This window comes from Heptranchias perlo, chromosome 20, assembly GCF_035084215.1.
Source record: "Heptranchias perlo isolate sHepPer1 chromosome 20, sHepPer1.hap1, whole genome shotgun sequence".
Taxonomy (NCBI): domain Eukaryota; kingdom Metazoa; phylum Chordata; class Chondrichthyes; order Hexanchiformes; family Hexanchidae; genus Heptranchias; species Heptranchias perlo.
The window spans coordinates 15,394,305-15,455,252 of NC_090344.1; the positions used below are offsets into that span (position 1 = coordinate 15,394,305).

A 60,948-nucleotide genomic window follows, 5' to 3' on the forward strand; every position below is an offset into this window, starting at 1 on the left:
GTCTGATGTCGTTCACTGCAGAAATATCCATGTCAGTGTGATTCAGACTGAAGGAGCTCGCCTGCAACCTTCGAACCTTCTCTGTCAAGAAGTATTCCGACTTCGTTCAAGCCAATCTCGTTTTTTTTGGATATTTTTCAGATGCCTGTTATCCAACCGCAGAATAAATGGTGGAAAATCAGACGCACTCAGCTGGCAATGTTTGCGGTACATTTTCTGCCAGACAAGACACACATTCGAACACAAGAAATGCGAGACAATGAATGTGAAGGTAAAAGGTGGCTTTTGCGTCCTCTAGTGGGTTCAAACCACCAACTTTTCAGTTAGCAGCAGAACGCGCGAACCAATTGCGCCACACAAACAGAACTTGCAAATGTTCAAGGACGAATTCACAGAGCTGACGCTTCAGGTTGCCGCACTCAATGTAACAGCTTTCTTCCAATCAGTTTACTTTTCCAAAATAAAATGTGTGCAGCTTGCACGAGTGAAAATCTATGCTGTATTATTTCTGAAAATTAAACTCACCTTGCCATTAAACACCTGTCTGTTGAAAGACTCAGTCCGCTCGTGGAAGAGAGGATTGATTTTTGAGCTGTGATTCGCCATTCTCTGTTCCAGTAATATTCAGGTTTGCTGAAAATGAGATGAGATGAAATGAGCAGGACAAACCAGCAGGTCTGTGACACTACACGGTGTCTACAAAGTTGTCTCTTGCACTTACAGTGAAGTGGACGACAATTTTCACTCTTAAACCAGTAATTATTATGTTAAGAAAAAATGTGGCCGAGTAAGACTCGATTTCGGCGCGATGACAAGGGCCAGAGTAAAGTTCAGTTAATGCGATTGCCGAGTGGCGAGAGGGTGGATTTGGAACTCTTGTGCGGCTGCGCTGCACATTGTCCAGATCTGTTTGGAGCGATATTCCCTTCAATTCATCACTTACAGGGACAGTTTGATTCTAAGTTTCTTTTCCCCGGTGGTTGCTGAGATTTCAAAAATAAACGCGACCCGTGCTTACCCCAAACTCGTCACTTACACGCTGACAGATAAAAGGCCGTCATACTCTTCACTTCAGTGAGATGAAAGCGGAGAGCGATTTCACGATCGAATGCAATGGCGAACAAAACACATTCAATGAAAGTGCAGGTCATTGAGGGGCCTTTAAAGTCCTGATTGTTTGCACTGAACTTCTTCCCAAAGCGTTTGAGATTCAGGGGGAGTGATTTAGAGACTTCTTTTCCCTCTTTGCAAAAGTTTCAACCGCAGGTCAAGATCAAAAGTCGAGGGCAGAATGAGACGCCTTCCTGAAATTTTGAGAACTCGGGAAGCAGACTTTAGAGCAAGGTTCTGTTTATTGTGAAAAAGCAAATAAAACATTCATTCCGGAACGAGCGAGAATCCTATCAGCTCTAAAAGCAATGGTTACCCGTGATTTGTGCACGCAGCCTTCTGGTGACGCAATAAGTAATGTAGCAATAAGCAGGAAGTTGAAAAGTGGGAATTGATAGATTAAGCGAGTGGGCAAAACTGCGGCAAATAGAGTTCAATGTGTGGGAGGGCGAGGTCATCCACTTTAAATCTGAGAAAGATAAATCAGAGTATTTTCTAAATGGTGAGAATCCAGAAACTGTGGAGGAGCAGAGAGATTTCGGGACCCATGTACAGAAACCGCTACCAGCCAGCGTACAGGTAAAAAATTAATTAAACAGACGAATGTGCCGTTAGTCGGGCCGGTTTGCTCATTTGCATATAGTATACCGTAATGTCTTGATCACGGATTCGATTCTTGTAATTTAATTTATGTATTTCGGATTTTTGTAACTTTTAAAATGGAAGCTTCACACAAAAAACAACAGACAAATTCAAGGGGACAGTTTTTTGAATAACATCCATTGTAACTTTGCCCCGGGGCCGGAGAAACACGTCTTTTTTTTTTTGCCTTTCTCCGGTTTGCAGATAAACGTTTAACTCGCGGCCTTTTCCCATTAATGATCATCAGCAGCAACAGACAGACTGAGCGGGTCTGACCGCCCCGAGATGTGGAAAAGGCATCAATTTCGAACAAATGCATCAAATCAAAAAGTCACCCAGCACCGAGAGAGAAAAAACCAAGAGAAAAAGGCAGAATGTCACAGAGAAATAAAAGCCAAATACAGACGATATGAATATTTCCCATCCTTGATGCCTTTCTATTCCCTCCCCAATTCTTCAGTGGCGGGTGTCAAATTTTGCTGTAAATAAGTGCGAGAATCGAATCAAGGAAGAAGAAACTAAACAACCATAAACTGCCGAAACTCGGGATTGAACCAAGGAACTTCAGATCTTTCGTCTAACGCTCTCCGAACTGAAATATTTCGACGACACATCCAACCTTTGCTTTGTGTCATTGTCGTGGAAGAAAATATAACCCCAGGAGGAATTGCCCATCCTGTTCAGTACACAATTCATTTTTAAACATCGAACTGATATATACACACCCACACTTCATATTTTAACATCGCACTCATATATACTGACCCAAAGTGCAGGTATAAATGTCGAACTCAAATATACACACCCACAGTTCATATATAAGCATCGCTGTCATACATAAACTCCCAAATTTTATAAATCGATAGCGCACTAATAGATCCACACCCAGTTTAACGGACGTCGATCAGGACCGACTGCCAATCGAGCAATCAGGGTGGGAGCGGCGGCAGCAACAGCGACCGAACAAACTCTGGATCTCATCCTTTACACAGACCGGGAGTTTCACCTGTGAAGTTACACCGTACTTTGATAGCAGGGACGGTGATGGGAACTGACAAGGCATCAGTGGGTCTAATGGCTTCTTGGTGGCGATCCATTTGGGCCAGGGCATCTCAGAGAGGGGAAGGGACAGTCAGAGGGTATCAGAGAGTGTTACGGGGTTCAGAGAGGGGAGCGGGCAGTCAGAGGGTGTCAGAGAGTTTATTGAGATCTCGCAGAGAGGAAAGACTGCCAGAGGGTATCAAAGAGTGTAAGGACGCTCAGGGCGTATCAGGGGGTGAGGGGCACTCAGCGTGTATCAGAGAGTGTAAAGGGCGCTGACAAGGTTCAAAGAGGATAATGGACTCTCTGAGGGTATCAGAGAAGATAAGGAGCTCAGGGAGAATCAAAGAGGGTAACGTGGGCTCAGGAGGTATCAGAGAGGCGAATGGATCCAGAGTTGGCATCTTCTAAATATTACACTTCCTAACCATGAACATTTTTAATAACAGCATAAATGAAGCCGATTGAAACGGTATCGGCCTTGTCCCAAGTGGAGGGAATGAGAAGATAGTATCGGGAGGGGCTGGATATTTGGCAACGCTCACGGTTTCCTTTCACACAGCTCAGTGTTGTGTCTGTTTATAAAACTGGATTTCTTGAACTGGAGATAAGATGTTGCACTTTGAACCTTTCATCACCCATTGTGAAAAAAAGAACACAAAACGCCCAATGTGTGGTTTAAACCCACGACCCTGAGATTAGGAATTTCGTGCTTTACCGACTGAGCCAGCCGGGCCAGCGGCAGGGCTCCTTCTCATCCTATTATTGCAGAGAGGCAGGTGGTGACGTTGCTGTAGGGGTTCAGTATGTCCGACAATCCCAAGGTGGCTGAATCTGAACACCCGCTTTTCATTCTCGAGTCAGTCTGATGCCTTTCACCAGTCGTCCAGATCCGCGTTGAGCAGGAGAGGAAAATCGGGACAGGAGAAGACCATTCAGCCCCTCGAACCTGCTGTCTCATTCAATTAGATCATGAGGTGACCATTAATTCATCAATGTTGCCCCGCCTTGGACTCATATCCCTTGGTAACCGAAACGTAAAAAGATCTATCAATATCAGATTTGAAAATTTGAATTGAGCCTCAATCCATATCCTTTGGGATGAGAGAGTTCCAGCTTTCGGCCGTATTTTGTTTGCTAAAGTGATTCCTGATTTCTTGCATGATTAGTCCAGCTCCAATTTCATTTTGGATTCTGCCAACAGAGAGAGAGAGAGATAAAAAGGCCGCCTTAACCAGAGATTGATCCTTGAAAGATCTCTCACAAATCAGCTGAAACCTGTCGGTATGTGAATACCATTTTACTTTTCCAAAACAAAGGGAGTGTCATTCATTGTGGAAACAACAAGTAATCCGAATTCTTTCAAGCCAATCTCGTTTTTTTTGAATATTTTTCAGACAGCAGATTAAATGGTGGAAAATTAGACGCACTCAGCTGGCAATGTTCACGGTGTAGAATCATAGAAGTTTACAACATGGAAACAGGCCCTTCGGCCCAACATGTCCATGTCGCCCAGTTTATACCACGAAGCTAGTCCAAATTGCCTGCACTTGGCCCATATCCCTCTATACCCATCTTACCCGTGTAACTGTCCAAATGCTTTTTAAAAGACAAAATTGTACCCGCCTCGACGACTGCCTCTGGCAGCTCGTTCCAGACACTCACCACCCTTTGAGTGAAAATATTGCCCCTCTGGATCCTTTTTATCTCTCCCCTCTCACCTTAAATCTATGTCCCCTCGTTATAGACTCCCCTACCTTTGGGAAAAGATTTTGACTATCTACCTTATCTATGCCCCTCATTATTTTATAGAATTCTTTAAGATCACCCCTAAACCTCCTAATCTCCAGGGAAAAAAGTCTCAGTCTATCCAACCTCTCCCTATAAGTCAAACCATCAAGTCCCGGCAGCATCCGAGTAAATCTTTTCTGCACTCTTTCGAGTTGAAAAATATCCTTTCTATAATAGGGTGACCAGAACTGTACACAGTATTCCAAGTGTGGCCTTACTAATGTCTTGTACAACTTCAACAAGACATCCCAACTCTTGTATTCAGTGTTCTGACCAATGAAACCAAGCATGCTGAATGCCTTCTTCACCACCCTCTCCACCTGTGACTCCACTTTCAAGGAGCTATGAACCTTTACTCCTAGATCTCTTTGTTCTATAACTCTCCCCAACGCCCTACCATAAACGGAGTAGGTCCTGGCCCGATTCGATCTACCAAAAATGCATCACCTCACATTTATCTAAATTAAACTCCATCTGCCATTCATCGGCCCACTGGCCCAATTTATCAAGACCCCGTTGCAATCCTAGATAACCTTCTTCACTGTCCACAATTCCACCAATCTTGGTGTCATCTGCAAACTTACGAACCATGCCTCCTAAATTCTCATCCAAATCATTAATATAAATAACAACGGACCCAGCACCGATCCCTGAGTCACACCGCTGGTCACAGGCCTCCAGTTTGAAAAACAACCCTCTTCAACCACCCTTTGTCTTCTGTCGTCAATCCAATTTTGTATCCAATTGGCTACCTCACCTTGGATCCTGTGACATTTAACCTTATGCAACAACCTACCATGCGGTACCTTGTCAAAGGCTTTGCTAAAGTCCATGTAGACCACGTCTACTGCACAGCCCTCATCTATCTTCTTGGTTACCCCTTCAAAAAACTCAATCAAATTCGTGAGACATGATTTTCCACTCGCAAAACCATGCTGACTGTTCCTAATCAGTCCCTGCCTCTCCAAATGCCTGTAGATCCTGTCTCTCAGAATACCCTCTAACAACTTACCCACTACAGATGTCAGGCTCACCGTTCTGTAGTTCCCAGGCTTTTCCCTGCCGCCCTTCTTAAACAAAGGTACAACATTTGCTACCCTCCAATCCTCAGGCACCTCACCTGTATATTTTCGTTCAGACAGGACACACATTCGAATGCTGGAAACGCGAGACATTGAATGTTCAGGTGAAAGTTACTACCCAGCGTTCACCGGGTGGAGCTTGAACCAACAACCTTTCAGTTAACAGCCGAACGCGCTAAACAATTGCGCCACAGAAACACAACTTTGTAGTTGCTGAAGGACTAATTCATCGAGCAGAAGCTTCAGCTTGCCGCGATTAATATATCAGCTGTCTGACTATCAGTTTACTTTTCCAAAATAAAGGGTGTGCAGCTTGCATGAGTGAAAATCTGTGCTGTATTATTTCTGCACATGAAGCCAACCTTGCCATTAACCACCGTATGTTGGAAGACTCAGTCCCCTCGTGGTAGAGAGGATTGACCTTTTGAGCTGTGATTCGCCATTCTATATTCCAGTAATATTCAGGTTTGCTGAAAATGAGATGAGATGAAATGAGCAGGTCGAAGGAGCAGCTCTGTGACACGACACGGTGTCTACAAAGTTGTCTCTTGCACTTACAGTGAAGCGGACCGTAGTCTTCACTATAACACCAGTAACTATGATGTTAAAAAAAATGTGTTCGAGAAATACTTGATTTCAGCGTGGCGATACTGGGCCGGAGTAAAGTTGTGATTGCCGAGTGGCGAGAGGGTGGATTTGGGACTCCTGTGCGGCTGCGCTGCTCATTGTCCAGATCTGCTTGGAGCGATATTCACTTCAATTCATCACTGACAGGGACAGTTTGATTCGAAGTTTCTTTTCCCTGTTGCTTGGTGAGATTTCAAAAATAAAGACGACCCGTGCTCACCCCAAACTCGTCACTTGCACGCTGACAGATACAAGGCGGTCACACTCTTCACTTCAGTGAGATGAAAGCCGAGAGGCGAACAAAACTCATTCAATGAAAGTGCAGGTCATTGAGGGGCCTTTAAAGTCCTGATTGTTTGCACTGAACTTCTTCCCAAAGCGTTTCAGATTCACGTGGAGCGATTTGGCGACGTATTTCCCTCTTTGCAAAAGTTTCAACTGCAGGTCAAGATCAAAAGTCAAGGGCAGAATGAGACGCCTTCCTGAAATTTGGGAACCAGGGAAGCAGACTTTAGAGCAAGATTCTGTTTATTGAGAAAAAGCAGATAAAATATTCAATCCGGAACGATCCAGAATCCGATCAGCTCGAGAAGTCACGGTGACCCCGTGTTTTGAACACGCAGCCTTCTGGTGGCGCAATAAGTCATGTCGATGGAAGCAGGACGTTGAAAAGTGGGAATAAATCGATTAAGTGAGTGGGCAAAACTGCGGCAAATAGAGTTCAATGTGGGGGAGAGCGAGTTGATCCACTTTAAATCTAATAAAGATAAATCAGGCTATTTTCTAAATGGTGAGAAAAAAGGAACTGTGGAGGAGCAGGGAGATTTCGGGGTCCAAGTACAGAAACCGTTACCAACCAGCATCCAGGTACAACAATTAATTTAACAGCCGTTCGGACCGCTGGTTAGCTCATTTGCAAAGAATATGCGGTAATGTCATGATCATGAATTCCGTTCTTCTAATTTGCTTTATTTATTTCGGGTTTTTGTAACTTTTAAAATGCAAGCCTTACAAACAGGTCCACAGACAAATTCACGGGGACAGTGTTATTGAATAACATCCATTGCAACTTTGCCCATGGGCCGGAGAAACACGTCTTTCTTTTTTATTTTTCTTTCTCCGGTTTGCAGAGAAACGTTTAACTCGCGGCCTGTCCCCATTAATAATCATTAGCAGCAACAGACAGACAGAGAGGGTCTGACCGCCCCGAGATGTGGAAAAGGCATCGGTTTCGGACAAATGCATCAAATGAAATTGTCCCCCGGCACCGAGAGAGAAAAAACAAGAGAAAAAGGCAGAAGGTAACAGAGAAATAAAAATTAAATCAATACGAAAAAATATTTCCCATCCTTGATGCCTCTCTATTTCATCCCCAATCCTTCAGTGGCGGGTATCAAATTTCACTGCAATGAAATGCGAAAATCGAAGCAAGGATGAAGAAACTCAACAACCAAAAACTGCCGAAACTCGAGATTGAACCAAGGACCTTTCGATCTTCAGTCTAACGCTCTCCCAACTGAGCTATTTTGGCCGCTTGCTAAAGTGCCCCTTTACATCATTGTCTTGGAAGAAAACATAACCCCAGGAGGAATTGCAGCTCCTGTTTATTCCGCAATTCAAATAAAAACATCGCACTCATATGTGCACACCCCCAGTTCGTATATAAACATCGCACTCATATATACGCACCCGCAGTTCATATATAAAGATCGCACTCAGAGATGCACACCCGCAATTCAGATATAAACATCACACTCATATCGAAACACCCACAGTTCATATATAAACATCGCACTCATGTTTCCACACCCACAATTCATATACAAACATCACACTCATATATATATATACACCTATAGTTCATTTGCAAACATCACGCTCATATATACACACCCACAGTTCATATATAAACATCGCACTAATATATACACACCCACAGTTCATAAACAAACATCACACTCATATATATACACCCACAGTTCATATATAAACATCGCACTAATATGTACACAGACAGTTCATATATAAATATCACACTCACATATACACTCCCACTGTTCATGTGTAAATATCACCCTCATATATATACACCCACAGTTCATATATGAATATCACACTCATATATACACTCCCACTGTTCATGTATAAATATCACCCTCATATATACACACCCACAGTTCATATATAAATATCACACTCATATATACACACCCATTGTTCATATTTAAACATCACACTCATATTTTCACACACAGTTTATATATAAACATCGCACTCAAATATACACTCCCACTGTTCATGTATAAATATCACCCTCATATATACACACCCACAGTTCATATATAAACATCGCACTCATATATAGACTCCCACAGTTCATATATAAATATCACACTCATATATACACACCCACAGTTCATATATAAACATCACACTCATATATACACACACAGTTCATATATAAACATCGCACTCATATATGGACTCCCACACGTTATAAAACAACAGCGCACTCTCACGACACGTCCTGTTTTGTATTTTCAGCGTTAAATTTGCTGAAGTCTGGCAAAGGGGGCGAGATGTCGGTCCTGCTACTTCGACGGATGTGTCGGTGTCCAGGGGATTGGAAAACTCCTGTGCCACACGAAGTGTCTGAAAGGCCCGGATACACATGAAGATCATCAGCGCGGTGTCGACACCTCGTGCTGCAATGTTAGCGAGCCTGATCAACTTAAAAGGCGGCTTGTTGCAAACACCTTGTGGTCTCAGTTTCTTTTTGCACAGAACTGAACCTCAATCGTTCAAAATGCAATGTTTTCTTTGCTGTTTCACAATAAACAATATCTTATAATAAAGTTTCGCTCATTGGTTCCTCAGTGTCAGAGGGAGAATTGTCCAAAACTCCTCATTTAATTCATTGTTTATTCAGAATCAGCCCACGATTGACACAGAGAGCTAAACACACCGAGAGATACAGAGTATCGGTAAACACAGCAAAAGATACAGAGAATCGGTAAACACAGCGAGAGATACAGAGTATCGGTAAACACAGCGAGAGACACAGAGTATCGGTAAACACAGCGAGAGATACAGAGTATCGGTAAACACAGCGAGAGATACAGAGTATCGGTAAACACAGCGAGAGATACAGAGTATCGGTAAACACAGCGAGAGATAGAGTATCGGTAAACACAGCGAGAGATACAGTGTATCGGTAAACACAGCGAGAGATACAGAGTATCGGGAAACACAGCGAAATAGACAAGAGAAATAGAAAAATACAAACTACCTCAAACGCTAACAGACAGTGAGAGGTAGATATCAGAAAGTGGAGGTGGGGTCGTTGCAGCTCAATTTGTATCATCAATTTGCAAAAGCTGGGCAAATTGCCATTTTCTTCACAAGAGGTCCTCGGTTCGATTCCCAGCAGTGCCTTTTTATTCTATCTGATATTTACCCCATTTCTGAATTAAACAACAAAGTAACACAAGCCGTATTTGTATTAATTCCGGAGCCAACAAGGAAAGGACTGCTGAACTGTAACGCGGAAGTGCTCGTTCTTTGCACAGACGGACCTCTCACTGAAGTAGCAAACACTTTGAGCTTGACAAATCATAGAATCGTTGGAGTTTGGAAGGATGCCATTCGGCCCATCGAGTCTATGCCGTCTCTTTGTAAGAGCAATCCAGTTAGTCCCATTCCCTCTCTCTTTCCCCGTAGCCCTGCATTTTCTTCCCTTCTACTATTTATCCAATTTCCTTTTGAAAGCCACGATCGAATCTGTTTCCGCCATCCTTTCAGGCAGTGCCTTCCAGATCAGAACTTCTCGCTGCTTTTTTTTTTCCTGATGTCGCCTTTGGTTTTTTGCCAATCACCTTAAATCTGTGCTCTCTGGTTCCCGATCCTTCCGCCAATGGGAACAGTTTCTCTCTATTTACTTTATCTAAACCCGTCATAATTTTGAACACTTCCATCAAATCTCCTCTCAAACTTTTCTGTTCTCAGGAGAACAACCCGAGCTTCTCCAGTCTATTCGCGGAACTGAAGTCCCTCATCCCTGGAACCATTTCTGCACCTTCTTTTCTGCATCTTTTCTGCACCCTCTCTAAGGCCTTCACATCCTTCCGAAACTGCGGTGCCCCGAATTGGACATAATGCTCAAGTTGTGGCTGAACTAATGTTTTATAAAGGTTTAACATAACTTCCTTGCTTTTGTGCTCTATGCCTCTATCTATAAAGCCCCAGATTCCGTATCCTATTTAACTGCTTCCTCAATCTCTCCTGCCACCTTCAAAGATTTGTGCACAGATACCACCAGGTCGCTTTTCCTGCACCCCTTTAGAATTGTGCCATTTAGTTTATTTTGCATCTCCTCGTTCTTCCTTCCAAAATGTATCACTTCGCATTTCTCTGCATTAAATGTTATCTGCTATGTGTCCGTCCATTTCACCAGACTGTCTATGTCATCTAGGAGTCTATTACTGTCCTCCTCACTGTTTACTGCGCTTCTCAGTTTTGTGTTATCTGCAATTTGAAATTGTGCCCTGTACACCCAAGTCCAATTCATTAATATATATCAAAAAAAGCAGCCATCCTAGTACCGACCCCTGGGGAGCACCACTGTCTACCTCCCTGCAGTCCAAAAAACAACTGTTTACCACTACACTCTATTTCCCGTCAGTTAGCCAATTCGCATCCATGGTGCCACTGCCCCTGTTTGTTCCGATGGCTTCAATTTTGCTGACAAGCTTATTACTGGACCATTCCAATGGTCTCCTGGCTCATCTTCCATCTTCCACCCTCCTTAAAACTGAGCTCATCCAAAACTCTGCTGCCCGTATCCTAACGCTCAACAAGTCCCGTTCTCCCACCTCCCCTGTGATCACTAACCTACATAGGCTCCCAGTCCGGGAAAGCCTCGATTTTAAAATGCTCATCCATGTTTTCAAATCCCTCCATCTCTTCACCTATCCCTATCTCTGCAACCTCCTCCAGCCCTACAATTCTCATCCTTCTTTTCAAATGCCTCTATGGCCTCGCCCCTCCCTGTCTCTGTAAACTCCTCCAGCCCTACAACCCTCCGAGATCTTAGCGCTCCTCCAATTCTTCCTTCTTTTGCATCCCCGATTTTAATTGCTCCACCATTGGCGGCCGTGCCTTCAGCTGCCTCGGCCCTAAGGTCTGGAATTCACTCCCGAAACCTCTCCGCCTCTCTACCTCTCTCTCCTCGTTTAAGACGCTCCTTAAAACCTACCTCTTCAACCAAGCTTTTGTTCATCTGTCCGAATACCGCCTTATGTGGCTCAGTATGAAATTTTATTTGATAATCTCTCCTGTGAGTCGCCTTGGGTCGTTTCACTACGTTAAAGGACCGAAATAAATGCAAGTTGTTGTACTTGTTGTTGTTCTTGTTGTTGTTGTTTTGTCGCACTTCATCAACCGCATTGCCCTCATCAACTCTCTCTATTACCTCATCAAGAAACTTAATGAAGTTAGTTAAACACGATTGGCCTTTAACAAATCCATGCTGGCTTTCCTTTATTAATCCACACTTGCCCAAGTGACTATTCATTTTGGCCCGGATCATCGTTTATAAAAGCTTCCCCACCACCGAGTTTAATGTTACTGGAGTGTAGTTGTTGGGTTTATCCTTACACTCTTTTTTAACAAGGATCTAACATTTGTAAACATCCAGTCCTCTGGCATCACCCCTGCATCTAAGGCGGATTGGAAGATTATGACCAGGACCTCTGAAATTTCCACCCTTCCACTCCCTCAGCAACTTTGAAAGCATCCCATCCGGTCCGGGTGAATTATCAACTTTAAGCATAGCCAGCCTTTCAAGTGTCTCCTCTGTATCAATTTTCACCACATCCAGTGTCTCAACTACCTCCCTTTTTACTGTGACTTTGGCAGCATCTTCTTCCTTGGTAGAGACAGATGCAAAGTACTCTTTTAGTGCCTCAGTCACGCTTTATGCCTCCATGCGTAGATCTCCTTTTTGGTCCCTAATCGGCCACACCCCTCCTCTTATGAACCTTCATTATTTAAATGCCTGTGGAAGACTTTTGTATTACCTTTTATGTTAGCCGACAATCTATGTTCATGCTCTCTCTTTGCCCCTCTTATTTACTTTTTCACGGTACTTCCTATATTCAGCCTGGTTCTCACTTGTATTGTCAAACTGATAACTGTCATAAACCCCCTTTATCTGCTTCATTTGACCCCCTATCTCTTTCGTCATCGAGGGAGCTCAGGCTTTAGATGCCCTACCTTCCCCCCTATTGGGAATCTACCTAGTCTGTACCCGAAACATCTCCTCCTTAAAGGCCACCCATTGTTCGATTATATTTTAGCCTGCCAATCTTTGATTCCAATTTACACGGGCCAGGTACGTTCTCAACCCATTAAAATTGGCCCTTCTCCTGATAAGTACTTTACTCGAGATAGCTCCTTCTCCTTTTCCATAACTAATCTAAATCTTATGATACTATGATCACCGTTCCCTAAATATGACACTGACACTTGCTCCACTTGACCCACCTCATTCCCCAGAACCAGATCCACCAACGCCTCCTTCCTCGTATCATTATGTGTTAATATTAACACCTGTGACGTATTTGTATATTCGTTACATTTAATGTAAGATATTTGACCTGCGCATGTGTCCAAAACATGTTTTGAGGATATTGCTCTAGAGGGCTTATTTTACAAACTTCTTTACCGACAACCAGCAACCCATCTCCATTAAAGGTTGCGAAGCGAAGCTGATTTCAGTGCAGTTTTCGGTGTTCAGGATTTGTCCGCAATGTGCAATTCGTAGAAACTCAGTTAAAACACATCAAATATCAATGAGAATGTCAGGCACAGGACAGTTGGGATGGAACCGTCTCTTATAATAATTACAAAGTGTAATAGATTATGAAGTGAAAAGGCCAATCTAATCTCTCAGTCTCTCTCTGTCACTTTCTCGGTGAGTGAACGTAAACCAGCAGAAGAAGCTAAAACAAAGAACTGAGCAGTTTTGTTTGTTTCATTTTCCTTCGAGCGAGTAAAGTTGAAGAGAATGATTTCTGATTTCTGCTGGACAAATAACTGGAATGAGCAGTGTATCTGGTTCCCATTGTACCCAGTGAAACATCCACGTTTATATCTCACATTAACACTGATAACTTCCTTCGTTACGAATTATAGGAAACTTTTGGTAAGGTTCAATCACACTTCAAAAGTCCAGAAGCGCAATGGAAGGTGGACACCTCATCGTGACGTCACCGACAGGCGAGTGATGTTTGCAGGTTTACCTGGAGCTGTAAATGTATAAACTCCTTCCAATGTACAAACTCCCCTCACCAACAGAAATTCAATTCCAACTGATCTGAGACTTTGGTCATTTATGGTGATTATGCTTTGTGGAGTTAAAGCAGCAGCAAAATCCGTTTTGTGTTATGCACATAGCCGTTCATTCAATGTAAAACATTGTCATCCGACCTACCATGAGCAATGCCACAGGGGGTATGTTAGGTTACGGACAGTTCTGCCTCCAGCAGTTGTTCTCTCGGTCACACATCCGGCATCACCTCTCGGCCCCACATTTCAGAGTCAAGCCTGAATATAAACACATTTCTGCTTCAGACTTTTACCTGAAGGTCAACAAATCACAAGTCAAGAGGAAAGGAAGAAACAAATCAAATATTTAAGAATGTTAACGGATAGAAAATTCACCATAAATGACTGAGGAAAAAATGAAGCAAACGGATCAAGATGAACAATTAGCAAAATGTAACAGACAAAGAAAGGAGAAGCGGAACCGATCAAATCGCTCCAAATCGGTATTGACAAATCTTTTTGGTTTTCATCTTAGTTTCTCCGTTAAGTTGGGGACGTGCATCTCGAAATATTTTTCGTACCATCATAAAGACAATTAGAATACAAATTTCACAAAGTAGGCCTTAATCTTACTTATACGATCGCGTGTTATGTGTTTGTAAAATCTGCAATTGTTTTACCATTCTTTAAGTTTAGAGAGATGCTCTGAATATATGTTCTACATTGAAACGTAATTGGATTAATACAATAAAATGTGATAGTTTTTTTATGACTATGAAGAGCTGCTTTTCCATGTTGGATATCGCGATATATTTATTTGCGCAACTGTCATTTGTGAAATGATGGAATGTATTTATTTATATATCTGTATGGGTAAGGAAATCTCCACCGGATCATTTCCAGGAACCAGTCAAGTACTTAAATTAGTTTGTCAAACCCAAAACACCCGTTGGGAATTGCTGATTGAAAATTTGAATGGAAACCGAGACCATCACAAAGCATTGGAACAAACATACCCGCTGAGGTTTCGGGGTTACGACTGATTTATTTCTATCACTGAGTAACCGATTTTGAACAGGGTGAAGCTACAAATCGAATGATAAGGGCCTGGGTTGGAGAAGGAACAGATGAAAGTATCAAATTTAATCACACTGATTCAACAAACACTGCACACCACATCCTTTAAACATTGTTAACTGTTTCTACATAAAACTGGAGAGGGTGTAAATGGAAAGTAACAGAAAAAAAGCTCATTAATGCATCAAATTTAATTTTGATATTGTTGCACAAACACTGAACATCTCATCCATAAAACACTGTCCCGATCTAAAATCAGTCGGCAGGACCCTGAGCCACAATGAAAATGCTGTGATTTCCACCTGGTTCAGAACACGCAACTTTCTGATTTGGAGTCAGACTCGACTGTTCTTGCACCAGGCCCACAACAAGCGGCTGGAGCAGGATCCATTGGAGGGCGATCGGTGCAGACTGCCGCTGCGGCTCTCGGAATGTGAGAAACAGAAGCAGGAGCAGCCTGACCGTCTCAACCACAGCACAAGATCCCCGCTCTCCCTTTTATTTCCGAATTGATAGCGTGGCGCAATGGACAGCGTGTTGGACTTCTACTTAATGGTTGAGAGGAGACGTTCAAGGTTTGTGAGTTCGAGTCCCACCAGAGTTCGATTTCATTTCAGGGAGCTGGGTAGTGAAATTTTGCAGCAAATCCGCAACAGGATCATTGATGTCCGTCAAGGACGGGAAACTGCCCCCGACACTTCATCTTACATGAGTGGCTCCAGTAACACCCGAATTTATGATTCGAAATCCACTCTGAGCTGGATTGGCGACACACTCTCAAGAAGGAGACTCTTCATCTGCTCAGACCGAAAGTCAATCTGCTGGACTTCCGGCTTTGTTGGACTGAATGTTCCTTCAGACAGGTTTCGAACTGGACACATGCATCCCGCTGCCGTGCGAGCATTGGTGTTTGAGGGGTAGAATTCTTGTTTGCAGTAATTCTATTCCTGTAAAACTAGCTTCTGAAGTTAGGATGGAAAGTATCCTGGCTGAGCGGCCTCTGGCGCTGGTTTAAAGCTCCAGTTAAATCTCACAATTTGGAGATGGATCAAAATCATAGTTTGCGTCTCCAAACCGCAGCCTCCCTCCTGTAAACAAGTAATACCAAACATCTCACCTGCTATTGCAACAGCGTAGACCGGAGTAACCAAATGGCAATACAAATAAGTGGATGCATTTTGGAACACACCAATTGTACCTTTAACTCCGACTAAAAACAAGGACATATAAGGTAACCAAACTTAGTGGGAGGATAGAAGATTGGGAATTCGTCAAAAGACAGCAAAAAGTAACTAAAGGATTGATTAAGAAAGGGAAGTTAGATTATGAAAAGAAATTAGCAAAAAATATAAAAACAGATAGCAAGAGTTTCTATAGTTATATAAAAAGAAAAAGGGTGGCTAAGGCAAACATAGGTCCCTTAGAGCATGAGACCGGGAAATTAATGGTGGGAAACATGGAGATGGCAAAAATGCTGAACAAATATTTTGTTTCAGTCTTTACAGTAGAGGACACTAAGAATATCCCAACACTGGACAAACAGGGGACTCTCGGGGGGGAGGAGCTAAATACGATTAAAATCACACAGGAGATGGTACTCAGTAAAATAATGGGACTCAAGGCGGATAATTCCCCTGGACCTGATGGCTTCCATCCTCGGGCCTTGAGGGAAGTGGCAGTAGGGATTGTGGATGCTTTGGTGATAGTTTTCCAAAGTTCCCTGGACTCAGGAGAGGTCCCGGCAGATTGGAAAACTGCTAATGTAACACCGTTATTTAAAAAGGGTAGTAGGCAGAAGGCTGGAAATTATAGGCCAGTTAGCTTAACATCTGTGGTGGGTAAAATTTTGGAGTCTATTATTAAGGAGACAGTAACGGAACATTTAGATAAGCATAATTTAATAGGACAAAGTCAGCATGGCTTTATGAAGGGGAAGTCATGTCTGACAAATTTGCTTGAGTTCTTCGAGGATATAACGTATAGGGTGGATAAAGGGGAACCAGTGGACATAGTGTATTTAGACTTCCGGAAGGCATTCGACAAGGTGCCACATAAAAGATTATTACTTAAGATAAAAAATCACGGGATTGGGGGTAATATTCTGGCATGGGTGGAGGATTGGTTATCGAACAGGAAGCAGAGAGTTGGGATAAATGGTTCATTTTCGGACTGGCAACCAGTAACCAGTGGTGTTCCACAGGGGTCGGTGCTGGGTCCCCAACTCTTTACAATCTATATTAACGATTTGGAGGAGGGGACCGAGTGCAACATATCAAAATTTGCAGATGATACAAAGATGGGAGGGAAAGTAGAGAGTGAGGAGGACATAAAAAACCTGCAAGGGGATATAGACAGGCTGGGTGAGTGGGCGGAGATTTGGCAGATGCAATATAATATTGGAAAATGTGAGGTTATGCACTTTGGCAGGAAAAATCAGAGAGCAAGTTATTTTCTTAATGGCGAGAGACTGGAAAGTACTGCAGTACAAAGGGATCTGGGGGTCCTAGTGCAAGAAAATCAAAAAGTTGGTATGCAGGTGCAGCAGTTGATCAGGAAAGCCAACGGAATGTTGGCTTTTATTGCTAGGGGGATGGAATATAAAAACAAGGAGGTATTGCTGCAGTTATATAAGGTATTGGTGAGACCGCACCTGGAATACTGCATACAGTTTTGGTCTCCATACTTAAGAAAAGACATACTTGCTCTCGAGGCAGTACAAAGAAGGTTCACTCGGTTAATCCCGGGGATGAGGGGGCGGACATATGAGGAGAGGTTGAGTAGATTGGGACTCTACTCATTGGAGTTCAGAAGAATGAGAGGCGATCTTATTGAAACATATAAGATTGTGAAGGGTCTTGATCGGGTGGATGCGGTAAGGATGTTCCCAAAGATGGGTGAAACTAGAACTAGGGGGCATAATCTTAGAATAAGGGGCTGCTCTTTCAAAACTGAGATGAGGAGAAACTTCTTCACTCAGAGGGTGGTAGGTCTGTGGAATTTGCTGCCCCAGGAAGCTGTGGAAGCTATATCATTAGATAAATTTAAAACAGAAATAGACAGTTTCCTAGAAGTAAAGGGAATTAGAGGTTATGGGGAGCGGGCAGGAAATTGGACATGAAGCTGAGTTCGGATCGGTCAATGCCCTGTGGGTGGCGGAGAGGGCCCAGGGGCTGTGTGGCCGGGTCCTGCTCCGACTTCTTGTGTTCTTTAGATTTGTGGTTGGGATCAGATCAGCCATGATCTTATTGAATGGCGGAGCAGGCTCGAGGGGCCGATTGGCCTACTCCTGCTCCAATTTCTTATGTTCTTATGTTCTTATGAAATGTTCACAAGCAAAAGGATTGTTTGATCTCGGTGAGACTCGAATTAACAACCTCGTCATTTACTGATCCTGTACTGTTATATAAGGACCGCGTACTGATCGATTGCGCTGCTAGAGCCCGGTCACTCTGATCACCTGTCCCACTCTGCTGGAAAGAATATTAAGGTAAGAGGCCCTTACCTGTGGAAACGTGTCCAGTCACTGTGATGAAACTAATATCTGCACTTTCACTTTCAGCTTCTTTCACATCCTCTGCTCGATCGCACTGCAATCGTGCTTTCTGCGAACAGGTCAAAATCCACATTGCCAGAAATTCTATCAGCAGTCGGATTTGACCCCAGCGATTGGATTTATTGTCTTAAAGCAGTGAATTCCGTTCGCACAACGCCTCACAAGTCTTTCACGTTTTGTTTAATGCCCAAATAAATAAATTGGAGCTAATTTACGCCGTGCTGGAGTTGAGAATGCCTACGTAGTGCCCCTTTAATGAAAATGCCTATATAGTCAGTTTTTAGTCGATAGTAAAATGCCTAAGTGGCAAAGTAGAAGGCGTAGTAATATGATTAAGCAAGGGTTAATTAGAATCCTGCCTGCTAAGGGTTGGAACAATGGGCCCCTTCAAGGCTAATAGTGGTGTGAGTAGCTTGTCAGATGTTGAGGTCAGCTTATGCTCATCGGTTAGGGAGTCTGGTGCAGGGGTCTCTGTACAGCTCGGTGATCAATAGAAATAATGAGCTGAGCGAAGCCCTAAACATCCCAAGTTAGTAGATAATGATGTGGGATGAACAGGAGAAGCATTCCAAGCTTGGAGATGAGGAGACATCCATCTATATCTGTCTCTGTGGTGTGATCAGACAAGTTTAATATCTGTGATTGGCCTGCAATCATGTAACCCAGCATGGCCCACCTATGCCCGGCTTATGATTGGTGTTGACCCTTGTGTTAACAATGTTCCAACCCCTATTGATCTGTATAAACGTTTGAATTTCTGTATGTGTTTTTGTCTTGCTCTGTCAGAATCGACAAGGCTCTATCAGGAGTCAAAATCGAAGCTGCAGACCAAGTCCTGCGAATAAAGTTGTGTTGAACTTTAAAGGTGTATTCGACTCAGTGTTTGCTGAACCAGACTCAGGGGTAAAGAATCCAGTTCATCAGGGTTGTTCTCCTTAGAGCAGAGAAGGTTCAGAGGAGATTTGATTGAAGTGTTCAAAGTCATGAAGGGTTCAGATAAAGTTAATAAAGAGAAGCTGTTCCCATTGGCGGAAGTGTCGACATGGACCCGATGGGCCGAATGCCCTCCTTCCGTACTGTAACCATTCTAGGATTCAAAGAAACAGAAATTAAATATCTCAAACTGCCGAAACCCGAGATCTTTAGACCTTTAGTCAAGCGCCCTCCCAACTGAGCTATTTCCACCCCACTGTTAATTGATCTTTGTGTCCTTATGTTGGAACAACATAAAACCCCAGGGGGAATTGCCCCTCCCGGTCATTCCGCACTTCATATATAAACATCGCACTCATATATACTCACACACAGTTCATATATGAACATCGCACTCATATATAAACACCCATCGTTCATATATAAACATCGCACTCATATATACTCATGCACAGTTCATATATATATGATGTGGAGATGCCGGTGATGGACTGGGGTTGACAAATGTAAAGAATCTTACAACACCAGGTTATAGTCCAACAATTTTGGACTATAGCCTGGTGTTGTAAGATTATTTACAGTTCATATATAAACATCACACTCATATATACTCACCCACCGTTCATACATAAACATCACACTCATATATACTCACCCACCGTTCATATATAAACATTGCACTCATATATACACACTCATAGTTCAGTGGTAGAATTCTCCCCTCCCACACGGGCAGCCTGGCTTCAATTACCGGCCAATGGAGAAATATTTTCATATTGCACCCATGAAATCGCCAGAATTGGGTTAAAGTTATATTGAGTTTCATTCTTCACACCATATTAAAAAAATATATTTTCTTCACATGTCGACAAACCCTCTGCATTCTGTCCTCTGGACCTCAAACATGCTATGGAATGAAGTCAATCCGGCCTTCTGCAGCGCTGAAAAGATGTGTGAAGCAAATTAGTGAAGTTTCACTAAAAATGGTGATACAGCAGGGGTCGTCCAGGACTTCAACATGGGACCTCTCGCATGTTAATCAGTGAAACCCCTAAAGCGAGAAACATACCCATTGACCAACGAGCCTCTGGCAACAGTGAAGCCAACGTAAAATTTCCCTGCCACCCACAGCCGACAAGCCATCCTTTCAAACCGCTCCTGTCAGTCCAATCTCGCTTTCTATTCCGATGTACAGCAATGTCAGGTTCTGCACTAACAATTTCAAGTCGAAAATATTAGCCTCTCTTTACCACATTCGTTTTGAATGTGCAACTTGTATAACCAAGTATGACTTTCGAGAATTAATTGCTCTAAAGCTACATTGTTGTCTGCCTCGGCATCTGCAGATTATCCACTCTACCATAAGTATATTGTACTCAAATTGTAATGTTTTCACCGTGATGGCGAAGATTCATAAAAGTGTAGACATTAGCTACGGATTAATCAGCTGGGTTGGATCTTTACTTTTCCTACCGTCTCAGTCTTTCTTTCTTTACCCTTCTCTGCTGGAGCTACAGGTTCGATCAGCCTTAGCCGTTCAAGGAAGCCTGAGAAGTTCCTCAGGAGAAAATACAGAGAGACAAGAGACAGAGACAGGGAGAGATAAAAGTACAGAAACAAATAGTATAAATGTCAAGTTCTGCGAACGAGCAGAAGTTGAGATGGAGATTGGGAGAGATTCCATCACGTATTTTGAAATTTTGCAAGAGACCATTGGGCTCCCAATTAAAAACGTCGTGATGTGAACGCAGGACCTTAGACTGCTTGTCCACACCGATAACGAGAAACAGCCCTCCTGAGCCAATAGTGTGTGTGTGAGTTGGTGCTGAATCGGTCCCCTTCAGTGCAGAGAGGGCCGGCAAGCGGCTGGAAGACACCGCTCGGAATGGGAATTACTTCTCTCCGGCGTCAGCCGCTGGTTTCTGGAGATCACTCTGTCTGCTGCTGTTAATTCTCCTTCCGCACTCTGGGTGCTCCGTGGAGGTCGGTCCTGATTTTTTTCTTAAGGATCTGGCTCCAACTGTTTACTGTTGACGGAGCGCATCTGATACCAAGTCAGTCAGACGGTGTGCAAATCTCGACGCGGGTCCGTCGGCTCAGGGACTGGCGAACGGTTTTATATTGGGTCATTGTTTTAGGTATGGGCTGTTCAAAGTTTGTTATAGTAGTTATCATAATTAAGTTTGATACCATAAAAGGATTTTCCTGTTATTTTCCAGTTACACCCTCGCTAGTTTTATGTAGAATCAAGTAATTACGTTTAAGGGATGTGTGTAATCAGTGTAATTTAACTTAATACATTTCGGAATCCCCTGCCTATGCAGACTCTTACGTTAGATTTAGACCCACGCCTAGTTTGAAATGGGTTACTAAATGATATAAATAAACTAATAACTACCCGAAACCTCGACGGGGATATTTGTTCCGATACTTAGTGACGGTCCTAATTTCCATTGCAGTTCTGAATCAGCAAATCCCAGAGGCTGATGCGGGTTTGACAAACTGTTAAACAGATTGTTTTCAAAAGGAGAAAAAATCTGTGGGATGATATAAATGATGTACATTATCTTTACCTTTTACCGATTTACAATTTCTCTTTGTGTATTACTGACAGGAGCGGCGATAACGGAGTCCAGTGATTGGATAACAAGCTGCACCGAGTCATTGGTCTGTGTTGCAGACCGGCTCATTGAACCTGCTCATTTCAGCTCATCAAATTTTATGCTAATGAGAAATTACTGAAATGGAGGATGGTGAATAACAGCTCGAAGAATCAACCCTCTCTACAACTGGGGACTGAGGCTTCCAGCATCCAAGGGTAACATTCTGGGCCAATATGATTCTCTGTTGCGCAAATGATTAGGGCGTTCGGGTGTTAACATTTCCATGTAACCATCGAAACCAGGACTTACCTGAGAAAGCAGGGAAGGGGAAAGAAAGATGCTGAGCATTGACAGACGTTGAATTTTGTGAATACCAGGAATGATCTAATCACCGTGCTCCTTTCAGATACTGAACATCTTGATTCCCAAGAGCTGTTCTCACTGCTCCAAACCCATTATCTCCAATCGCTCTCTCCTTCCAATCGTTGCACACGTTGCTTAGCTTTCAAATGGTGTATGTTTTCACACTGGGATTTGATGTGAAGAAAGCCGTGCTGTGATAACCTGGGGCTATTGACGAGATGCAATGGAACAAGATACAGGAAAGGTTAATAATAACACTTCTTGTTCTGCCATCGTGAGCCCCATTTAAAGACTGACAATATTTGAAGTGTCATGTAGCAGGATTGGTTCCAAATCTTGCAAGTCTTGATAGAAATGACAATATAACGTCTCGCTGAATTTGCGCATCGTCATGACTATAGAAATGTTGGCAAATTACGCAAGTGCGTTATGTATCGGTGCAAAACTAAAGAATTAAGAGTTTCTGAGTGTTAAAGCACCAGTGTGTTGAGAAGGCTGTGATTAATCAAGATCGATCTTTCCACTCAGTGGAAGGACTTTGGTTGGTACCAGCAGCGACAAATTCATAGTCTTTGATCTGGGAATCAAATCCGGACATCCGCATTGATACCGAATCCTAACCATTAGATGAACAGGAAACGCTGCTACACCATCCTGCAAGCAGAGCAACACGGGGGCAAAGGACCAGGAGTAGGCCATTCAGCCCTTCAAGCTTATTCCGCCATTCAATCAGATGATGGTTGATCTGCATCTTAACTCCAGCTACCCGCCTTGGCTACATAACCCTTAATACATTTGCCGAACAAAAATAGATCAATCTCAGTTTTGAAATTTTCAATTGATCCCCAGCCTCAACAGCTTTTTGGTGGGAGAGTTCCAGATTTCCACTGCCCTTTCTGTGAAGAAGTAGTTTCTGGCACCCCTGATCTGCCTGGCTCGAATTCTACAGCTATGCCCCCTTGTTCTTGACTCCGCCAGAAGAGAAAAAATGTTTCTCTCTGTCTATACTATGAACTCCTGTGATCATCTTGAACGCCTCAATTGGACCACCCGTTAATCCTCGATGTCTAATGGAATGCAAGTCTGTGTAATCTGTCCTCAAAATTAAATTATTTTAGCCTGGTATCATTCTGGTGAATCTGCGTTGCACCCATTTTAAGGCCAATATATCCTTCGTGAGGTGCAGTGCCCAGAACGGAGCAGAGTACACTAAATGGGTTCTATTCAGAACTCTGTGCAGCTGCATCAGAACTGTCACCCCTTTGCGTTCCATTATCTTTTCAAGTTTTTTGTATCTGTGAACTAGATTTTCGTGATTTGGGCCCCCAAATATTTCTGCTCATTTACAGTTCCCAGCTTCTCACCATTTATTAAAAAAACTCTGATCGACCTTTTTTATGTCCAAAGTGGCTGGCCTCACACTTTCCGACATTGAATTGCATTGGCCACAGTTTTGAAAGGTAATGAACTGAAACCCTTCGGAATGTGAATACAATGTTATGTTTCCAAAATAAAAGGAGTGACATTCATTGTAGAAACAGTCTGGTGTCGCTCACTGCAGAAATATCCATGTCCTGTGAAGACAAGCGGCTCTCCTGCAACCTTCGGACCTTGTCTGTCAAGAAGAATTCTGATTTCCGTGCAGCCAATCACAGGTTAAATGGTGGAAGATCGGCCGTGCTCAGCTGGCCATCTGAACCGGGCATTTCTTTTGCAATCAAAATACACATCAGAAACCAGAAAAAGCAAGACAATGTATCTTGAAGTAAAAGCTCCCTTACCGTTACTTTGTGGGCTCGAACCACCACCCCTTTTGTTAATAGTCAAACGCGCAAACCGATTGCGCCAAAGAGACTGGCCACATTTCTATTTGAACCATTAATTCAACCAGCTACAAATTCAGGTTGTAGCGATCAATACAACATCTCTGCACTATCAGTTTAATTTTCCAAAATAAACGGCGTGAAGTTTGCACGAGTGAAAATTTTTGCCGTATTATTTCTGAACAAAAAACTCATCTTGCCATTAAACTCCTGCATGTTGGAAGACTCAGTCCCTTCGTGGGAGAAAGGATTGTTTTATCGAGCTGTGATTCGCCATTCTCTATTCCATTAATATTCAGGTTTGCTGAAAATGAGATGAGATGAAATGAGCAGGTCCGACGATCAGGTCTGTGACACTACACGATATCGACAAAGTTGTCTCTTGCACTTACGGTGATGCGGACGGCAGTTCTCACACTTAAACCAGTAACTATGATGTTAAGAAAAAATGCGGCCGAGAAATACTCGATTTCTGCGCGGCGACACTGGGCCAGAGTAAAGTTCAGTTAATGTGATTGCCGACTGGATAGAGGGTGGATTTGGAACTCCTGTGCGGCTGCGCTGCGCATTGTCCAGATCTGCTTGGAGCGATATTCACTTCAATTCTTCACTTACGGGACAGTTTGATTCTCAGTTTCTTTTTCTCTGGTGCTTGGTGAGATTTCAAAAGTTGAAAGCGACCCGTACCGACCCCAAACTCATCATTTACACGCTGATAGATACAAGGAGGCCACACTCTTCACTTCAGTGAGATGAAAACCGAGAGCGATTTCACGGTCGAATGCAAAGGCGAACAAATCTCACGAAAAGAAAGTGCAGGTCATTGAGGTGACTTCAAAGTCCTGATTGTTCACACAGAACTTCTTACCAAAGCGTTTGAGATTCTGGTGGAGCGATTTGGGGACTTTGTTTCCCTCTTCGCAAAAGTTTGATCCGCAGGTCAAGATCAAAAGTCAAGAGCAGAATGAGACGCCTTCCTGAAATTTGAGAACTCGGGAAGCAGACTTTACAGCAAGGTCCTGTTATTTGTGAAAAAGCAGATAAAACATTCATTCCCGAACGATCCAGAATCCTATCAGCTCTAAATCAACGGTGACCCCGGGGTTTGAACACGCAGCCTTCTTCTGGCGCAATATGGACAGAAGCAGGAAGGTGAAAAGTGGGAATTGATAGATTAAGTGAGTGGGCAAAACTGTGTCAAACAGAGTTCAATGTAGGAGCGAGCGAGGTCATCCACTTCAAATCTAAGAAAGATATATCAGAGTATTTTCTAAATGGTGAGAAACTAGGAACAGTGGAGAATCAGAGAGATTTAAGGGTCCAAGTACAGAAACCGCGACCAACCAACAGACAGATACAAAAATTAATTAAACAACCGAATGTGCCCTTAGTACGGCCGGTTAACTCATTCGCTTAAAATGTACCGTAATGTCATGATCACGGATTCAATTCTTGTAATTTACTTTATTTATTTCGGGTTTTTGTAACTTTTAAAATCGAAGTTTTACGAAAAAAAACACAGACAAATTCACGGGGACAGTCCTTTAAATTACATCCATTGTAACTTTACCCCTCGGCCGGAGAAACACGTCTTTTTTTTATTTATCTTTGTCCTGTTTGCAGAAAACGCTTAACTCGCGGCCAGTTCCCAAATGATCATCAGCAGCAACAGACAGACAGAGCGGGTCTGACCGCACCGAGATGTGGAAAAAGGATCAGTTGAGGACAAATGCATCAAATCAAATAGTCACCCGGCACCGAGAGTGAGAAAACCAAAAGAAAAAGGCAGAAGGCAACAGAGAAATAAAAGCCAAATACAGACGATAGAAATATTTCTATTCCTTGATGCCTCTGTATTCCATCCCCCTCCTGTTCATTCCGAAATTCATATAAAAACATCGCACCCAGAGATACAAAGCGACAGTTCATATACAAACATAACTCTCATATATACACACCCACAGTTCATATATAAACAACGCACTCATGTATGCACTCCCGCAGATCATATGTAAATATTGCACTCATATATACACAACCATTGTTCATATATAAACATCGCACTCATATATACACACTCACAGTTCATATATAAACATCGCACTCATATATACACACCCACAGTTCATACATAAACATCGCACTCATATATAGACACCCACAGTTCATATATAAACATCGCACTCATATATACACACCCACAGTTCATATATAAACATCGCACTCATATATACACACCCACAGTTCAGATATAAACATCGCACTCATATGAACACACTCACAGTTCATATATAAACATCACACTCATATATACACACCCACAGTTCATATGTGAACATCGCACTCATATATACACACCCACAGTTCATATATAAATATCACACTCATATATACACCCCCACAGTTCATGTGTGAACAGCGAATTCATATATAGACTCCCACACTTTATAAAACAACAGCGCACTCTTACTACACACGCACTTAATATCTACCCAAAGCCCTGTTTATAGTTCTCATTAAAATCTGAACACTGAAAGTTTAACTGTTTTTCAGATACTGTCCGTCCTGTTCTGTATTTTCAGCTTTAAATTTGCTGACGTACGGCAAAGGGAGCGCGATATCGGTCCTGGTGGTGAAAGCTGCTTCGACGGAGGAGTCAGTGTCTTGGAACTGGCCGGGATTGGAACGTTCTTGTGTCACACGAAGTGTCTGAAAGGCGCGGATTCACATGAAGATCAGCAGCGCGGTGCCGACACCTGGTGCTGCAATGTTAGCGGCACTGAGAGTGACAAAACCAAGAGAAAAAAGGAGAAGGTATGAGAGAAATCAAAGCCAAATAAAGACGCCATTAATATTTCCCATCCTTGATGCCTCTCGATTCCATACCCAATCCTTCAGTGGCTGGTCTCAAATGTAATTATGAAGAAATGCGAGAATCGAAGCAAGGAAGAAGAAACTAAATAACCAGGAACTGCCGAAACTCGGGATTGAACGAAGGACCTTTAGATCTTCAGTCTAACGCTCTCCCAAGTGAGCTATTTCGGCCCCTTGGCAAAAGTTTACTTTATGTCATTGTCGTGGAATAAAATATAACCCCAGGGGGCATTTCCCCTCCTGTTCATTCCGCAATTCATTAAAAAAATCGTACTCACATACACACACCCACAGTTCATATATAAACATCGCACTCATAGATACACACTCACAGCTCATATATAAAGATCACACTCATATATAAACACCCACAGTTCATATATGAACATTGCACTCATATATACACACCCACAGTTCATATATAAACATCACACTCATATATACACACCCACAGTTCATATATCAATATCACACTCATATATACACACCCACAGTTCATATGTGAACATCGCACTCAAATATACACACCCACAGTTCATATCTTAACATCACACTCAAATATGCACCCCCACAGTTCATATATAAACATCACACTCAAATATACACACCCACAGTTCATGTGTGAACAGCGAAATCATATTTTGACTCCCACACTTTATAAAACAACAGCGCACTCTTACTACACACGCACCTAATATCAACCCAAAGCCCTCTTCATAGTTCTCATTAAAATCTGAACACTGAAACTTTAACTGTTTTCCAGATATTGTCCGTCTTGTTCTGGATTTTCAGCGATACATTTGCAGAATTACGGCAAAGGGAGCGCGATATCGGTCCTGGTGGTGAAAGCTGCTTCGACGGAGGAGTCAGTGCCTTGGAACTGGCCGGGAGTTTAACGTTCTTGTGTCACACGAACTGTCTGAAAGGCGCGCATTCACATGAAGATCATCAGCGCGGAGCCGACACCTGGTGCTGCAATGTTCGCGACAAAGAGAGTGACAAAACCAAGAGAAAAAGGCAGAAGGTATGAGAGAAATCAAAGCCAAATATAGACACCATTAATATTTCCCATCCTTGATGCCACTCGATTCCATCACCAATTCTTCAGTTGCGGGTATCAAATGTTACTGTAAATAAATGCGAGAATCGAAGCAAGGAAGAAGAAACTAAATAACCAAAAACTGCCGAAACTCGAAATTGAACCAAGGACCTTTAGATTTTTAGTCCAACGCTCTCCCAACTGAGCTATTTCGGCCCTTTGTCAAAAATTTACTTTATGTCATTGTCTTGGAAGAAAATATAAATCCAGGAGGCATTTCCCCTCCTGTTCATTCCGCAATTCGTATAAAAAATCGCACTCATAGATACACACCCACAGCACATATATAAACATCACACTCATATACACAAACCCACATTTCATATATAAACATCGCACTCATATATACACACCCACAACTCATATATAAAGAGCGCACTCATATATACACACCCACAGTTCATATATAAATATCACACTCATATATACACACCCACAGTTCATATATAAACATCACACTCATATATACACACCCACAGTTCATATATAAATATCACACTCATATATAAACACCCATCGTTCATACATAAACATCAAACTCATATATACACACCCACAGTTCATGTGTGAACATCGAATTCATATATAGACTCCCACACTTTATAAAACAACAGCGCACTCTTACTGCACACGCCCTTAATATCTACCCAAAGCCCTGTTTATAGTTCTTATTAAAATCTGAACACTGAAAGTTTAACTGTTTTCCAGATACTGTCAGTCCTGTTTTGTATTTTCAGCTTTAAATTTGCTGAAGTCCGGCAAAGGGAGCGCGATATCGGTCCTGGTGGTGAAAGCTGCTTCGACGGAGGAGTCGGTGTCCAGAAACTGGCCGGGATTGGATCGTTCGTGTTTCACATGAACTGTCCGAAAGGCGCGGATTCACATGAAGATCATCAGCGCGGTGCCGACACCTCGTGCTGCAATGTTAGCGGCACCGAGAGTGAAAAAAACAAGAGAAAAAGGCAGAAGGTATGAGAGAAATCAAAGCCAAATGTAGACACCATAAATATTTCCCATCCTTGATGCCTCTCGATTCCACCCCCAATCCTTCAGTGGCCGTTATCAAATGTTACTGCAAATAAATGCGAGAATCGAAGCAAGGAAGAAGAAACTAAATAAGCAGGAACCTGCCGAAACTCGGGATTGAACCAAGGGCCTTTAGATCTTCAGTCTAACGCTCTCCCAACTGAGCTATTTCGGCCCCTTGTCAAAAGTTTACTTTATGTCATTGTCGTGGAAGAAAATATAACCCCAGGGGACATTTCCCCTCCTGTTCATTCCGCAATTCATAAAAAAAAATCGCACTCATATATACACACCCACAGCTCATATATAAAGATCGCACTCATATATACACACCCACAGTTCATATATAAAGATCACACTCATATATACACACCCAGAGTTCATATATAAAGATCGCACTCATATATACACACCCACAGTTCATATATAAGTATCACACTCATATATACACACCCACAGTTCATATATAAGTATCACACTCATATATACACACCCACAGTTTATACAACCACAACGCATTCATCCATCCACACCCAGTTTATTGGAGGGAGATCGGTACCGACTGCCCATCGAGCTCTCGGATGGGACAGGCGGAAGCAACAGCAACCGATCAAACTCTGGATCTCATCCTTAGCACAGACCGGTAGATCCACCTGTGAAGTTACACCGTACTTTGATAGCAAGGACGGTAACGGGTTCTGAGAAGGCATCAGGATGTCCAATGGCTTCTGAGTGGCGATCCATTTGGGCAAGGGGTTCTCAGAGAGGGGAAGGGAGAGTCAGATGGCATCAGAGAGTGTCATGGGGCTCGGAGAGGGTGAGGGACAGTCAGAGGGTATCAGAGAGTATATTGAGATCTCACAGAGGGGAAGGAGTGCCAGAGGGTATCAGAGAGTGTAAGGACGCTCAGGGCGTATGAGTGGGTGAGGGGCACTCAGCGGGTATCAGGGAGTGTAAAGGGCGCTGACAAGGTTCAAAGAGGATAATGGACTCTCTGAGAATATCAGAGAAGATGAAGAGCTCAGGGAGAATCAAAGAGGGTAAGGTGGGCTCAGGAGGTGTCAGATAGGCGAATGGATCCAGAGTTGGCATCCTCTTAATATTATAAACATCGCACCAATGTATACACTCCCATTCTTCATATGTGAACATCGCACTCATATATACACACCCATAGTTCATATATAAACATCACACTCATATATACACACCCACAGTTCATATATAAACATCACACTGATATATACACACCCACAGTTCATATATAAACATCAAACTCATATATACACATCCACAGTTCATATATAAACATCAGACTCATATATACGGACCACCAGTTCATATATAAATATCGCACTCATATATAAACACCCATCGTTCATATATAAACATCAAACTCATATATACACACCCACAGATCATGTGTGAACATCGCACTCATATAGACACACCCACAGTTCATATGTGAACATCGCACTCATATATACACACCCACAGTTCATGTGTGAACAGCGAATTCATTTATAGACTCCCACACTTTATAAAACAACAGCGCACTCTTACTACACACGCACTTAATATCGACCCAATGCCCTGTTTATAGTTCTTATTAAAATCTGAACACTGAAAGCTTAACTGCTTTCCAGATACTGTCCGTCCTGTTTTTTATTTTCAGCGTTAAATTTGCTGACGTACGGCAAAGGGAGCGCGATATCGGTCCTGGTGGTGAAAGCTGCTTCGACGGAGGAGTCGGTGTCCAGAAACTGGCCGGGATTGGAACGTTCTTGTGTCACACGAAGTGTTTGAAAGGCGCGAATACACTTGAAGATCATCAGCGCGGTGCCGACACCTCCTGCTCCAATGTCAGCGGCACGGAGAGTGAAAAAACCAAGAGAAAAAAGCAGAAGGTATATGAGAAATCAAAGCCAAATAAAGCCGCCATTAATATTTCCCATCCTTGATGCCTCTCGATTCCATCCCCAATCCTTCAGTGGCTGGTGTCAAATGTTAGTGTGAAGAAATGCGAGAATCGAAGCAAGGAAGAAGAAACTGAATCACCAGGAACGACCGAAACTCGGGATTGAACCAAGAACATAAGAAATTGGAGCAGGAGTAGGCCAATCGGCCCCTCGAGCCTGCTCAAATCTAAAGAACGTTTAGATTTTCAGTCTAACGCTCGCCCAACTGAGCTATTTCAGCCCCTTGTCAAAAGTTTACTTTATGTCATTGTCGTGGAAGAAAATATAACCCCAGGGGGCATTTCCCCTCCTGTTCATTCCGCAATTCATAAAAAAAAATCGCACTCATACACACACCCACAGTTCATATATAAAGATCGCACTCATATATACACACCCACAGCTCATATATAATGATCACACTCATATATAAACACCCACAGTTCATATAAGTATCACACTCATCGATGCACTCACACAGTTTATAAAACCACAACGCATTCAGACATCCACACCCAGTTTATTGGAGGGAGATCGGTTCCGACTGCCGATCGAGCTCTCGGATGGGACAGGCGGAAGCAACAGCAACCGAACAAACTCTGGATCTCATTCTTAACACAGACCGGTAGATTCACCTGTGAAGTTACACCGTACTTTGATAGCAAGGACGGTAACGGGTTCTGAGAAGGCATCAGGACGTCTAATGGCTTCTGAGTGGCGATCCATTTGGGCAAGGGGTTCTCAGAGAGGGGAAGGGAGAGTCAGATGGCATCAGAGAGTGTCATGGGGCTCGGAGAGGGTGAGGGACAGTCAGAGGGTATCAGAGAGTATATTGAGATCTCACAGAGGGGAAGGAGTGCCAGAGGGTATCAGAGAGTGTAAGGACGCTCAGGGCGTATCAGTGGGTGAGGGGCACTCAGCGGGTATCAGGGAGTGTAAAGGGCGCTGACAAGGTTCAAAGAGGATAATGGACTCTCTGAGAATATCAGAGAAGAGGAAGAGCTCAGGGAGAATCAAAGAGGGTAAGGTGGGCTCAGGAGGTGTCAGATAGGCGAATGGATCCAGAGTTGGCATCCTCTTAATATTATAAACATCGCACCAATGTATACACTCCCATTCTTCATATGTGAACATCGCACTCATATATACACACCCATAGTTCATATATAAACATCACACTCATATATACACACCCACAGTTCATATATAAACATCACACTCATATATACACACCCACAGTTCATATATAAACATCAAACTCATATATACACATCCACAGTTCATATATAAACATCAGACTCATATATACGGACCACCAGTTCATATATAAATATCGCACTCATATATAAACACCCATCGTTCATATATAAACATCAAACTCATATATACACACCCACAGATCATGTGTGAACATCGCACTCATATAGACACACCCACAGTTCATATGTGAACATCGCACTCATATATACACACCCACAGTTCATGTGTGAACATCGAATTCATTTATAGACTCCCACACTTTATAAAACAACAGCGCACTCTTACTACACACGCACTTAATATCGACACAATGCCCTGTTTATAGTTCTTATTAAAATCTGAACACTGAAAGCTTAACTGCTTTCCAGATACTGTCCGTCCTGTTTTTTATTTTCAGCGTTAAATTTGCTGACGTACGGCAAAGGGAGCGCGATATCGGTCCTGGCGGTGAAAGCTGCTTCGACGGAGGAGTCGGTGTCTCGGAACTGGCCGGGATTGGAACGTTCTTGTGTCACACGAAGTGTCTGAAAGGCGCGAATACACATGAAGATCATCAGCGCGGTGCCGACACCTCCTGCTCCAATGTCAGCGGCACTGAGAGTGAAAAAACCAAGAGAAAAAAGCAGAAGGTATATGAGAAATCAAAGCCAAATAAAGCCGCCATTAATATTTCCCATCCTTGATGCCTCTCGATTCCATCCCCAATCCTTCAGTGGCTGGTGTCAAATGTTAGTGTGAAGAAATGCGAGAATCGAAGCAAGGAAGAAGAAACTGAATCACCAGGAACGACCGAAACTCGGGATTGAACCAAGAACATAAGAAATTGGAGCAGGAGTAGGCCAATCGGCCCCTCGAGCCTGCTCAAAATCTAAAGAACCTTTAGATTTTCAGTCTAACGCTCGCCCAACTGAGCTATTTCAGCCCCTTGTCAAAAGTTTACTTTATGTCATTGTCGTGGAAGAAAATATAACCCCAGGGGGCATTTCCCCTCCTGTTCATTCCGCAATTCATAAAAAAAAATCGCACTCATACACACACCCACAGTTCATATATAAAGATCACACTCATATATACACACCCACAGCTCATATATAAAGATCACACTCATATATAAACACCCACAGTTCATATAAGTATCACGCTCATCGATGCACTCACACAGTTTATAAAACCACAACGCATTCAGACATCCACACCCAGTTTATTGGAGGGAGATCGGTTCCGACTGCCGATCGAGCTCTCGGATGGGACAGGCGGAAGCAACAGCAACCGAACAAACACTGGATCTCATTCTTAACACAGACGGGTAGATTCACCTGTGAAGTTACACCGTACTTTGATAGCAAGGACGGTAACCGGTTCTGAGAAGGCACCAGGACGTCCAATGGCTTCTGAGTGGCGATCCATTTGGGCAAGGTGATCTCAGAGAGGGGAAGGGACCGTCAGAGGGCATCAGAGAGTGTAATGGGGCTCAGAGAGGGGAAGGGACCGTCAGAGGGCATCAAAGAGTGTAATGGGGCTCAGAGAGGGTAAGGGACAGTCAGAGGGTATCAGAGAGTATATTGAGATCTCACAGAGGGGAAGGACTGCCAGAGGGATTCAGAGAGTGCAAGGACGCTCAGAGCGTATCAGTGGGTGCGGGGCACTCAGCGGGTATCAGAGAGTGTAAAGTGCGCTGACAAATTTTGAAAGAAGATAATGGACTCTCTGAGCGTATCAGAGAAGATGAGAAGCTCAGGGAGAATCAAAGAGGGTCAGGTGGGCTCAGGAGGTATCAGATAGGCGAATGGATCCAGAGATGTCATCCTCTTAATATTATAAACATCGCACTCATGTATACACTCCCATTGTTCATATATAAACATCGCACCTACGTATGCACTCCCGCAGATCATATATAAATATTGCACTCAGATATGAACTCCAATTGTTCATATATAAACATCGCACTCATATATACACACCCACAGTTCATATATAAACATCGCACTCATATATACACACTCACAGTTCATATGTGAACATCGAACTCATATATACACACCCACAGTTCACATATAAACATCACATTCATATATACACACCCACAGTTCATATATAAACATCGCACTCATATACACACACCCACAGTTCATGTGTGAACATCGAATTCATATATAGACTCCCACACTTTATAAAACAACAGCGCACTCTTACTGCACACGCACCTAATATCTACCCAAAGCCCTGTTTATAGTTCTCATTAAAATCTGAACACTGAAAGTTTAACAGCTTTCCAGATACTGTCCGTCATGTTTTGTATTTTCAGCGTTAAATTTGCTGAAGTACGGCAAAGGGAGCGCGATATCGGTCCTGGCGGTGAAAGCTGCTTCGACGGAGGAGTCGGTGTCCAGAAACTGGCCGGGATTGGAACGTTCTTGTGTCACACGAAGTGTCTGAAAGGCGCGGATTCACATGAAGATCATCAGCGCGGTGCCGACACCTGGTGATGCAATGTTAGCGGCACCGAGAGTGAAAAATCCATGAGAAAAAAGCAGAAGGTATGAGAGAAATCAAAGCCAAATATAGACGGCATAAATATTTCCCATTCTTGATGCCTCTCGATTCCATCCCCAATTCTTCAGTGGCGGGTATCAAATGTTCCTGCAAATAAACGCGAGAATCGAAGCAAGGAAGAAGAAACTAAATAATCAGGAACCTGCCGAAACTCGGGATTGAACCAAGGACCTTTAGATCTTCAGTCTAACGCTCTCCCAACTGAGCGATTTCGGCCCCTTTTCAACAATTAACTTTATGTCATTGTCTTGGAAGAAAATATAACTCCAGGAGGCATTTCCCCTCCGGTTCATTCCGCAATTCATAGAAAAAATCTCATTCATATATACACACCCACAGCTCATATATAAAGATCGCACTCATAAATACACACCCACAGCTCATATATAAAGATCGCACTCATATATACACACCCACAGTTCATATAAATATCACACTCATCGATACACTCCCACAGTTTATAAAACCACAACGCATTCATACATCCACATCCAGTTCATTGGAGGGAGATCGGTTCCGACTGCCGATAGAGCTCTCGGATGGGACAGGCGGAAGCAACAGCAACCGAACAAACTCTGCATCTTATCCTGAACACAGACCGGGAGATCCACCTGTGAAGTTACACCGTACTTTAACAGCAAGGACGGAAACGGGTTCTGAGAAGGCATCAGGACGTCTAATGGCTTCTGAGTGGCGATCCATTTGGGCAAGGGGATCTCAGAGAGGGGAAGGGAGAGTCAGAGGGCATCAGAGAGTGTAATGGGGCTCGGAGAGGGTGAAGGACAGTCAGAGGGTATCAGAGAGTATATTGAAATCTCACAGAGGGGAAGGACTGCCAGAGGGTATCAGAGAGTGTAAGGACGCTCAGGGCGTATCAGTGGGTGCGGGGCACTCAGCGGGTATCAGAGAGTGTGAAGGGCGCTGACAAATTTCAAAGAAGATAATGGACTCTCTGAGCGTATCAGAGAAGATGAGAAGCTCATGGAGAATCAAAGAGGGTCAGGTGGGCTCAGGAGGTATCAGATAGGCGAATGGATCCAGAGATGGCATCCTCTTAATATTATAAACATCGCACTCATGCATACACTCATTTTGTTCATATATAAACATCGCACCTACGTATGCACTCCCGCAGATCATATATAAATATTGCACTCAGATATGAACTCCAATTGTTCATATATAAACATCGCACTCATACATACACACCCACAGTTCATATATAAACATCGCACTCATATATACACACCCACAGTTCATATGTGAACATCGAACTCATATATGCACACCCACAGTTCACATATTAACATCACATTCATATATACACACCCACAGTTCATAGATACACATCACACTCATTTACACACACCCACAGTTCATGTGTGAACATCGAATTCATATATAGACTCCCACACTTTATAAAACAACAGCGCACTCTTACTGCACACGCACCTAATATCTACCCAAAGCCCTGTTTATAGTTCTCATTAAAATCTGAACACTGAAAGTTTAACAGCTTTCCAGATACTGTCCGTCCTGTTTTGTATTTTCAGCGTTAAATTTGCTGAAGTACGGCAAAGGGAGCGCGATATCGGTCCTGGCGGTGAAAGCTGCTTCGACGGAGGAGTCGGTGTCCAGAAACTGGCCGGGATTGGAACGTTCTTGTGTCACACGAAGTGTCTGAAAGGCGCGGATTCACATGAAGATCATCAGCGCGGTGCCGACACCTGGTGATGCAATGTTAGCGGCACCGAGAGTGAAAAATCCATGAGAAAAAAGCAGAAGGTATGAGAGAAATCAAAGCCAAATATAGACGGCATAAATATTTCCCATTCTTGATGCCTCTCGATTCCATCCCCAATTCTTCAGTGGCGGGTATCAAATGTTCCTGCAAATAAACGCGAGAATCGAAGCAAGGAAGAAGAAACTAAATAATCAGGAACCTGCCGAAACTCGGGATTGAACCAAGGACCTTTAGATTTTCAGTCTAACGCTCTCCCAACTGAGCTATTTCAGCCCCTTTTCAACAATTAACTTTATGTCATTGTCTTGGAACAAAATATAACTCCAGGAGGCATTTCCCCTCCGGTTCATTCCGCAATTCATAGAAAAAATCTCATTCATATATACACACCCACAGCTCATATATAAAGATCGCACTCATAAATACACACCCACAGCTCATATATAAAGATCGCACTCATATATACACACCCACAGTTCATATAAATATCACACTCATCGATACACTCCCACAGTTTATAAAACCACAACGCATTCATACATCCACATCCAGTTCATTGGAGGGAGATCGGTACCGACTGCCGATAGAGCTCTCGGATGGGACAGGCGGAAGCAACAGCAACCGAACAAACTCTGCATCTCATCCTTAACACAAACCGGTAGATCCACCTGTGAAGTTACACCGTACTTTGATAGCAACGACAGTAATGGGTTCTGAGAAGGCATCAGGACGTCTAATGGCTTCTTAGTGGCGATCCATTTGGGCAAGGGGATCTCAGAGAGGGGAAGGGACCGTCAGAGGGTATCAGAGAGTGTAACGGGGCTCAGAGAGGGTAAAGGACAGTCAGAGGGTATCAGAGAGTATATTGAGATCTCACAGAGGGGAAGGACTGCCAGATAGTATCAGGGAGTGTAAGGACGCTCAGGGCGTATCAGTGGGTGAGGGGCACTCAGCGGGTATCAGAGAGTGTAAACGGCGCTGACAAGGTTCAAATAGTGTAAAGGACTCTCTGAGGGTATCAGAGAAGATGAGGAACTCAGGGAAAATCAAAGAAGGTAAGGTGGGCTCAAGAGGTATCAGACAGGCGAATGGATCCAGAGTTGTCATCCTCTAAATATTATAAACATCGCACTCATATATACACACCACAGTTCAAATATAAACATCACACTCATATATACACCCCCACAGTTCATATATAAACATCACACTCATATATACACCCACACAGTTCATATATAAACATCACACTCATATATACACCCCCACAGTTCATATATAAACATCACACTCATATATACACACCCACAGATCATATATAAATATCGCACTCATACATACACACCCACAGATCATATATAAATATCACACTCATATACACACACCCACAGTTCATATATAAACATCACACTCATATATACACACCCACAGATCATATATAAATATCGCACTCATACATACACACCCACAGATCATATGTAAATATCACACTCATAAAAACACACCCACAGTTCATATATAAACATCCCACTCATATATACACACCCACAGTTCATATGTGAACATCGAACTCATATATACACACCCACAGTTCACATATTAACATCACATTCATATATACACACCCACAGTTCATAGATACACATCGCACTCATTTACACACACCCACAGTTCATGTGTGAACATCGAATTCATATATAGACTCCCACACTTTATAAAACAACAGCGCACTCTTACTGCACACGCACCTAATATCTACCCAAAGCCCTGTTTATAGTTCTCATTAAAATCTGAACACTGAAAGTTTAACAGCTTTCCAGATACTGTCCGTCCTGTTTTGTATTTTCAGCGTTAAATTTGCTGAAGTACGGCAAAGGGAGCGCGATATCGGTCCTGGCGGTGAAAGCTGCTTCGACGGAGGAGTCGGTGTCCAGAAACTGGCCGGGATTGGAACGTTCTTGTGTCACACGAAGTGTCTGAAAGGCGCGGATTCACATGAAGATCATCAGCGCGGTGCCGACACCTGGTGCTGCAATGTTAGCGGCACCGAGAGTGAAAAATCCATGAGAAAAAAGCAGAAGGTATGAGAGAAATCAAAGTAAAATATGGACGGCATAAATATTTCCCATTCTTGATGCCTCTCGATTCCATCCCCAATTCTTCAGTGGCGGCTATCAAATGTTCCTGCAAATAAACGCGAGAATCGAAGCAAGGAAGAAGAAACTAAATAATCAGGAACCTGCCGAAACTCGGGATTGAACCAAGGACCTTTAGATCTTCAGTCTAACGCTCTCCCAACTGAACTATTTCGGCCCCTTTTCAACAATTAACTTTATGTCATTGTCTTGGAAGAAAATATAACTCCAGGAGGCATTTCCCCTCCGGTTCATTCCGCAATTCATAGAAAAAATCTCATTCATATATACACACCCACAGCTCATATATAAAGATCGCACTCATAAATACACACCCACAGCTCATATAAATATCACACTCATCGATACACTCCCACAGTTTATAAAACCACAACGCATTCATACATCCACATCCAATTCATTGGAGGGAGATCGGTACCGACTGCCGATAGAGCTCTCGGATGGGACAGGCGGAAGCAACAGCAACCGAACAAACTCTGCATCTCATCCTTAACACAGACCGGTAGATCCACCTGTGAAGTTACACCGTACTTTGATGGCAAGGACGGTAACGGGTTCTGAGAAGGCATCAGAACGTCTAATGGCTTCTGAGTGGCGATCCATTTGGGCAAGGGGATCTCAGAGAGGGGAAGGGAGAGTCAGATGGCATCAGAGAGTGTAATGGGGCTCGGAGAGGGTGAGGGACAGTCAGAGGGGATCAGAGAGTATATTGAGATCTCACAGAGGGGAAGGAGTGCCAGAGGGTATCAGAGAGTGTAAGGACGCTCAGGGCGTATCAGTGGGTGAGGGGCACTCAGCGGGTATCAGAGAGTGTAAAGGGCGCTGGCAAGGTTCAAAGAGGATAATGGACTCTCTGAGGGTATCAGAGAAGATGAAGAGCTCAGGGAGAATCAAAGAGGGTAAGGTGGGCTCAGGAGGTGTCAGATAGGCGAAAGGTCCAGAGTTGGCATCCTCTTAATATTATAAACATCGCACTAATGTATACACTCCCATTCTTCATATATAAACATCGCACTCATGTATGCACTCCCGCAGATCATATATAAATATCGCACTCATATATACACACCCACAGTTCATATGTGAACATCGCACTCATATAAACACACCCACAGTTCATATATAAATATCACACTCATATATACACACCCACAGTTCATATGTGAACATCGCACTCATATATACACACCCACAGTTCATATGTGAACATCGCACTCATATATACGGACCCACACTTCATATATAAATATCACACTCATAAAAACACACCCACAGTTCATATATAAACATCGCACTCATATATACACACCCACAGTTCATATGTGAACATCGAACTCATATATACACACCCACAGTTCACATATAAACATCACATTCATATATACACACCCATAGTTCATATCTTAACATCGCACTCAGATATACACACCCACAGCTCATATATAAAGATCACACTCATATAAAAAACCCACAGTTCATATATAAACATCGCACTCATATGTACACACTCACAGTTCATATTTAAACATCACACTCATATTTTCACACTCACAGTTCATATATAAACATCGCACTCATATATACACACCCACAGTTCATATATAAACATCGCACTCATATATACACACCCACAGTTCATATATAAACTGCACACTCATATATACACACTCACAGTTCATATATAAACATCACACTCATATGTACACACCCACAGTTCATATATAAATATCACACTCATATATGCACCCCCACAGTTCATGTGTGAAGAGCGAATTCATTTATAGACTCCCACACTTTATAAAACAACAGGGCACTCTTACTACACACGCACTTAATATCTCCCCAAAGCCCTGTTTATAGATCTCATTAAAATCTGAACACTGAAAGCTTAACTGGTTTCCAGATACTGTCCGTCCTGTTTTGTATTTTCAGCGTTACATTTGCTGACGTACGGCAAAGGGAGCGCGATATCGGTCCTGGCGGTGAAAGCTGCTTCGACGGAGGAGTCGGTGTCCAGGAACAGGCCGGGATTGGAACGTTCTTGTGTCACACGAAGTGTCTGAAAGGCGCGAATACACATGAAGATCATCAGCGCGGTGCCGACACCTCGTGCTCCAATGTCAGCGGCACTGAGAGTGAAAAAACCAAGAGAAAAAAGCAGAAGGTATGAGAGAAATCAAAGCCAAATAAAGACGCCATTAATATTTCCCATCCTTGATGCCTCTCGATTCCATCCCCAATCCTTCAGTGGCTGGTGTCAAATGTTACTGTGAAGAAATGCGTGAATCGAAGCAAGGAAGAAGAAACTAAATAACCAGGAACGACCGAAACTCGGGATTGAACCAATGATCTTTAAATTTTCATTCTCACGCTCGCCCAACTGAGCTATTTCAGCCCCTTATCAAAAGTTTACTTTATGTCATTGTCGTGGAAGAAAATATAACCCCAGGGGGCATTTCCCCTCCTGTTCATTCCGCAATTCATTAAAAAAAATCGCACTCATACACACACGCACAGTTCATATATAAACATCGCACTCATATATACACACCCACAGCTCATATATAAAGATCACACTCATATATAAACACCCACAGTTCATATAAGTATCACACTCATCGATGCACTCACACAGTTTATAAAACCACAACGCATTCAGACATCCACACCCAGTTTATTGGAGGGAGATCGGTTCCGACTGCCGATCGAGCTCTCGGATGGGACAGGCGGAAGCAACAGCAACCGAACAAACTCTGGATCTCATTCTTAACACAGACCGGTAGATTCACCTGTGAAGTTACACCGTACTTTGATAGCAAGGACGGTAACGGGTTCTGAGAAGGCACCAGGACGTCCAATGGCTTCTGAGTGGCGATCCATTTTGGCAAGGTGATCTCAGAGAGGGGAAGGTACCGTCAGAGGGCATCAGAGAGTGTGATGGGGCTCAGAGAGGGGAAGGGACAGTCAGAGGGCATCAGAGAGTGTGATGGGGCTCAGAGAAGGGAAGGGACAGTCAGGGGGCATCAGAGAGTGTAATGGGGCTCAGAGAGGGTGAAGGACAGTCAGAGGGTATCAGAGAGTGTGATGGGGCTCAGAGAGGGGAAGGGACAGTCAGGGGGCATCAGAGAGTGTAATGGGGCTCAGAGAGGGTAAGGGACAGTCAGAGGGTATCAGAGAGTATATTGAAATCTCACAGAGGGGAAGGACTGCCAGAGGGTATCAGAGAGTGTAAGGACGCTCAGGGCGTATCAGTGGGTGCGGGGCACTCAGCGGGTATCAGAGAGTGTGAAGGGCGCTGACAAATTTCAAAGAAGATAATGGACTCTCTGAGCGTATCAGAGAAGATGAGAAGCTCAGGGAGAATCAAAGAGGGTCAGGTGGGCTCAGGAGGTATCAGATAGGCGAATGGATCCAGAGATGGCATCCTCTTAATATTATAAACATCGCACTCATGCATACACTCATTTTGTTCATATATAAACATCGCACCTACGTATGCACTCCAGCAGATCATATATAAATATTGCACTCAGATATGAACTCCAATTGTTCATATATAAACATCGCACTCATATATAAACACCCACAGTTCATATATAAACATCGCACTCATATATACACACCCACAGTTCATATATAAACATCGCACTCATATATACACACTCACAGTTCATATGTGAACATCGAACTCATATATACACACCCACAGTTCACATATTAACATCACATTCATATATACACACCCACAGTTCATAGATACACATCGCACTCATTTACACACACCCACAGTTCATGTGTGAACATCGAATTCATATATAGACTCCCACACTTTATAAAACAACAGCGCACTCTTACTGCACACGCACCTAATATCTACCCAAAGCCCTGTTTATAGTTCTCATTAAAATCTGAACACTGAAAGTTTAACAGCTTTCCAGATACTGTCCGTCCTGTTTTGTATTTTCAGCGTTAAATTTGCTGAAGTACGGCAAAGGGAGCGCGATATCGGTCCTGGCGGTGAAAGCTGCTTCGACGGAGGAGTCGGTGTCCAGAAACTGGCCGGGATTGGAACGTTCTTGTGTCACACGAAGTGTCTGAAAGGCGCGGATTCACATGAAGATCATCAGCGCGGTGCCGACACCTGGTGCTGCAATGTTAGCGGCACTGAGAGTGAAAAATCCATGAGAAAAAAGCAGAAGGTATGAGAGAAATCAAAGCCAAATATAGACGGCATAAATATTTCCCATTCTTGATGCCTCTCGATTCCATCCCCAATTCTTCAGTGGCGGCTATCAAATGTTCCTGCAAATAAACGCGAGAATCGAAGCAAGGAAGAAGAAACTAAATAATCAGGAACCTGCCGAAACTCGGGATTGAACCAAGGACCTTTAGATCTTCAGTCTAACGCTCTCCCAACTGAGCTATTTCAGCCCCTTTTCAACAATTAACTTTATGTCATTGTCTTGGAACAAAATATAACTCCAGGAGGCATTTCCCCTCCGGTTCATTCCGCAATTCATAGAAAAAATCTCATTCATATATACACACCCACAGCTCATATATAAAGATCGCACTCATAAATACACACCCACAGCTCATATATAAAGATCGCACTCATATATACACACCCACAGTTCATATAAATATCACACTCATCGATACACTCCCACAGTTTATAAAACCACAACGCATTCATACATCCACATCCAGTTCATTGGAGGGAGATCGGTACCGACTGCCGATAGAGCTCTCGGATGGGACAGGCGGAAGCAACAGCAACCGAACAAACTCTGCATCTCATCCTTAACACAAACCGGTAGATCCACCTGTGAAGTTACACCGTACTTTGATAGCAACGACGGTAATGGGTTCTGAGAAGGCATCAGGACGTCTAATGGCTTCTTAGTGGCGATCCATTTGGGCAAGGGGATCTCAGAGAGGGGAAGGGATAGTCAGAGGGTATCAGAGAGTGTAACGGGGCTCAGAGAGGGTAAAGGACAGTCAGAGGGTATCAGAGAGTATATTGAGATCTCACAGAGGGGAAGGACTGCCAGATAGTATCAGGGAGTGTAAGGACGCTCAGGGCGTATCAGTGGGTGAGGGGCACTCAGCGGGTATCAGAGAGTGTAAACGGAGCTGACAAGGTTCAAATAGTGTAAAGGACTCCCTGAGGGTATCAGAGAAGATGAGGAACTCAGGGAAAATCAAAGAAGGTAAGGTGGGCTCAAGAGGTATCAGACAGGCGAATGGATCCAGAGTTGTCATCCTCTAAATATTTTAAACATCGCACTCATATATACACCCCACAGTTCATATATAAACATCACACTCATATATACACCCCCACAGTTCATATATAAACATCACACTCATATATACACCCCCACAGTTCATATATAAACATCACACTCATATATACACCCCCACAGTTCATATATAAACATCACACTCATATATGCACACCCACAGTTCATATATAAACATCACACTCATATATACACACCCACAGTTCATATATAAACATCACACTCATATGTACACACCCACAGATCATATATAAATATCGCACTCATACATACACACCCACAGATCATATATAAATATCACACTCATACATACACACCCACAGTTCATATGTGTTCATCGTATTCATATATGGACTCCCACACTTTATAAAACAACAGCGCACTCTTATTGACATCCACTTAATATCTACTCAAAGTTATGTTTCTCGTCCTTACCAAAGACTGAACACTGAAAGTTTAACTGTTTTCCAGATACTGTCCATCCTGTTTTGTATTTTCAGCATTAAATTTTCTGAAGTCTGGCAAAGGGGGCACGATATTTGTCCTGGCGGTGAATGCTGCTTCTGACGGATGTCTCGGTGCCCAGGAGCTGGCGGGGATTGGAAAGATCTTGTGTCGCACGAAGTGTCTGATCTGCCCGTATACACATGGAGGTTATCAGTGCGGTGCCTGCACCTCGTGCTGCAATGTTAGTGTGTCTGACATCAGCTTAAAAGGCGGCTTGTTGCAAACACGTTGTGGTCACAGTTTCTGTTTGCGCATAACTGAACTTCAGTCGTTCAAAATGAAATGTTTTCTTTGCTGCTTCACAATAAACAGTATCTTATTGTAAAATTTCGCTCATTGGTTCCTCAGTGTCAGAGGGAGAATTGTCTAAAACTCCTCATTTATTTCATTGTTCATTCAGAATTAGCCCACGGATTGACACAGAGAGATGAACACAGCGAGAGATACAGAGTATCGGTAAACACAGCGAGAGATACAGAGTATCGGTAAACACAGCGAGAGATACAGAGTATCGGTAAACACAGCGAGAGATACAGAGTATCGGTAAACACAGCGAGAGATACAGGGTATCGGTAAACACAGCGAGAGATACAGAGTATCGGTCAACACAGCGAGAGATACAGAGTATCGGTAAACACAGCGAGAGATACAGAGTATCGGTAAACACAGCGAGAGATACAGGGTATCGGTAAACACAGCGAGAGATACAGAGTATCGGTCAACACAGCGAGAGATACAGAGTATCGGTAAACACAGCGAGAGATACAGAGTATCGGTAAACACAGCGAGAGATACAGAGTATCGGTCAACACAGCGAGAGATACAGAGTATCGGTAAACACAGCGAGAGATACAGAGTATCGGTAAACACAGCGAAATGGAGAAGAGAAATAGAAAAATATAAACTGCCTCAAACGCTAACAGACAGTGATAGGTCGATATCAGGAAGAGGAGGTGGAGTCGTTGCAACTTAATTTGTCTCCTTAATTTGCAAAAGCTGGGCAAATTGCCTTTTTTGTCACAAGAGATCCAAGGTTCGATTGCCAGCGGCGCCTTTTTGTTCCATCTGATATTTACCTCATTTGTGAATTAAACAACAAAGTAAGGCAGGGCCGTATTTGTATTAATTCCGGAGCCAACAAGGAAAGGAATGCTGAAATGCTCGTTCTTTGCACAGGCGGAACTCTTACTGAAGTAGCAAGCATTTGAGCTTGACAAATCATAGAATCGTTCGAGGAGGGAAGGAGGCCAAAACTCTGCTGCCCGTATCCTAACGCTCAACAAGTTCCGTTCTCCCACCTCCCCTGTGATCACTGACCTACATTGGCTCCCAGTCCGGGAAAGCCTCGATTTTAAAATGCTCATCCATGTTTTCAAATCCCTCCATCTCTTCGCCTATTCCTATCTCTGCAACCTCCTCCAGCCCTACAATTCTCATCCTTCTTTTCAAATGCCTCTATGGCTTCGCACCTCCCTGTCTCTGTAACCTCCTCCAGCCCTACAACCCTCCGAGATTTTAGCGCTCCTCCAATTCTTCCTTCTTTTGCATCCCCGATTTTAATTGCTCCACGATTGGCGGCCGTGCCTTCAGCTGCCTCGGCCCTAAGCTCTGGAATTCCCTCCCTAAACCTCACCGCCTCTCTACCTCTCTCTCCTCGTTTAAGATGCTCCTTAAAACCTACCTCTTCAACCAAGCTTTTGTTCATCTGTCCGAATACCTCCTTATGTGGCTCAGTGTGAAATTTTGTTTGATAATCTCTCCTGTGAGTCGCCTTGGGTCGTTTCATTACGTTAAAGGACCGAAATAAATGCAAGTCGTCGTCGTTGTTGATGTTGTTGTTGTTGTGGCACTTTATCAACCGCATTGCCCTCATCAACCCTCTCTGTTACCACATCAAAAAACTTAATCAAGTTAAACACGATTTGCCTTTAACAAACCCATGCTGGCTTTCGTTTATTAATCCACACTTGCCCAAGTGACTATTCATTTTGGCCCGGATCATCGTTTATAAAAGCTTTCCCACCACCGAGTTTAATGTTACTGGCCTGTTGTTGTTGAGTTTATCCTTACACTCTTTTTGAACAAGGATCTAACATTTGTAATCATCCAGTCCTCTGGCATCACCCCCGCATCTAAGGAGGATTGGAAGATTATGACCAGGACCTCTGAAATTTCCACCCTTCCACTCCCTCAGCAACCTTGAAAGCATCCCATCCGGTCCGGGTGAATTATCAACTTTAAGCATAGCCAGCCTTTCAAGTGCCTCCTCTGTATCAATTTTCACCACATCCAGTGTCTCAACTACCTCCCTTTTTACTGTGACTTTGGCAGCATCTTCTTCCTTGGTAGAGACAGATGCAAAGTACTCTCCTCCATGCGTAGATCTCCTTTTTGGTCCCTATTCGGCCACACCCCTCCTATTATGAACCTTTCATTATTTAAATGCCTGTCGAAGACTTTTGGATTAACTTTTATGTTAGCCGGCAAACTATGTTCATATTCTCTCTTTGCCCCTCTTATTTACTTTTTCACGGTACTTCCTATATTCAGCCTGGTTCTCACTTGTATTGTCAAACTGATATCTATCATAAACCCCCTTTATCTGCTTCATTTTACCCACTATCTCTTTCGTCATCCAGCGATCTCAGGCCCTACCTTCGCCCCTCTTGGGAATCTACCTAGTCTGTACCCGAAACATCTCCTCCACCCATTGTTCAATTATATTTTAGCCTGCCAATCTTTGATTCCAATTTACACGGGCCAGGTACGTTCTCAACCCATTAAAATTGGCCCTTCTCCTGTTAAGTACTTTACTCGAGATTGCTCCTTCTCCTTCACCATAACTCATCTAAATCTTATGATACTATGATCACCGTTCAATAAATCTGACACTGACACTTGCTCCAATTGACCCACCTCATTCTCCAGAACCAGATCCACCAATGCCTCCTTCCTCGTATCATTATGTGTTAATCTTAACACATGTGACGTATTTGTATATTTGTTGTATTTAATGCAATATATTTGAGCTGCGAATGTGTCCAAAACACGTTTTCAGGATAATGCACTCGTGGGCTTATTTTACAAACTCCTTTAACTGCAACCAGCAACCAATCTCCATGAAAGGTTGCGAAGCAAAGCTGGTTTCAGAGCAGTTTTCGGCGTTCAGCTTTTATCCGCAATGTGTAATTAGTAGAAACTCATTTAAAGCACATCTTAGTATCAATGAGAATGTCAGGCACAGGACAGTTGGGTGGAACCGTCTCTTATAATAATGACAAAGTGTAATAGATTATAAAGTGAAAAAGCCAATCCAATCTCTTAGTCTCTCTCTGTCGCTTTCTCGGTGAGTGAACGTAAAACAGCAGAAGAAGCTAAAACAAAGAACTGAGCAGTTTTGTTTGTTTCCTTTTCCTTCGGGCGAGTACAGTTGAAGAGAAGGATTTCTGTTTCCTGCTGGACAAATAACTGGAATGAGCAGTGTATCTCGTTCCCATGGTACCCAGTGAAACATCCACGTTTGGATCTCACATTTACACTGATACCTTCCTTCCTCACTAATTATAGGAAACTTTTGGGAAGGTTCAATCACACTTCAGAAGTCCAGAAGCGCAAAGGAAGGTGGACACCTCGTGGTGACGTAACCTGCAGGCGAGGGAGGTTTGCAGTTTTACCTGGAGCTGTAAATGTATAAACTCCTTCCAATGTACAAACTCCCCTCACCAACAGTAATTCAATTCTAACTGATCTGAGACTTTGGTCATTTATGGTGATTATACTTTGTCCAGTTAAAGCAGCAGTAAAATCCGTTGTGTGTTATATACATAGCCGTTCAGTCAATATAAAACATTGTCATCCGACCTACCATGAGCAATGCCACACGGGGTATGTTGGGTTACGGACAGTTCTGCCTCCAGCAGTTGTTCTCTCGGTCACACATCCGGCATCACCTCTCGGTCTCATACTGCAGAGTCACGCCTGAATATAAACACATTTCTGTTTCAGACTTTGACCTGAAGGTCAACAAATCACAAGTCAAGAGGAAGGGAACAAACAAATCAAATATTTAAGAACGTTAACGGATATAAAATTCACAATAAATGACTGAGGAAAAAATGAAGCAAACGGATCAAGATGAACAATTAGCAAAAGGGAACAATTAAAGAAAGGAGAAGGGGAACCGATCAAATCGCTCCAAATAGTTTTTGAAAAATCCTTTTGTTTTTCATCTTAGTTTCTCTGTTAAGTTGGGGACGAACATCGAGAAATACTTTTCGTAACATCATAAAGACAATTAGAATAAACATTTCACAAAGTAGGCCTTAATCTTACTTACACGATAGCATGTTATGGGTTTGTAAAATCTGCAATTGTTTTACCATTCTTTAAGTTTAGAGGGATGCTCTGAATATATGTTCTACATTGAAACGGAAGTGGATTAATCAAATAAAATGAGGAAATTTGTTTATGAATTTGAAGAGCTGATTTTCCATGTTGGATATGGCGATATATTTATTTACGCAACTGTAATTTGTGAAATGATGGAATGTATTTATTTCTATATCTGTACGGGTAAGGAAATCCCCATTGGATCATTTCCAGGAACCAGTCAAGTACTTAAATTAGTTTGTCAAACCCAAAACACCCTTTGGGATTTGCTGATTGATAATTTGCATGGAAATCGCGACCATCACAAAGCATTGGAAAAAATATACCCACTGAGGTTTCGGGGTTGTTACTGACTTCTTTATATCACTGAGTAACCTATTTGAAACTGGGTGAAGCTACAAATCTGATGATAAGAGTTTGGGTTAGAGAAGGAATAGATGAAAGTATCAAATTTAATAACACTGATTCCACAAACACTGTACACGACATCGATTAAACATTGTTAACTGTTTCTACATAAAACTGGTGAGGGTGTAAATCGAAAGTAACAGAAAAAAATCTCATTCATGTCTCAAATTTCATTTTGATATTGTTGCACAAACACTGAACATCCCATCCCCAAAACACTGTCCCGATCTAAAATCAGTCGGCAGGACCCTGAGCCACAGTGAAAATGCTGCGATATCAACCTGCTTCAAAACACACAGCCTTCTGATTTGGAGTCAGACGCGACTGTTCTTGCACCAGGCCCACAACAAGCGGCTGGAGCCGGATCCATTGGAGGGCGATCGGTGCAGACTGCCGCCGCGGCTCTCGGAATGTGAGAGGCGGAAGCAGGAGTCGCCTGACCGCCTCAACCACAGCACAGGATCCCCGCTCTGCCTCACATTGCATAACTGACTCTGTGGCGCAATGGATAGCGTGTTGGACTTCTACTTAAGGGTTTGAGGAGACATCCAAAGGTTGTGGGTTCGAGTCCCACCAGAGTTGGATTTTAGTTCAGGGATCGGGAACTGGGAAGTGAAATTTTGCAGCAAAACCGCAACAGGATCATTGATGTCCGTGAAGGACGGGAAGATTGGCGAAACATTCTCAAGGAGGAGACTCAACATCTGCTCAGACCGAATGTCAATCCGCTGGACTTCCGGCTCTGTCATACTGCATGTTCCTTCAGACAGGTTTCCAACTGGACACATGCATCAGGCTGCCGTGACAGCATTGGTGCTTCAGGGGTAGAATTCTTGCTTGCAGTAATTCTATTCCTGTAAAAGTGGCTCCTAAAAATCGCAAGATGGAAAGTGTCCTGCCTGAGCGGTCTAACCCGCTGGTTTAAAGCTCCAGTTAAATCCCTGAAATTTAGATGGATCAAAATCATAGTTTGTGGTTCAAATTCCGCAGCCTCCCTCCGGAAAACAAGTAATGCTAAACATCTCATCTGCTATTGCAACAGCGCAGACTGGAGGACCCACATGGCAATTCAAATAAGTAGATGCATTTTGGAACACACCAATTGTACCTTCAACTCCGGTTGAAATGTTCACGAGCAAAAGGATTGTTTGACCTTGCTGAGACTCGAATTAACAACCACGGCATTTCCCGATCCTGCACTGTCATGGAAGGAACGCTCACTGACCGATTGCGCCGCTGGAGTCCGGTCACTCTGATCACCTGTCCCACTCTGCTGGAAAGAATCTTAAGGTAAGAGGCCCTTACCTGTGGAAACTTGTCCTGTCCCCGTGATGAAACTAATATCTGCACTTCCACTTCCAGCTTCTTGCACATCCTCTGCTCCATCGCACGACAATCGGGTTTTCTGCGAACAGGTCAAAATGAACATTGCCAGAAATTCTATCAGTAGTAAGATTTGAACCCAGCGCCCACGCAGCGATTGGATTTATTATCTTAAAGCAGTGATTTCCGTTCGGACAACGCCTTGTCAGTCTTTCACTTTTTGTTTAATGCCCAAATAAATAAATTGGAGCTAATTGACCACATTTACGCCGTGCTGGGGTTGTTCTCCTGAGAGCAGAGAAGGTTCAGAGGAGATTTGCTAGAAGTGTTCAAAGTCATGGAGGGTTTAGATAAAGTTAATAAAGAGACGCTGTTCCCATTGGCGGAAGTGTCGAGAACCAGAGGACCCAGATTTGAGGTGATTGGCAAAAGAACCAAAGGCGACATGAGGAAAATCCTTTTTTTACGCAGTGAATGGTTATGATCTGGAATGCGCTGCCTGGTGGAAGCAGATTCAATCGTGGCTTTCAAAAAGGAATTTGATAAATACTTGAAGGGGAAAATACAGGGTCACGGGGAAAGGGCCGGGGAATGGGACCAATTGGATTGTTCTTACAAAACGCAGGTAAGGAATTGATCGGTCGAATGATCTCCTTCTCCGGTGTGTTCATTCTATGATAAATATTATTTTACATACAGTGAACAGACCATCCCTAAAAGACTGCCCCGCGTCAAAACAGAGTAATACTGAAACGTGATTTGAGCACGCATCTATTCTAATCTGGAGTCAGATGCGCTACCGTTGCGCTACGTGGTCATCAGCAAGTAGATGGAGCCGTATCCATTGGAGGGAGATCGGTACCGACCGCCACAGGGACTCGAAGAAACGGAAGCAGCAGCAGCAACAGCGCAGGAGCCCCGCTCTCTCATCCAGCCGTTACCAGCAGAGAGCTGCCAGTCCCGGCCTGAGCCCTGTCTGGGAGCCGCCTGCCATTCTTTCTTTACAGAACGGGACCGATCCAGTTTCAGCTCACACACAAGCTCAGGAATCCCACTCCTGTCAGATTCACTTATTTAAACCTTGTTTAGCTTCAGTGAATTGGGATTTAATTCAATCCTCATCTGCCCGCCGCTCTGTCAGTTCAGGACTTTATTTAAACCGACACTTGGAGCTCTGTTTTAGAGGGTGCCGACTGATTAAGCATTTCGCAGTCCCACCTCAAACACTTTTTGCTGCTAACTTCTGCTTAATACAAAGTTCCCAGGAACGAGGGAATTTCTCCTGGTTACTGAGTTCGAGTTAAGGAACAATAGGGGTGCGATTACACTACTTGGTGTATTCTATGGGCCACCAGCTGGTGGGACGGATATAGAGGAGCAAATTTACAGGGAAGATACAGAGAGGTGCAAAAGCCATAGAGTAGTGATAACAGGGGATTTCAGCTATCCTAATATAAACTGGGATAACAATAATATAAGGCGCAAAGAAGGGGAAGAATTTGTGAAATGTGTTCAGGATAACTTTCTCGACCAGTACGTTTCTGGCCCACTGAGGAAGGAGGCATTGCTGGACTGAGTTGAAAGGAATGAGGCGGGCCAAGTGGAGCAAGTGTCAGTGGGGGAGCATTTCGGGAGCAGCGATCAGTTTCATAAGGATTAGAATAGCTATGGAAATGGACTCTGTCCACTCTAAAGTAAAAATACTCAATTGGAGCAGGGTCAATTTCAGTGGGATGAGAACAGATCTGGCCCCGGTAAATTGGAATTAAAGGTTGTCAGGCAAAAGTATAATTGGACAGTGGGCGGCTTTTAAAAAGATGATTCGGATAGAGAGAAGGTACATTCCAACGAGGTAGAAAGGTAGGGCAACTAAAGCCAGAGCTCCCCGAATAATAAGAGAGAAAGAGAGTAAGATGAAGCGGGAAAAAGTGGCGTATGACAGGTGTCAGGTTGATAACACAAGTGCCAACCAGAGAGAATAGAGAAAGTTCAGTGGGGAACTGAAAAAGGAAATAAGAGGGGCAAAGAGAGAGCATAAGAATAGCGAAAAACATAAAATGGAATCAAAAAGTATTCTACAGACATGTTAACAGTAAACGGGTAGTAAGAGGAGGGGCGGGGACGATTAGGGACCATAAAGGAGATCTACTCATGGAGGCAGTGGGCATGGCAGAGGTATTAACTGAGTACTTCGCATTTTTCTTTACCAAGGAAGAAGATGCTGCTAGATTCTCGATAAAGGAAGATATAGTTAAGAAACTGGATGGGCTAAAAAATGAGAAAGAAGAGGTACTAGAAAGGCTTGCTGTGCTTAAAATAGACAAGTCACCTAGTCTGGATAGGATGCACAACGAGGATGCTGAGGGAAGTAAAGGGGGAAATTGCAGAGGTACTGGCAATAATCTTCCAGACATCCTTAGATATGGGGATGGTGCCAGAGGACTGGAGAGTTGCAAAGGTTACAACCTTGTTCAAAAAACGGTGTAAAGATAAACCCAGCAATTATAGGCCAGTCAGTTTAACCTCGGTGATGGGGAAAGTTTTGGAAATGATAATCCGAGACAGAATTAACAGTCACTTGGACGAGTGTGGATTGATTAGGGAATGCCAGCACGGATTTGTTAAAGGCAAATCGTGTTTAACCAACTTGATAGAGTTGTTTGATGAGGTAACAGAGAGGGTAGATGAGGTCAATGCAGTTGACGTGTTGTAGATGTACTTTCAAAAAGCGTTTGATAAAGTGACACGTGGTAAGCTTGCTATCAAGATTGCAGCCCATGGAATAAAGGGGGCAATAGCAACATGGATGCAGCACTGGCTAAATGACAGGAAACAGAGAGTTGTGGTGAATGGTTGTTTTTCGGACTAGAGGGAGGTGCGCAATGGTGTTCCATAGGGGTCGGTGCTGGGACCACTGCTTTTCTTGATCGATATTAATGACTTGGACTTGGGAGTAAAGGGTACAATATCAAAATTTGCAGATGACATAAATCTTGGAAGGGTAAAGAACAGTGAGGTGGATCGACTTGAAGAGGATATGGACACGCTGTTGGCATGAACGGACACGTGGCAGATGAAGTTTGACACTGAACAATGCGAGGTGATGCATTTCGGTGGGAAAAACGAGGAGAGGCAATATAAACTAGAGGGCACAATTCTGAAAGGGTTAGAGGAACAGAGCGATCTGGGGGTATATGTGCACAAATCGTTGAAAGTGGCAGGGCAGGTTGAGAAAGTGGTTTAAAAAGCAGACGGGGTCCTGGGCTTTATAAAGAGGGGCATAGAGAACAAAAACAAGGAAGTCATGATGAACCTTTATAAAACACTATTTCGGCCACAAATGGAATATTGGGTCCAGTTCTGGGCAGTGCACTTTTGGAAGGATGTGAAGGCCTTGAGAGGGTGCAGAGGAGATTTACTACAATGATTCCAGGGATGAGGGACTTAAATTACATGGATAGACTGAAGAAATTGGGATTGTTCTCCTTGGAACTGAGAAGGCTGAGAGGAGATTTGATAGAGATATTCAAAATCATGAAAGGCCGAGACAGAGTAGATCGAGTGAAACTGTCCCCATTGTCGGAAGGGACATGAACCAAAAGGCATAGATTTAAGGCGATTGGCAAAAGAACCAAAGGTGACATGAGTAAAAACTTCTTTACACAGCGAGTGGTTGAAATCTTTGCTTTTTGTGCTTTGCATGTGATGAAATGTCATCATTTTACAGACTGTATCTTAAGAGTGGGATTCAAAGTTCAGTGCTTCTGACACCAGGAATCGGGTGCAGCCGTTGTTAAATTTATCAAAGCAAGCAATTGTCGCCGTTTATCACAAGAACGCCCGAACCGGATATGCGGTCAAGATGAAAGTAACGCAACGAGAAGCATCTGATACAACACGAAAGGCATCGGACTATGACAACAATCCCCACCGTTTTGCTTTTCCAACATGAAGGGTGTGACATTTATTCTCTGAACATAGAAACAGCCTGGTATCGCTCGCTACAGAAATCTCCACGTCACAGCGAATTCACCTTTCGGGACCTTGTCTGTCAAGATGAATTGTGATTTCCGTGAAGCCAATGTTCCATTCCTTTATACGTTTCATGTGCCTGCTCTCCGATCACAAGGTTTTTTTTAGTCCACAGGGTAAATGTTGGACTAACAGCCATGCTCAGCCGGCAATGATCACGGTACATTTTCTTGCAGACAAAACACACAATGAAACCCTGGAACTTTGAGGCGATGAATCCTCAGGAAAAATAAAATAAGGGCTCGAATCAATCTTACCAATAGCACCAACGAGAAAGGTGAAGAGGTCACATGCTAAACCAGTAATTCACTGAGCTAAACCTTGAGGTTGCAGTGACCAATATAACAGCTGTCTCCTGTTAGGTTACTTTTCCGAAATGAATGGTTGAAGCTTGCAGGAGTGAAAATCCAACGAGCCGGTCTTCACTCTTAAACCAGCAACTGTGAATTTAAGAGAAACGTGCCGGGGAAATACTCGATTTAAGCGCGGTGACACTGGGCCAGAGTAAAGCTCAGTTAATATGATCGCCGAGTGGCGAGAGGGTGGATTTGGAACTCCTGATCGACCGCACTGTGCATTTTCCAGATCTGCTTCGAGCACCAATCCCTTCAATTCATCACTTACAGGGACAATTCGATTCTCGGTTTCTTTTCCCTGAGTTTGGCGAGATCTTCAAAATTGAAAGCGATCCATATCAGAGCGAACCTCGTCACCGACATGCTCACAGATACAAAGCGGCCGCACTCTGCTTCAGTGAGATGAAAGACCAGAGCGATTTCAAGTTGGAAGGCAATTGCAAAGAAAGCTCATTCAATGAAAGTGCAGGTCATTGAGGTGCTTTTAAAGTCCTGATTGTTTGAACTGAACTTCTTCCGAAAGCGCTTGAGATTCAGGTGGAGTGATTTGGGGTCTTCCTTTCCCTCTTTGCAAATGTTTGAACGGCACGTCAAGATCAAAAGTCTCGGGCCAAATTTGGGTTTCTCCGGGTTATGAAACTCGAATCAAAAATTATACCCCGCCCTCAACGAGCCCAGAAACAAGAACGTTTCTTCACATTAATGTGTTCGCGACACATTCTATGAGAGTTCTGTCTGTGTAATGAAAGAGGATTTTTGAAGAGAGATTCTGATCAACTCCGTGTTGCTCCTGAACAAAATACAAACACCAAACTGTGCGTTTTTGCTACTCAAATTCAACAAATATCACGAATTACACATAAGTACCGTTGGAAGTTGAACGCAGGAACTTCCTGTTTAACGAGACAGGCACGTTAACCAACTTAGCCACTTCTGAGCCCATTCACGGCCGCGTGTCCAACCTCCTCTCATTAATATCTACCTCACATTCTTTTGCGGGCTCAGACTGTTTTATCTTTGTCCATTTCGCTTGCCCGTTTCCCTGTGCATCCCGATACTGACTGCGTTTCAGACTGTGTTCATCTTTGTGTGTCCATCAGTGTGCTGATACACAGATGAATATTTGTGCTTGTGTTTGTTTGTTACATTAAATAAATTAGGGGATCAGACAATTCTCGCTCTGACACTGAAGAACTAATTGAGCAAATTTCACAGCGAAGTATTGTTTATTGTGGAGCTGAAACTAAAAAAATCGTAAGAGGTGCAAAAAGGGAAAACGAGAAAAACTTGTGAGGGAAATTAAGACAACAATCAAGGTTTTTACACGTACATTAAGAGAAAGAAGGGTGACTAAGAGTAATGTGGGCCCCTTAAAGACAGATGGAGGTGATATTTTAATTGAAAATCAGGAAATGGCAGACCAGCTGATACTCACAGAAAAGCATGAGGATAATCGACCAGAAACACGAGGAAAACTAAAAATAAATCAAGGGGATTCAGTGTAAGTAAAATAATGGTAATGAAAAAAATAATGAGACTAAAGATGGAAAAATCTCCAGGATCTGATGGTTACCACCCCAGGGGATTAAAAGGAGTAAGTGAGGAGATTGTACAAGCTTTGGTCATGATCTTTCATACTCTCATGATTCAGGATTTGTTCCATGGATTGAAAAATTGCCAATGTCATTCCATTATTTAGGAATGGGAGCAGAGATAAAATAGGACATTATAGACTTTTAGTCTGATGCCTGTTGTGGGGAAGTTACCCGTATCTGTTATTAGGGAAAGAATGACTGAGCACTTGGATAAATATGAATGGATCAGAGTGAGCCAGCATGGATTTGTAAAGGGTAAGTCAAGTCTAACGAAACAAGCTGAACTTCTTGAAGATGTAACTAACGTGGTAGATAATGCAGTGTCTATGGATGTTATATCGACTTCCAGAGGCATTCGATAAGGTACCACGTAAGAGACTGTCAACAAAAATGAGAACACATGGAAATTAAAGCAACCTATTGACATGGGTAGAGAGTTGGTTGGGAGGTAGGAGACAGAGAGTAGGGATAATGAATCTGTGCTCAAATTGACAGGCTGTGATTAGTTGTGTCCCCCAGGGATCTGTACCGGGGCATCAGCTTTTTACTATATGTATAAATGAGGCAAATGAAGAAATAGAGAGCCATATATCCAAGTTTGTCGACGACACCAAGTTAGGTGGCACAGTGAGTAATGTAGATGGGAGCATAAAGTTACAAAGCGAAATTGATAGATTAAGTGAGTTCGTAAAACTGTGGCAGATGGAGCTTACATAGAATTACATAGAATGTACATCACAGAAACAGACAATTGTGCCCAACTAGACTATGCCGGTGTTTATGCTGCAGACGAGCCTCCTCCAACCCCTCTTCATCTAACCCTATGAGCAAACCCTAATATTCCTTTCTCCTCCATGTGTTTATCTCGCTTCCCCGTAAATGCATCCATGCTTTTCGCCTTAACTACTCCTTGTGGGAGCGAGTTGCACATTCTGGCGAGCATCTTTGTAAATATGGTTCTCTTGAATGTCATATTGGATTAATTTGTGACTATCTTATACTTATGGCCCCAATTTTGGACTCCTCCCCACAAAATTGCAAACACCTTATCTGCATAATCTTAAAGTCCTATTTCAGGTCACCCTCAGCCTTCTATTTTCTATGGAAAAGAGCCGAAGACTGTTCAATCTTTCAATCCGGGGAAGTGTGAGGTCATCCACTTTGGACCTAAGCAAGATAGATGAGAATATTTTCTAACTGGTGAGAAACTAGGAATTGTGAAGGAGGAAAGATGTTTACGGGTCCAAGTGCAGAAATCATGAAAAATCAGTGGACAGTTACAAAAAATAATTCAAAAGGCTCATGGAACTTTGGCCTTTATCTAAAAGGAGCTGGAATTCAAAGGGGTGTAAGTTATGTTACAGTTATACAAGCTCTGCTGAGGCCACATTTCGAGTCCTGCATTCAGTTCTCGGCACCACACCTCAGGGAGGATATATTGGCCTTGGAGGGGGTGCAGCGCAGATTCACCAGAATGATACCGGAGCTAAAATGTTTAAATTATGCGGACAAGTTGCAAAGAAAAGTTTTGTATTTCCTTGTGCGTAGAAGATTAAGTGATGATGTATTCGAGTTGTTGAAGGTGATTAAATGAACCAATGGTGTGTGTGGGAGCTGTGAGACAGCTTGAAATACCAATCCTCTCCACCACTGGGGACTGAGACTTTCAAAAAACAGGGATTTTCATTCGTGCAAGTTTCGTCCACATTTTCTGCTCTTCATTTCTCCGACCTGCTTGTTGCGCATTTCCCTTCAATTCAGGACTTACAGGAAAAACTCGATTCTGCGGTCAATCTTCGGGTCACATGGTGAGATTTCAAATAATTGAAATCGACCCTTATCAAACCCCAATATCATCACCTACACGTTTGACGAATTCAAAGCTGTTTCTATCACGGTTTTGCTGCACAACTCGTTCAAAGATACTGTCGGTAATTGGAGGGTCTTTCAAGTCATGACACGAACATCACAGTTCGCACTGCCGTTTTCCGGAAGACGCTTCAGATCCATGTGGAATGATTACGGTCTGGCGGTTAAATCTGTTCCCTCTTTACTAAAAATACTAAAATTCCCCCCTTTGAACCCAGGACTTTTAGTATTTTTATAACCTATACCAAACTTGTTTATCCTGTACTGTACATTACTTATTAAATATTACAGGTAAGCAGACTACTTGAGCTGTCATAGCTGTGACTTTGATTTTTCTCCCTCTCCTCCAGATCTCCCCGTCAACTGCCACTAACCACAATCTTCTGTCACACTTCTCCATCAGAAAGTTCCGAGTCTCGGTTTTTAAATGAAATAACGCCCATCTCTTCAATCAACGACAGCCCAGGGAGAGTTTCTTAGTTTCAGCTCCCACTTTCCCCAAATCCTCAAAGTAGCATGAAAATAATTGTCCTTAAGTTAATAATAATAATAATATAATTAAAAGTTCTTGTGGTCTGGGGATTTGTTTCAGATGCCACGGCTTTTAAATGTCGCTGCGGATGTTAAACGAATCGCGTCTTGGTTGGAGACTTCTGTGTGGGAAAGATCAGGAAGCGATAATTGAGAGACCGAGGATGAAGCTGTTTGATGGGAGCACTGGGGACACAGACCGTGCGCGGCTCCAGTGGCGCAATCGGTCAGCGCGCGTTATTTCTACAATAATTATACGCTCGAGAAATGCTGGAGTTGTGAATTTCAGCTCCATCTAAAGTTGTTGAACCTTCTAAACATTTTGACTGGAGATTAAGGTACAACCGGTTCCATAACACATCGACTTCTTCATGTCCCCATGTGGGCACTGAGGCTCCTCTGGCCTCCCGTCTTGCAATAGCAGGCGTGAGTTTATTTGTTCATAAGAGGAGAGGGGGCGATTGGCGACAGCTGAAATGGTAAAGCGGCCGGCACAACATCTTTAAATCTAAAGAACCAAAACACAATTCTTCTTTCGGTGAAGCAGGTATTCATCGGTTTGAAGTGTCGTGGAGGGAAAATTCGGGAGGCAAATCTGCTGCCTGGTGTCACGGTGTGACGGTTGAAATTATTCAGCTTTCAATTGTTGATCGGCTGAAAGGTCGAGAGGCATTTTCCAGCTCCCGTGTGGAACAAGTTTAGCTTTTGAGCCATTGGGTAAAGTGTTTTATTTTTATTGCTGCTGAGGAATGACAAGACATTTTGTACAAACAAGAAGAATTGTAAACTCACGAGTTCGCTGTCCATGTTTCTGACATCATGTTCAACAGAAACAAGGATTCTCCTCAACACGTTGCTGAAAATTGGATAAAAGGGATACTCCCCCGAATTCGACAGCGACAAGGATAATTCTGAGTCCTACCATGAATCTGTATGATGGAAACCAATTTGACAGCGAGCCTGAATAGCTCAGTCGGTAGAGCATCAGACTTTTAAAACAGGTAGTGATCTGAGGGTCCAGGGTTCAAGTCCCTGTTCAGGCTAAAAGTTTTAAAACAGCTGGCAAGTTCTGCTTTTCCAGCGGTCCAATATCAGCGAAAGGAGCAAGAGTTGGCCATGCAGTCCCTGGAGCCTGCTTCGCCATTTGATAAGGTCATCGCTGATCTTCGACCTCAACTCCACTTTCCCGACCTATCCCCATATCCCTTGAGTTCTTTTGTGTCCAAAAATCTATCTACCTCAGTTTTGAATCTATTCAATGGCTCAGCATCCACAGGCCTCTGGGGTGGAGAATTCCAATGATTCACAACCCTCTCAGTGAAGAAATCTCTCTACAAAATGGCCGGCCCCTTATCTTGAGATTATAACCATTAGTTCTAGACTCTCCAGCGTGAGGAAACAACATCCCAGTATGTACCCTGTCAAGCCCTCTAAGAATTTTATATGTTTCAATGAGATCACCTCATTATTGTAAACTGCAGAGAATATAGGCCCATTCTACTCAATCTCTCCTCACAGGACAACCCTCTTATCCCAGGAATCAATCTAGTGAACCTTTGTTGCACCCACCCGAAGACAAGTGCATCGATCCGCAGATAAGGAGATCTGCCAGGTGAATTAGATGTTTGTTGCAAACACGGAGAATTAATGAAACCAAGACTTCCCTGCAGAGCAAGGAGTTGGAAAGAAAGATGCTGGGCATTGAGAGGCGAAGGATTTTGTATGTTGCAGGATGAATGGACAAAAGGATCTCAACTCCCTGCTTCTTTTCTACACTGATAAATCGAGACAAAAATATAATCTCCGTGCTTCTTTCAGATAATGAATGTCTGAATGCTCAAGAGATCACTGATCCAAGCCAATTATCTCCACTCGCACTCTTCTTCCACGTTGCTTAGCTTTGAAATTGTGCATTTTTTCACACTGGGATTCAACTTGAAGAAAACGAAGCTGTGATCAGCTGGTGTTGTTCAGGAAACGGAGTGCAA

The 60,948-nt window shown here is 43.1% G+C and overlaps 10 non-coding genes across 10 annotated transcripts; 2 read left to right on the forward strand and 8 right to left on the reverse strand.

Moving 5' to 3' along the window:
• Window positions 1-7,751: 7,751 nt before the first annotated feature.
• trnaf-gaa (transfer RNA phenylalanine (anticodon GAA)) lies at window positions 7,752-7,824 on the reverse strand. The gene has a single exon. It is a non-coding gene; the product is annotated as a tRNA-Phe (tRNA).
• Window positions 7,825-26,943: 19,119 nt separating this feature from the next.
• trnaf-gaa (transfer RNA phenylalanine (anticodon GAA)) lies at window positions 26,944-27,016 on the reverse strand. Its single transcript has one exon. It is a non-coding gene; the product is annotated as a tRNA-Phe (tRNA).
• A 1,011-nt stretch (window positions 27,017-28,027) lies between these two features.
• trnaf-aaa (transfer RNA phenylalanine (anticodon AAA)) lies at window positions 28,028-28,100 on the reverse strand. Its single transcript has one exon. It is a non-coding gene; the product is annotated as a tRNA-Phe (tRNA).
• Window positions 28,101-29,072: 972 nt separating this feature from the next.
• On the reverse strand, window positions 29,073-29,145 carry trnaf-gaa (transfer RNA phenylalanine (anticodon GAA)). Its single transcript has one exon. It is a non-coding gene; the product is annotated as a tRNA-Phe (tRNA).
• A 5,742-nt stretch (window positions 29,146-34,887) lies between these two features.
• trnaf-gaa (transfer RNA phenylalanine (anticodon GAA)) lies at window positions 34,888-34,960 on the reverse strand. The gene has a single exon. It is a non-coding gene; the product is annotated as a tRNA-Phe (tRNA).
• Window positions 34,961-36,688: 1,728 nt separating this feature from the next.
• trnaf-gaa (transfer RNA phenylalanine (anticodon GAA)) lies at window positions 36,689-36,761 on the reverse strand. Its single transcript has one exon. It is a non-coding gene; the product is annotated as a tRNA-Phe (tRNA).
• Window positions 36,762-38,728: 1,967 nt separating this feature from the next.
• trnaf-gaa (transfer RNA phenylalanine (anticodon GAA)) lies at window positions 38,729-38,801 on the reverse strand. Its single transcript has one exon. It is a non-coding gene; the product is annotated as a tRNA-Phe (tRNA).
• Window positions 38,802-43,002: 4,201 nt separating this feature from the next.
• On the reverse strand, window positions 43,003-43,075 carry trnaf-gaa (transfer RNA phenylalanine (anticodon GAA)). Its single transcript has one exon. It is a non-coding gene; the product is annotated as a tRNA-Phe (tRNA).
• Window positions 43,076-49,744: 6,669 nt separating this feature from the next.
• Window positions 49,745-49,836, forward strand: trnar-ucu (transfer RNA arginine (anticodon UCU)). Its single transcript is given in 2 exon segments — window positions 49,745-49,781; window positions 49,801-49,836. It is a non-coding gene; the product is annotated as a tRNA-Arg (tRNA).
• A 10,082-nt stretch (window positions 49,837-59,918) lies between these two features.
• Window positions 59,919-60,003, forward strand: trnak-uuu (transfer RNA lysine (anticodon UUU)). The gene is given in 2 exon segments: window positions 59,919-59,955; window positions 59,968-60,003. It is a non-coding gene; the product is annotated as a tRNA-Lys (tRNA).
• Window positions 60,004-60,948: the final 945 nt, after the last annotated feature.